At 34.5% G+C, this 72,089-nt stretch overlaps 2 protein-coding genes across 2 annotated transcripts in view; one reads left to right on the top strand and one right to left on the bottom strand.

Annotated features, from left to right (window-relative positions):
* Positions 1 to 2,631: 2,631 nt before the first annotated feature.
* On the bottom strand, positions 2,632 to 23,947 carry LOC138702684 (uncharacterized). Its single transcript, XM_069830010.1, has 4 exons — positions 23,662 to 23,947; positions 14,881 to 14,976; positions 10,687 to 10,952; positions 2,632 to 3,366 (listed from the first exon to the last, which is right to left on the bottom strand). Exons 1-4 carry the CDS (start codon positions 23,908 to 23,910, stop codon positions 3,021 to 3,023), a joined length of 957 nt encoding a protein of 318 aa, XP_069686111.1. The 5' UTR covers positions 23,911 to 23,947; the 3' UTR covers positions 2,632 to 3,020.
* A 34,523-nt stretch (positions 23,948 to 58,470) lies between these two features.
* The window catches only part of LOC138702969 (calpain-A-like), a 76,614-nt gene continuing 62,995 nt past the window's right edge, over positions 58,471 to 72,089 (top strand). The window contains exon 1 of the mRNA XM_069830409.1: positions 58,471 to 58,717. The gene's annotated coding sequence lies outside the window, so the exon portion shown is untranslated. The remainder of the gene's footprint in view (positions 58,718 to 72,089) is intronic.

Here is a 72,089-nt window from a genome sequence, read left to right on the forward strand (position 1 = left end):
ATATATATATATATATATATATATATATATAATGTAATAGTCGCCACTCAGTAAATTATAGAAATGAAGATCTAATTTAAGATATTCTCTACATCTACAGTACTTACATAACCCCAAAACTTTCATTTTCATATCATTAATATAGCATTAATATGTATAAATAATGAAAACTAGTCACATCATGGCATTAACTATAATAATATTTCATTTCTAATGGCAATAATGTCATAAAACCATCTCAAGTTTTGTAGGTTTTAATATCCAATATACAGCTGTACTTAAAAAATTACACACCGCAGGATCAGACCTGTAAATTATTTTTAGTAAGTCTTGAAGTTTTTAATAACCAATTGAATTTGAACTCTAAATATGTCAGTAATCCTGCAGGTTATGGCATTCGTGTAATAGCCTATTGTTTATTGTAGTGTGTGTTTTGTTTTATTCTGAAATACAGTTAGTTCTCAAAACTGACGAAAGGTGGATTTTTGGAAAACAGGAAAATTATGTAAGAAAACTGACGCTTCACTGAAAGTTACTATTTTTCTGAAAATTCTTGGATGCCAAGCTTCAAAATGAAGGGTTATTCATTAAAATCCGTTCAGCCGTTTTCCCTTAATTTCCATTACCAGTTCGAATTATATATATTACTAGTGGCTTGTGCAGCAAATGCTGCAAACTATGTTCATTAGACGTTCAAATAAACATTTTTCAGATTTATTTTCAACCAAGAATACCAGACATTCGGAAAGTTATTTGCTTCCATAACAATGAAAGATACTCTCTCGAGTCAATACTGAAGAGAACCACGCATATAAATATCTACACCACACCGCCATTAAATATATGAAAAAGACCCAACCCCACTTGATTAATAATTATAAAAATATTTGATTTTAATAATATTATTATCTTACGTAAGTTTTATAGCTTTCAGTAACATATACTGTATAGGCGCCACTCAGTAAAAATATACAAATCAAAATCTAATTTAAGTTATTCTCTACATCTACTTATATAACCCCAAAACGTTTCACTTTCATATCGTCAATATAGCATTAATATGTATAATGAATTAAAAATAGTCACATTATGGCATTAACTACAATAATATTTCATTTCTAATGGTAATAATGTCATCAAACCACCTCAAGTTTTGTAGTTTTTAATATCCAATACACAGCTGTACCCAGAAAATTACATACCACAGAATCGAACCTGTAAATTATTTTTAGTAAGTTAAGTGTTTAATAACCAATTTAATTTGAGCTCTAAATATGTCAGCATTCTTACAGATCATGGCCTTCGTGTAATATTGTTTACTGTAGTATGTGTTTTGTTTTATTCTGAAATGCAACACGGCCGACTTGATGCTCGCTTCACTTCTCCTTTACAAAAAAGCGAAGGTTATATCAAGTCGGCCGTGAATGCTATTAGCTAGTTCTCAAAACTGACGACAGATGGATTTTGGAAAATAGGAAAATTATGTTTAAAAATTGACATTTCACTGAAAACTACTATTTTTCCGAAAAACTTTGAGTTCCAAGCTTCAAAATGAGGGGTCATTTATTAACATCCGTCCAGCCGTTTTCCCGTAATTTCCATTACCAGTTCAAATTATATATATATATATATATATATATATATATATATATATATATATAGATTATAAAGTAAGGTTATACATAGTACTAATACTAACATATTACTTCTCAAAGAAGCAATTTTTGCTGAAACCTTTTTAATATAATACTCACTGTGTATTTTGAAACACTATTGACATTGGCTATAGTTAGTTGAAAAGAGCCAGTGTCATAGAATCAAGAGTAAATAGTAGATGTTGAATTGGAGTAAGTGGTCTATTTCTGTTTGTACGATATTCAAGTCTGGTTTAAATTTATTGTAAAATTTTGAGGCCTACTTGTTTTGAAAATCTATACTATCACAAATTGAGTATCATGCACAGTATATAAATCATAATTACTAGCTACCTTGCCACGTTAAGATCCCACATTTTCTAAATATTCAATATGTAATAGCTCAGCATCAAAATAAGCAGCCAATATGATAACCAGTTCACTTTTGAAGATTATCTTCCCTATATTGGCATTCAAAAGTGTATTTTAAATGTTATGTTATCACTCATCACGAAATAGCCTATTCCTTAAACAGATACATGAAATATTATTTTCACAACTTCTGTTTGAACAGCTGTGGTGTCATCTGCCATATTTAACTATCTGTCAAATGAGTTAACTGCCTACTTTTAAAGTTAACAAACTGTTAACAATCTGTTAAGTCAAACTAGTGTTGAAGACATGAAAAAATTATATTTAACAAACTGTTCAGAGTTTAACATTCATTAAATGTTCTAACAATACTTGGAGAAACCGGCCACTGGAGTATGAAATAACAATAAAGTAGATATGAAACAGAGATTACAAACCGGTGAGCATATATTAAAGAATAAATAGAATAAGTAATAAAAAATGTATACCTTACAGAATAATTAATCTACATTTTAGAGAAAAAAATCTTTATTCAAATTTACTTCAGTATGGATGTTTAAAAATGCATTCAAGAAGTTACTATGCTTTAAATTATCAGTAAAATTACATGGATATATACTTCATGGTATAAAATTCTACTTCTTTCTACAATTTTGAAAATATTACTTCCTTTATTAACATGACTTGAATTTTTGAAATATTACTAATAATATAGAATATATTTTTAAACGATTACTATGAATAACATTTTGTGGATATGACGTCAATCACATTGTCTAAAATTAATGTAAAATAATCAAAACATTTACGATTTAATTAACCTTAAACCCTATCGACTTAAACTCAAACCTCTCATTTAAAATAACGAAATAAAATAAATATCGCAATAGTCTCGCAGTATTTCAATGTCCGAAATTCATTAAAATTCTTTCCTCCCTGTGTACAAAGCTTCCAAGATTCTAAATAAGGAACAAAGATACTAGAACATTTTGATCGTGTAGGAAAACAAACTTCTCACGCAGAATCGATACTAGACATCGAAGAGGATTGCCTTGTGACGCGTCTTGGCATGTCTTCGTACTGCGTACTCCTCTTCCTGCCTTTCACCGTAGGTTTCCTCAGTTCAAGTTCTCTGCGTCCTGGCGAAGTGCTGGTACTGGCTAGCGGTTCTCCTGCGAAGAACACCGGATCATAGGACGGTTCCCGAGTCCCTGAGCGTGCCTCGTCTTCAGCTGGCTCAGATGTTGTGCTGATTTCTTGTTGAATTTGATCTCTTGTTCCAAGAAATGAATCCGGGCTTATGTTGTCTGAGATGGTTTGCTCCGGTTCTTGAGTTCGCTCAAGGAAATGAGATCTCCAACTAATAGAAAAAAGAAAGACATTTTACTCATTCAAAAAAGATGGTTGTTATGGTGTATGAAAACTAGAAAAAAATACCTGAAATTTGATTGCCATAGATTTGGCCCTAATGACAGGAGCTTTTGAAATCTTTTGTAATGAATAAAGGAACGTCTGGCCGCAGTATAAGAAGAATCAGTAGGGACAACTCTTGTTGGCACCTTTGATGTTGTTGCTACTAAATTCAAGCTCAGTAAGGTCTAGTTCTCAATGAATCCAACTATGTCGCTAGTATCAAACCACTATCAAAATATTAGTAAAATATTTATTTATTTATTTTATTGGTCAGTAATACGAATAATCTTGTATGTATATTATCTATCATTAATATTATGTCGCTAGGAAGTCAAAATACTTATATCCATTGTTGTTGTTGTTGTTGTTTTCTAATGCCAGGCGTTTGACAATAAAGTCATTTGACCTCTTGCACTCCAATATTTTTCAAAGATATTATCATGGTCAGCCACTGACGCACAGATTTTGAGGTGTTTCGAATCCATTTCTTGGTTTGAGTTGCACAATGGGCAGTTAGGGGACTGATATATTCCAATTCTATGCAGGTGTTTGGCCAAACAGTCATGGTCTGTTGCTAATCTAAATGCAGCTACAGACTATTTTCGTGGCTGCAAAAGGGTATCTGTCGGATACAGGGGGGAGAGCCATTAATCCTTCCCATTGAAGGCCTTAAGGAACCAACCTGGACAAATACCCAATGTCCCATCCCTACCTTCCCGTGGTGCAGCTGTTAGTAAGCATAATTTTACAAGCTGAACTAAAGGGAGGGGCTACACATCAATTAGCACTGGTCAGCTTGAGTTAATGACTGAATTTGGTATAATTTTCCTCTATTCAATACCTAATTCCCTCTTTACCCTTTGCTATCCAGTCCTCTGACTGAACTCTTACTTTCTTCGACCCCGACGGCATTAGAGCATTCGAGGCCTAGGGGTTCATTTCACTTTCCTTCCTCCTCTTCCTACTTTTCTGTTCCTAGTGCTGACCTGCTATGGCACTAAAATCGTCCTCCAGTGGCTTAAGGAGGGAAAGCTCGTGATCAACAAGATCTCCCAGCTAGGTCCAATGGACCCGTCGGCCAACAGCAGGTGTGGTCCTCCAGACATTCTGGGGGTTGTGTGTGAATGAAGTAGCCACCAAAACGTTAAAATATGGTGTTCACTTAAATCGACTACAACTTGCCATTTGCATTTATATCCATTGTTGACGTTTATGTTCGCACTTCACCGCAACGGACGCCATGATGCATTATGTTATACTTGGATCAATTTTACCAACATAACCCTCAAACAGTGACTTGAACGTTAGCGTCAATTAGTGAATATTTTCATGATGATTGCATATGGAAGTAATTATTATTACGGTTATTGCCATTCCTTGCCTCATGTCTTTAAAATCTTTAAAAGATGAGTAATGAATGTTTGTGCGAGATCGTGCGTATTTGTTTGTTTTCCGCACAGAACCAATACGCGGTAAGTGTGAAATACCACATTCAGTATTCCCAACGTAACACATATAACAATTTCCCTCTTCTTACCGCTTAAGCGCGACATTCATTTTACTGCTTTAGGCTTTTAACATATTATTTTTAGAGACGTTTAACATAGTAATAATTATAAATTGGAAACTTACCACTGCAATTTCACCTAAATTGCAATGTTAATTATTGTTTTTAAATATTTACAAAAATTAAGTAAAGTCTACTACTCCACGAAACTTATTGCATTCCTGATACAAGTAACATTAAGGAAGCCGTGAAAAAATCAACAAGATTCCAGATGCCGATGTTATTACTGCAATATGTTATATAAATAATATTGTTAAAATATTAAAATGAAAAATAAATCATTACATAACCTTACCGTTTGTTTTAAGTTCGTATTTATAGACTGGGGGAAAAAAAAGACAGACGTATATCACGGCCTGCTGGAGTATAGTAAACACAGAATAGTAATAATAGATATTTTGGTTTTCCGAAGTTGCCGTCATTAAACAGAAACTAACATGGAGATTTCATTGCAACTAATTAGAAATTCGTCTTTCAGGTATGTAATAAACGATCTTCGCACAAAATAATGTACGATACACGAGCGGTACGTTTGTTTTCATGTTCTCGGAAATTAAAAAAGCTCAACTACGTTTCGCTTTTTCAATCTTTTCCTCGACCATGAAAACGTCAACATACCGCTCTTGTAACGTATATTACTATTTCAGTTAATATTAAATTATGCCAGCCCTGTCGTAGATGGAGATCCATCTGGTGGAGGTTCCAGATAATACACCCGGTTTCGTGACATGCGCACTCAGAATTTGTTCCCACGAAATGGCTTAGGTGTCTTTACTGTATGTTCTCTATACTGTGGTCTGACTACTGAATGGACCTGGAAGGTTTGTTATGTACTTCGTTGTAAGTCAGAAAATAATTTAAACATTTTAAATACACTAAAAGACAAAAGAAATTTGGGACATTTGAATTTTATTTTGTATTTAATATGTCACCAATATGTTTTAAGTGATGATTAATTTAATTATATGGTTATGAAAGTAATATAGACTGAAAACAAAAATGATTATGACTCCATACCACCAACAATAATTACCAACAATAACATCACAATCTAGATTTGAACAAAATTTTGCTTATGCAGAGTGTGAAAACATTGGGCATTTTTGTTGGTAAATGTTGGTGTTACGAAGTCATGTTCATTTTCTTTTTTTGTATAGTAAGATTATCTTATTAAGGTGAGGAAGAGGTGAAATTTTCGAACAAAACTGAAGAAAAAGATGAAAATTTGATTTTTTTTTTCCATTTTTATTAACTTTATTTTCATATTCCGATGTTAGTTTTTGATTTTGTGCCCTTTAAAAGTATGAAATTAAAACCAAGATAATTGCATTACTATATTACTTCCATAATAAACTAATACTTATCATTATTTATATACCTTCTCTGAACATATAAATAAAAAGTAATATTGAAAATTTCTTACAATATGGTGCATGGAGCATTTTATATCAAACGATATAAAGTTTTATAAAATTATTAATATTTACAGAACTATTGTACTTAGAAAGTTGAAAATTGGTATGTCCATTACTAATAACATACTTAGTATCCATGATCAATTTCAAACAAATCGGATAAATTTTGTGGATTTTGAAATATTCACCTCTGCCTTCCCTTAATCACTATTTAAAACATATTTGTGACTCATTAAATACATTTACAAAGTAAAATTCAAGTGTCCCAAATTTTTTGTCCGCCAGTGTATGTTTTTAGATTCATTGAATTGGTGCAATTATAGGAGGAGTTATGGGGCATGGGAGGCACTGCCTCCAAAACTTGTCTGAACTTTTATTAATGTTGGAAAATATTAAATTCAAATTATTTTTCTTGCTTTTGTTTATTATTAAGTTTCTGTGCTCAAATTGACGAATTGATGTCTTCAGATTATGTATCTGAACTGTAATATTTATTTTAAATTTCTGAATACATAATAATTTCTATACCTCATTTTGAGGACTGGAAGCACTGTAATGTTTCTTTTGTAACATCCTGTATTCATATGTTAGAAGTCTGCAGGTGTTCAGGCCGCCACTTGGAGAAATATGAATAACATACTGCACAACAATGCAGAAAAAAGAAAAGTGATCCCGGTATAATGTGTAAACTTAAAGACGAGATTAAATAAAATAATTAGGGTGCTATTCATAGCAGTGGCGGCTCCTGCATATTTCTTAAGAGGAGGAAAGAAATTAACAGCACTAAATGACAACTTCTTGAATGAAACATGCTACAAATTAACCTACATGCATACATGTGAGACCTGGTTGTGTTGGGGTTGGCCTTCCCTTCTGTATAGCAATAATCTGTTCTTGTAAACTGAGTTTCCTAAATTGTCCAAAATATATTATGATTTCACTTCCATTCATTGTTGAATGATTGCACAAATTAACAATTACAAGGAAATTCACAACCTCGTAGCATTTTTCGAGCACACTACAGCATCACACGTGTTGGAAGAGACTAGCTACTAACTCGTAACCGGAACCGTTTTACGGAAATGGAAATGGGAATGGGAAATAATCTGAGGAAAGCGAGAACACTGCACCCAACCACGTGGTCTGTGTTGCCACATGTACATTTTACAAGTTCAGTATCACATGCTTTTGAAGAATGTCAGTTCTTGTAAAGTCATACTATCATTATTGTTCAAAGCTGCCGGTGGCCGATTAATTTTTTATGTTAAAAATGATGTAGTTTGGAGTACCTACTTTCAGTTTCAAATATATTTGTACAAAACTAACAACTTGGCTGTTGCCCTGTCTAGTAAACAATAAATAGAAGTGAATTTCAGGGGTCAACTACGTAAAACTACTTCCTCTTTGTTTTACATAAACCCGACTTTAACTTTCAAATATCCACGAAAGTTTCAAACCATGAATAGTAGCCTATATAAAGTGCAATGAATAATATTTTTGATTTATAATTTAAAAAAAAAAGTTTACATGGTGTCTTTCATAGCGTTGCGTTAAAACTGTTTTTGTTGTGTCTCCTCCTAGATGTGTTATAGTCCGGTTGAATGCAGCATCGTTAGATGGCAGCGGTAGCGAGCTTGCTGCACGACCAGTCGGTTTCTATTTCCCGCCCAGAGGAGGATCTCCTCACTCTCCATTCATTTACTTGCTTTAAAACTCTGGTTCTTTCTCTGGCCGCTAGTGCGCTGTTGTCTATGTGTGTTAACTGCAGTAGAGGAGGAATGGAGTGCCTCTCCTCTACACAGACAATCTCGCATCTTTCTTACATTTTTCTACAGCACATGAGCGCGCGTCGTTTAAAACTCGATCAACCGAGTCTTTCTTATAGCTGTGAACTTAAAAATTATCCAATCTTCCTCGAATTTCAAAGCACATATTTTATTTGGTATTTACTTTCAAAAGAAGAAAATGTGAGGAGGACGTTCCTCCCTTCCCTCCCCCGAGGAACCGCCACTGATTCATAGACATTTCGCAGCAAGCGCTACGAGCATACTAAGCTAGCCCCGGCTATCCACTGGTTACTTGTACAGAATTCAAATCATATCCTATCGCTAACACTGGTTTATGAATACGAAAAACGCTGATAATCCACCGAAATCCCGCGCTAAAAATATCTATGAATACGGCCCTTAGAGTTTACATTTCATATGATATCTTCAGAAAGGTAAACTTCATTATAAAAAAGTTTCTGTTAGCACTGTTACGTAGTTTAATTGATGTATGCATGCGTTTCTGTACGAGAGAGAAAAAGAGGGAGATTGTTTTAAGTTATGCCCTATTATAATTTGTAGTAGACCTACAGTTCAAGCCCTGTACAACTTGGTCCGAAACATCGCGGATATGGATGTAACACTGTAAGAAATATGCTACCCTCGAAAATACCATTATTAAATTATCATATTCCGATATACGGTCACGCTATAACGGGGGGAGGAGGAAGTAAATGATGTCCCTCATAACCCCGTCATATGGGGATTCTATGGTTTTGCTCTGCCCCCCCCCCCCCCAAAGAAACGGTTCTCTCTCCGCCAATGGAAACAATTGAAATTAGGGTTATGAAATCTTCAGGATATGTTAACATATACATTATAGTCTCAATAATGCACTTTTTTTTAATTATCTTTAAACAATATAATGTTTGTTAGTTTTTAGGAGGGATAAATAGTTTTTGAATGACGGAGCCCTAATACAAAAATAATGGCTATATTAAATGATATTTTATGGTTTATCCTTAGAGTTCTCTGGAGGTAGGTTGTTGAAATTGTATTACCATCAGAACTTTAGCACACGTCTTAGGATTCTGTGAACAGGGATTGCTCTTGAGGAACTCTAGATATCATCTTGTAAGATCCAAAATTGCTGCCGCATTAAGAAATAAGGGCTGGATAGTAGAAGAAGAAATCTCCTGTCCTGGGTCAACGAGACGAGTAGATATTTTAGTGTACAATGCTGACACTAAACAGGGCATCATTGTGGGTCCACGATACGTTTTGAAGTAGAATGTCATCAGTCAGCCGAGGTCCACCTTGAGAAGAAGTCGATCTATGAGCCTGCAGTCAACTATTTCAAGCTGAAATATGCCTTAATTCACGTTGAGGTATTCGGCTTGCTCATAAGTGCTCGAGGGACTATACCAGCTTTTTTCGAAGAATTTCGACGGCAGTTTGCTCTGCCAACATCTCTGAGGGATGACATTGTGATAATTGTGTTAAAAAAATCCTGCCAAATCCTAATTAATCACATGATGCCACATTAATAGCAATTGTAATTTTTCTCACCCTTTTCTTCGTTTCCCTTATTTAAAATTTAATATCTATGTTTACATATGTATAATAATTTTTTTGAGGTGCTAGTCATGATAATATCTTTGAAAAATATTGGAGTGCAAGAGGTCAAATGACTTTATTGTCAAACGCCTGGCATTAGAAAACAACAACAACAACAACAATTTTTTTTAGTTATACTGAGTCCGTAAGGGCTAACCTCAATGGGGGGGGCAGTTTACTATTATTATTATAGAAAATGAATAAACTGTATCAACGTACAGTGTTGTAATAATAATAATAATAATAATAATAATAATAATAATAATAATAATAATAATAATAATCTAAGAAAATACTTTCAAAACTTAAACATTAATTTCTAGCTTACAATACAGAAGGTAATTAAACAGAAAAACGTCACCTTATTCAACACAAAAGTTTCAAAAAGCTACCTTCATTGATACCAAATCTATGGCAATCTGATTTCAGTTTTTTTTCTAATTTTTCATACACCGTAACCACCATCTTTTTTAAAGTAATGTGTTATTTCACCATATTCTCAGAGATTTCCCATCTTATTTCGTCAATGCCAATCCCTTTAAACATTTAATGATAGTTTAAATGACGACATTCTTCCATCATTAAAACTATTCTTAACTGTTTATTACAATTTTAGACGGTTTTTAGTTACATCTATCTGCTGTTAAAACACGCTAATTTAATTATTTCCAATGTAGCAATACAAAATAACAACGTTGGTTTCTATGGTAACCTGGTATAATGACAAATGACTAGCACTTTAATATTCATTTCCGTTCAGTTTTGTAACTTGTTCGATTTTCTTAATATTTCAAATTTTTTAGTTGTTCCTTAGACAATTTTGATGTGTGTATTTAACAACAGAAACACTCCCCCATCCTGCAAAATTATTATTTTTTCATTCGAACCTTTTTCCTACTCACCGGTTGAATTTCTCCCTTATATAAGCCAGCATTGGTGTCAACTTGATCAAGGTATGGCTTGCGTAAGGCGCGGACATCTTGGCAAACGTAGCGAGGTTGTCCAACGAGATCGCGAAAGCCAGGGCGAGAGTGGCAAAGATTATGGACACCAGCAAGCTCAGATTCTCTGGCTTCATGTTGAAGATCATGGGGGTTTTGTGTGGAATTTTATGGACGGCCAGGGCATTCCACCAAGATCTCTCATTTGTACGCCACACATCCTCTGGCTGAAACACGTGTGTTCAATGCATTTTTCAGTATTGAAAATATTCCATGCAATGGAGTCTGGCTACTAACCGACATAAAGTCTGCATATTCCCAGATAAGCTCGGGATCGATTTTTTGCAGATGACATTTTTTTTTTTCATTTTATACTGTAACTTTTATAATGACAAAATAAAATAAAAAGTATCACGACCATAATAAATATTTTCTCATACATTTTACAGGGTGTCTATAAAAAAGTCCTACTTTCAGAAAAATATAATTCAAATCCTATGGTACATTATGATGCAGAAAGTGTCAGTGTTTTGTTGACATTATAGTGACTCGATATGAGCGCCGTTTGTGTTGTGATAAATAACGACGCGATATTCGAACTCCTGCCAGAATTTGGATAACATGTCAGCTGTCACCATGGCTGCGGTTTCTTCAATCCTCATTTGCAGTTCGCGTAGGTTACATGGAAAAAAAGGCACAAAGTCACTGTCCTTTATGTAACTCTACAAGGAAAAATCATAAGTTGTTAAATCAGGGGAACGCGAGGGTCTTGTCATAAAGGGATTGTGTTCATTTCCCATTCGCTTTATCAAAATTCTGGAACTGCGTGATTGAGGTACTAGGCACAAACTTGACGGCACTCTACAGTCCAAAAAAAAGCGATTCATTTGCGTAGCACACGATTCCTGTCGAATTGCAGAACTCAAAATGTTTTCTCTGTGTCGAAAATGCGATTGTTGCGTACAGCACGATTGCGGATAACTGGGTAACTGCAATGCAAACAAAATAAAACCAGATGACGTTTTCTTACACATGACACCTGATTTAGCTTCATACAGAGTGATTCAAGAGGACTTACCGTCCCTTACGGAGCTTATTTACAAAGACATTCTGAGTAAAAAAGTCATATAAACATTTGTCCTAATCTCAATATTTTCAGAGCTACACTAATTTGAAATTGTTTGTAAAATACCATTATTCTTTAGTTAAGGGTAAAAGAATATTACAGATAAAGAATGAACTATTCAGGAGTATCATTTACTTAATTAGCTAAAATTCTGAAGCTAAAAATGTGTTGTGAATTCCATAGTTGCTTCGTACAGATTTTTTTTTTCGATTTTTAAATACAAGATTACATTTTCTTAAGCATTTACCACAACAATTGTTACAAATCACGCCATTCTTGTAAATTCTTTAATACTGTAGATTAGAATACATAATTAAACTATAAACAATCAAGGTCCTAAATTCGTATGATTTGTAACAATTTCTGTGATAAGTGCGTAAGAATTTTTAGTTAAAAATTGAAAAACAAAATCTGTACAAACCAACTGACAACACATTTTTAGCTTCAGAACACTAGCCAATTAAAGAAATGATAGTTCTGAATAGTTCATTCTCTATTAAATTTTAAATATTCTTTTACCCTTGAAACTAAAAAAAAAGTATTTTACAAACAACTTCAAATTAGTGTAACCCTAGATCATAATATATCCAGATTGATCTGCGTTATAGGCTTTGACGGTAACAACTTTTGTCAGGTTTACTATGCTGCCATCTAGTTGTTACATAAGGAGTCACGTCATGACTCCCATTTGAATTGCATTAGCGACTGTACTGCCATCTCGTGTTCGTTTACGGCGGACGGGTGGCGAGCCTGGCGGTTTTCTCTTCAAAGTGCAACCGATTTTAATATAGGAATGATCAATCTATATGTGATCTGGGATATAAGTTTGAAAATATTGAGATTAGGATAAATGTTTATATTACATTTTTTGCTCAAAATGTCTTCGGAAATAAGCTCCGTAAGAGACGATAAATCCTCGTGGATCACCCTGTATATTTACCAGGAAGTGCGATATAAGTTACTGAGAGTGATACTTTCGTTATAGACACACAGTACTGTATAATATATAGTCAATTTCGCGATGTTTTTAAATTACAGATACTCTTTAGCTCATACATGACTACTTATCACAACTTTATTTTTACATCTTGCTGTAGATTGTTAACGGAACATTTAAATGTTTTGCTGGAAGAAGTAACATTACACCTCATTCATAGTCTGTGGTTCATGCATGATGGGACACAGCCTCATTTTTCTCTTGCTGCTAGAACGATAAATTCGATGGTATTCAGGCAAAGGGAGTTAAGTCATTTTTTGTGCAAATGGAGTTTTGTTCCCTAAGTGAATACATAAGTTAAATTCTACAAGTGGGTGTGAAAAAAAAAGAATAGGCCTACTAGCATTTGACGTCTTTTATTTGTGTAGAAAGTTATTTGCAACAAGAGTCCAAAGTTTTATTTCCATTTATATCGAAACTCATTCTTATGACTTATTTCCCTTTACTCAAAAAAAAAAAATCTATCGGATTGTAAAACAGCCATTTCCTATCTTTTAATTCATTAGATTTTTATTTATGGGGACATTTAAGAGTAATTTGTTTATTCAAGACTTATTCAGAGGGGCTGAGGGGTTAGCGATCCCGAGTTCGATTCCCGGTCAGGACGAGTTGCCTGGGTGAGTTTTTTTCGGGGTTTTTCCCTCACTCCTATGGATGAATATCAGGTAACTTTATCAGGCGATTGGAACCCACTCGTCTTCGCCACTTCCTTTCCTTTCCTCCCCATCATCCTTTCCTCATCATCCCGTTTCTGGTTTTTCAGATCTTTCTACCGGCGGTCTCCCGGAACTACTGGCTCTCTTGACCGGCCTCCGTGGAATATAGTTCAGCGATGTTGAACGGCTTCTGCAATGACACCCGAGGCGGACCTATTCGGGGGAGGAGTTTCGTCTCGGACCGACAGGGGGGCCTTGGGGGAAGTTGCCGAAGCAGGAATGGTATATGGATTTCTGATAGCTGTAGGAACCGGTCGTTAGAGAGTCATGTGGTTGAGTTGCGCGTAGGGGATCTATGGCACGCAACTCATTCCATATCGAGGGTTAGCGCAACAGATCTCAACAAGTTGCAGTGCTGGGCCGTCCGTGCCCCCTCACTTAAATTCCCTTCCATTCCATATTCAGAAGATTTAAATTCTTAACCAAAATGTTCAAGAAGGATATCAGCAAATACAAAAGACAACCGAAATATGAAAGGGAGTAAAACAGTCCGTAATGCGGCGCTTAGAACGTCTGAATTGGAACTCATGGTGTACATTTTGAGCATTATCTGTAGAGTTATGCATGAATTTTGTAATAAAAATGTAAAAATAAAGTTGTAATAACAAGGAAATATATGAAGTAAAAAAATGCCTATAATTAAAAACATACGGAAATTGGCTATATGTATATGCAATTCTTTGCTAGTTTTTAGTTCATTTATCCATTCCCCAAATGTTTCCCGCATATTGTTTAATAACCTCTATAATACTAATTTACAGTATAAGAGAGTAAGATTAGATTTTATCCGCGAGTGGAAAGTTTAGCCCCCGAGACGAAACCGAGGGTGATACTTTCTACAGCGCATAAAATCTGTTTAGTCTCGTGTGTTATACGGTATTTTATTCATTACTAGTACAGTGAAACTTCCCTTAACGGACACTTCCCAATAGCGGACTCCTCTCAATAGCGGACATCTTAAAATTTAAAATATGTTCAATATTAAAAGCTTTTCCTTCATCCTGTTACCTGCAGATAAAGAGGTGCGATTTAAGAAACCGCAGGTGCTATTTAGGATACTAGTTGCCTAAATGGCACCACTGACATGTGTTTCGAAAATGTCATTTTAATTGAAAAATATTAAATAAAATTCAAGGATTCTTTTTTACATGAAAGGTAAATCTTCTGGGAATGTATCTCTTTAAAGGAATGCAGAAAATAAAAACTGTATTGTTCAATAAAAATTATAAACGCTAATGTGGTGCGATATAGGCAACCTTACCCTACATTTTTTAGACAACTTCGCAATGTTTAGAACGGTAACATCCAGATCTTACCTCATGGCATAAACCCCAAATTGTGAGATAGATGAATTGTTGGAAACCGCACCATATCTGGAAGTTAATATTCACAATCACCCAATACAAGAGTCCCTGTAAAGAACAAGATCACAAAAGTAATAACATTTCGTATCTCTATTTCCTTAGTACTCCATAGAATTTTAATCATTCTCAATATCTTTTATATTGACAATGGAAGAAGGAAAAATGGAGGAGAAACTATTAAATGGTGCGTTATCACGTGTAGTGACAATGAAAGAAGGGAAATTGGAGGAGAAACTATTAAAAGGTACGTTATCACGCGTAGTGACAATGAAAGAAGGGAAATTGGAGGAGAAACTATTAAAAGGTACGCTATCACGCGTAGTGACAATGAAAGAAGGGAAATTGGAGGAGAAACTATTAAAAGGTACGTTATCACACGTAGTGACAATGAAAGAAGGAAAATTGGAGGAGAAACTATTAAAAGGTACGTTATCACACGTAGTGACAATGAAAGAAGGGAAATTGGAGGAGAAACTATTAAAAGGTACGTTATCACACGTAGTGACAATGAAAGAAGGGAAATTGGAGGAGAAACTATTAAAAGGTACGTTATCACCAGACATCGGATTCTAGGGCAAATGCCTATTTTGTTTCTTTAGGAGAAAAGTAAAAATAATTATTAATATTTGTGTTTCATGGAAATTGAAAGGTATTCAAAGAGTTTTATAGTGCCCTAAAATGCCCTAAAACGGTTATTAGAGCCTAATTTGTTAATATTCGCCTAAAAATGCCTAACTCACTGTAAAGTTTCGCATTTTACTCTTACTTTTTATAATTTATACATGCATTCACTGCGAAATTTAAGGCATTTAAAAAGTGGAAAGTTTGCTTCACACCGGCCATGAAACCATTGATAAAGGAAACAAAATGTTTTGAATCTCACGACACTCGCAATAGATTTCACCGAATTTAACATGTTTGGAGGCATAAATGCCGACAAAGAACCAACCTTAGTTTTGAAGCAGGCAACAATCACAACATGTGCTGCTACCGATTCAGAGATATTCTATATTATAAAAATGACTGTTTTCGGTCTGAAACCGATTAGCTGTACTGCCCTTCAGAGTGTCATAAAATCACAATTTTTGGAGAAAGAGTGTTTTTGAAATATTTATGAAAAGTCGTAAAACTGCGAATTAATAGGGTAAACCATTACAAAATATTTAAAAGAAAGGCCCTCCTAGTGTTAACACTACCAGGAAATGCAACAATAAGTGGAACTTTGTATTTTTGTCCAATTGAATCTCAATAACAACGGTTCATTTGAATGCTCGTTAACAGTTGCTCTTTCCCTCACCTTATTTGTGTTGAGAAGTTTTGAGCGGTAGGACGTTTTCCTGTGAAGTTTAACGCGATAATGCCGAAAAATATAAGTGCAAAATCTACATTGATCCGGCAATGGCTAACAGAATATTCAGAATTCACTTATGATGGAAAAATAATATTCTGCAAGATTTGTGGCAAACAGGCATGTAACAATAGTTGAAATATATAAATTCTATTAATTTTAATGAGTAGGCCTATAATATTTATACATTGACTGAGCTATCCTGAGGTATAATTCTTTTTAAGACCACTACACTTTAACCTTTTAAATTCCGATAGTTAAAGTATTTGCAGGTCATTAAAATTTTGATTGTTCGAGCCCACTAACTTTGTGATAGAAATACGGCAATACAACAATTAGGATTTTATTTTAATTCAGTTTACTTTACATTTTTAGATTTCGCAAGAAAAGAAGTGCCACCTAAAGCAGCTTGTGCAAGGAGCGGCTCATAAGGCTAAAGCTCAGCAGAAAAATCAACTGCAACAAACTTTACTAACACAGCCTACTTCATCCAATCTCAGCAGCAATTTCTATGCTGATTTAACCAGAGCGTTTGTTGCTGCTAACATTCCCTGGAATGCAATTGAAAATCCGGTTTTAAGACAGTTTTTACAAAAATACTGCAAACAAAATATCCCATCTGAGTCGACCCTAAGAAAAAATTACTTAGACAGAATATACAATGAAACTTTAGCTTCCATTCGGGAGGATATAGGTGATTCTTACATATGGGTCTCTGTGGATGAAACCTCAGATCCTATGAATAGGTATATAGCAAATATGGTAGTAGGAAAACTTAGTCCTGATGGACCTTCGATTCCACACCTCGTATGTGTTAAGGAACTTTCGAAAGTGAATAGCCAAGCCATTGCTTATTTTGTAAATAAAGGCCTACAGTCTTTATACTCAGGTAATATAGATGATTCTAAAGTTCTGTTGTTTTGTACTGATGCTGCCTCATACATGGTTGCTGCAGCTCCACTTCTTAAAACATTTTATCCTAACCTCACGCATGTAACCTGTCTAGCACATGGCCTTCACAGGGTTTCTGAAACAATCCGGAATGAATTTCCTCTTGCCAATTCGTTTATTTCTAACACAAAAAAATGTCTTTGTAAAGCCCCATCCAGGATTTCAATATTCAGAGAGAACTTTCCAGATATCCCACTCCCACCTCAGCCGGTTGTTACATGATGGGGAACCTGGATTCAGTCAGTGGTGTATTATTCTAAGTATTTTAAAGAAGCGGTCACAGTTATTGATAAATTACCTGAAACTGATAGTGCAGCGTGTGTGAAAGCAGTGAAAGATTGTCTGAATGACTCACGAGTGAAAAACGATATTGCCTACATAACATCAAACTTTTCTTTCATACCTGCAAGCATTGAACAATTAGAACGTGAAAAACAATCTCTTTGTAGCCAAATAGAAATAGTAAAGGAAGCTCAAGTGAACATACATCCTGCTTTGGGCGAAACTGGGAAAAAAGTTAAAAATAAGTGGGACAACGTATTAAATAAGAATGTAGGATTTTCATTGTTGAAAAAAGTATCAATACTGATATCGGGGTAAAGTGTAAATGTTCCAGTAAATATTGATGTTTCTATTGTACCTAATTTAAAATTTGCGCCTCTCACATCAGTTTCGGTTGAAAGAAGTTTTTCTGCTTTCAAAATGATTCTCAGTGACAAAAGGCAAAGGTTAACTGTGGAGAATTTAGAAAAAATTCTGGTGGTGTACTGTGCAGATAATTATAATAAAGTCTGAGCATGGAACTGAATTTCAATAACTTAAAATGAGTAATCTTGATATCAATAATCATTATTTCATTAGTTTCAATATATTAAATTTATGCAGCTCTGTTTATAAATATAATGTAGTATTCTTTTTTAATGTTTAAACATACTTTTTTGTGCGAATTTTAGAGTATAACTAAAAATTTCAGTGAAAGAAATAAGTATGATACCTTGATGTGCCTAAAATGCCTATTTTCATTAAAATAGAGCCTAATTTTACAAATTTTGAGCTTATTTTAGGCGCCTAAAACTGCAGTTTTTAGTGCCTAAAAATCCGATGTCTAGTTATCACACGTAGTGACAATGAAATAAGGGAAATTGGAGGAGAAACTATTAAAAGGTGCGTTATCACGCGTAGTGACAATGAAAGAAGGGAAATTGGAGGAGAAACTATTAAAAGGTACGCTATCACGCGTAGTGACAATGTAAGAAGGGAAATTGGAGGAGAAACTATTAAAAGGTACGCTATCACGCGTAGTGACAATGAAAGAAGGGAAATTGGAGGAGAAACTATTAAAAGGTACGTTATCACGCGTAGTGACAATGAAATAAGGGAAATTGGAGGAGAAACTATTAAAAGGTAAATTATCACGCGTAGTGACAATGGAAGAAGGGAAATTGGAGGAGAAACTATTAGAAGGTAAATTATCACGCGTAGTGACAATGGAAGAAGGGAAATTGGAGGAGAAACTATTAAAAGGTACGCTATCACGCGTAGTGACAATGAAAGAAGGGAAATTGGAGGAGAAACTATTAAAAGGTACGTTATTACGTGTAGTGACAATGAAATGAGGGAAATTGGAGGAGAAACTATTAAAAGGTAAATTATCACGCGTAGTGACAATGGAAGAAGGGAAATTGGAGGAGAAACTATTAAAAGGTGCGTTATCACGCGTAGTGACAATGAAATAAGGGAAATTGGAGGAGAAACTATTAAAAGGTAAATTATCACGCGTAGTGACAATAGAAGAAGGGAAATTGGAGGAGAAACTATTAAAAGGTACGCTATCACGCGTAGTGACAATGAAATAAGGGAAATTGGAGGAGAAACTATTAAAAGGTACGCTATCACGCGTAGTGACAATGAAATAAGGGAAATTGGAGGGGAAACTATTAAAAGGTACGCTATCACGCGTAGTGACAATGTAAGAAGAGAAATTGGAGGAGAAACTATTAAAAGGTACGCTATCACGCGTAGTGACAATGTAAGAAGGGAAATTGGAGGAGAAATTATTAAAAGGTACGCTATCACGCGTAGTGACAATGAAAGAAGGGAAATTGGAGGAGAAACTATTAAAAGGTACGCTATCACGCGTAGTGACAATGTAAGAAGGGAAATTGGAGGAGAAACTATTAAAAGGTACGCTATCACGCGTAGTGACAATGAAATAAGGGAAATTGGAGGGGAAACTATTAAAAGGTACGCTATCACGCGTAGTGACAATGTAAGAAGAGAAATTGGAGGAGAAACTATTAAAAGGTACGCTATCACGCGTAGTGACAATGTAAGAAGGGAAATTGGAGGAGAAATTATTAAAAGGTACGCTATCACGCGTAGTGACAATGAAAGAAGGGAAATTGGAGGAGAAACTATTAAAAGGTACGCTATCACTCGTAGTGACAATGTAAGAAGGGAAATTGGAGGAGAAACTATTAAAAGGTACGCTATCACGCGTAGTGACAATGTAAGAAGGGAAATTGGAGGAGAAATTATTAAAAGGTACGCTATCACGCGTAGTGACAATGAAAGAAGGGAAATTGGAGGAGAAACTATTAAAAGGTACGCTATCACACGTAGTGACAATGAAAGAAGGGAAATTGGAGGAGAAACTATTAAAAGGTACGCTATCACGCGTAGTGACAATGAAAGAAGGGAAATTGGAGGAGAAACTATTAAAAGGTACGCTATCACACGTAGTGACAATGAAAGAAGGGAAATTGGAGGAGAAACTATTAAAAGGTACGCTATCACGCGTAGTGACAATGAAAGAAGGGAAATTGGAGGAGAAACTATTAAAAGGTACGCTATCACGCGTAGTGACAATGAAAGAAGGGAAATTGGAGGAGAAACTATTAAAAGGTACGCTATCACGCGTCCTTGCAATGGGATTCGGGGCAGAGTGGAAATGTTTAGCCTATGTGAGCTCCAAACCTATTCGCCACTTGTCTCATTTCGATTCTCATCGTTCCGTTCAAGAAACATGAGAAAATTTTGAAGTGGAAAAGTCGAAAATCTACCTTATATCTACCATAAGGAGGGAAAAATGTCGCAAGCACGACTGAAGAGTAGCAGGATTTAGTCGCCGAGGATGTTGAAAGCCTGTGCACAAGAGTAGTGAGAGGGGGCATCACTATCCTCGCTAGCCTTTGCAGTAGATGAGTGATGCTGGCCCTGAAGTACCCAAGGCGCCACACGAAAAACCAAGGCTCTGATTTATGAAGGCTTTAATTTTGAAATTGCCGAAATTTATGTGGGAAACTAGATGGTCCTTTCTTTTAGAGCTAATCTCGCCGTACCTTGACTCTTTAGTAAAACCAAGGCGTAGCTCAGTCGACTAAGCGCTTGCCTTCCGATCCGGATTTGCGCTCGTGCGCGGGTTCGATTCTCTCTTGAACTGATTACCTGGTTGTGTTTTCCCGAGGTTTTCACCAACCGTAAGGCAAATGTCAGGTAATCTGTGGCGAATCGTAGGCCTCATCTCGCCAAATACCATTTCGCTATCACCAATCCCATCGAGAAAAATTATCATTAAATAACCAACTTAAGAAAACCATGGGAAACCGCAAGCAGAATGAGGTATCTCTATTTTTGAGAACAGTCATTGCCTATGGGACAATTCTGTTCTGTCACCACTACTATTCACTATTTACGTAAATGACATCCCCTCGACTCTACAGCACTGTAAGCATCCCTCTACGCAGACGATTTACAAATCTATATCCATACAACACCTGACTTACTCAATGACGCAATACAAAATCTTAACGAGGACCTTGAATCTATATCTGCATGGGCCAGAAAGTTTGGTTTGACTCTCAATATGCAAGAAATCACAAGCAATCGCAGTGGGACATCAACGTCTATTATGCAATATTGCTCCTGCTCTTCCAGTCAAGTTAAACGACACAATAATCCCTTTTGCTCCCTGTGTTAAAAACCTTGGAGTTTACTTTGATACGCATTTAAACTGGAATAACCAAGTAACCCATATTACCAAAAAAGTGTTATCCATACTAAATTCCTTAAACAGCATTCGAAAATTCCTTCCGCTATCACTCAAGAAAATACTAGTGGAAACACTAGTAATGCCCCACTTCGATTATTGTGATTTTCTACTGACTGACCTCAATGTCAACCAGTCGCAAAGATTACAACGTGTTCATAATTCTTGTGTTCGCTTCATCTGCGATGTCCGCGCTGACCACATTACCCCATTCTTCCAAACTCTAAACTGGCTACGGCTTAACGAACGTAGAAATTTTCATTCTCATGTTCTCCTTTTCCAAGTCCTTCACACTTCTACACCTACCTACCTTGCCTCCCGTTTCAGTTACCTGTCATCATATCATAATCTCTTCACACGCACGCAAAATAGCCGCATACTAGCCATACCAACACTTAAGACATCATCGTATTCATCATCATACACAATCTCGCTCTCGCGCTTGTGGAATACCCTACCCAGTGACATCAGAGACTGTCGGAATTTAGTAGCGTTCAAAAGCAAGCTTATTAAGCATTTTCTTACTGCTTAGAGTAGGTTTAATTTTTACTTAATCAATAAAAGAAATGCTTCTCTCTTCTTAACTTTTACAATAAACTGTCTAGCTTTTATTAATCAGTTAATCTTTTAGTACTTTGATTTTTATTGTATTTGTAAATTTAATATTAATTGTAATTATAATTGTAATTGTATTCTTAATATTGTAGTTGTAATCCCTTGGTAGAGGGGAAGAGAAGGCCTGATGGCCTTATCTCTACCAATAAATAAATAAATAAAATAAATAATAAAATATCGTGGACTTACTGGAAAAAGTTGGTAACTGCTACATAGAAAAGCAATGAGATTTACCAACTTTTTCCTGTAAGCTCGATAACGAGAGAAAGAGTGGATATTCTAACCCAAAGGAAAAGGAATGTGTATCCCTTCCTTAAAGAGTGGTTGGGAATCAGACATATTTGCCAGCCTCTTCTGAATATAAATGATTCTGTCGCGTTGAATGCTGGGCTAGCAAGGAAACTGGGTCCAGCCTCGTCAACCCATCCCAAAATTAGAGAATGTGTGGGCATGAAGGATAGGATCCTTGGTGTGTTATGTATTTAAATAACATCCCAGAATGTAATTTACACGACAGAGGATGTCGAAATGATTCTGGGATAAGATGAGTTGAAGATCGGTACTGATTCTGAGATTTGAACAGGCAATATTATTTTCAGCTTCTTAGATCGCTTCCGATGCTGTATTTCAGGTGGCCAGAGACAGAGTTCAGCTCCGAAAGCTCGAATATGATAAGGTAAGTGCCTAAGCAGTGATTATTCTTAAGGAGAGACGTAGATAAAAATACCAAATTTCAAAACATCATTAATAGGTATCTTCTAATGTGTTGCACCTAAAACTATTAAATTTTGCATATTAATTTGTAATTGTGTGGTAATGGTCTGTAATTTTCTTTTTCAGATTTTTTTGCATCCAGGTTTTAATTTTTTTAATTTAAGAAAATCATGCATTACTATGCATATGTATCTTTTCTGTGGAAAATGTTTAATGAACTAACCTAATGAAATAAGAGAACACAAATATTATAATATACAAGATTATGCAGAGATCTTTCCACATCCTTTTCATTTTATTTCTTATAAAATACTTAATTTTGACAAAGAATTGAATTACAAATCAGTTTTCTTTGTAATGTAAAAAATAAAAGAGAAGATATTTCAGAATTCTTTTGCAAGATAAATTGAATCTACTCAACAGAAGCAACCATGCAATGTTTCGTTAAATTACCTCAAATGGTTCCTGAGAAAACGGTACATAAGAATTGAAAAATGTAAACTACGAGAAAATGAGGACAAAGTTGAACATTGTCTTCAGAATCTCATGCTTCTTGCATGCTTTAAAAATTGTCTATATCCATGATCAGGTCCGAATTTGGTCCTCAAATTCTGAGGGAAGGTTCTTGAATGTATGCACTATTAAATGAGACAATAATTATTTTTTCATCATGTTGACCTACATCTCCGCTTAAGATGGGTTAAGGGGACCTGGTTGGGTTTTTTCCAAGGTTTTCCCCACTTTATGGCAAATGCCAGGTAATCTGTTGGCGAATCCTCGGCCTCATTACACTACATCTTGCCAAAAAAAAAATTGTAATCTTGTAAAATTTTGGCTTGTTTCTCATCTCAAAGCTTCATTGCTAATGATGGAATACAATAAATTAAATAAAAAATAAATTAAAAAAAACGTCAAGATCATCAGAATTGGCAACTGGGAATGACAAGATGGTGTTGAGTTGTGTGGAACCGCACATACAAACAATAAAATCTACTCTTAAACTTTCCCTAAGTTGCCAATTTAAAATTGTAAAAAATATTTAAAACACACTTCTTACCGTAAGTAAATAATTCATCCAACGTGAACTGAACAGTTGATTGACGCTGTTGATTCTTGTCCTGCATAAATAGGATATTACTGCCGCTATGTATATAAAGCAAGGTATACAATGAATGTATTCTGATCCAAAAAGAAGCTTGATAAACATCAGTGCTAGTTTGCCGTTAAACAAGATCATTCTTGTGGGACATATCTGAAGATCAGTTAAATGAAACTGAAATCCTGCCAATAAGTCAACTGCTCCCATTTTAGTCAGCAATGTGATGGTATGAAGTCCATTTCTAGATAATTTATAACAAAATATTGTTATTCAGATGTTTTCCTTGGCAACTGCACACCACATAATATTACATTTTATTTTCCCAAAAATGTCTTTACTCCTAGCGTTCTTTTGTTTCGCACATGGCCTTCGAAAATTTAAACAGCAGCCAGTTTCTTGTTAGCTTAATAATGTCTGTAGATAATCTAATCTAATCTTCAGAAAAAGGTTTACTTGAAAGTCAATTAGTAAAATTTTGCCTCAAAGTGTTTCTCGGCGTTGTAAACTTGTTAATTTGTCATAAGAGTTCATGTATTGTATTATTAAGTGCTGCATGAATTATATCATGTATTATGTAATGTAGTCTTGTAGAAAATATTAGCTATTGTAATTTATTTGACGCTTTAAATAAGTTTAGGGTAACTTATATAAAAATTATAGTATTATCACAGACTAACGCGTTGAATCTATTACGAGAGTCAATTCATCCCAAAGTGTATCTAGTATATACTATCTGTTATGATGAGAGTGTTCTTTTGATGTCAGAATGAATCGCTGATTAATTTGTCAATATCCATTTTCAAATCATAAACATATTTGTAAGAAAGTAACTAAATAGCGAAAGAAATTAAGAAGGTGCGAAATATTTGGCTTTTCACACTGTGTCGCAATTTATAACAAAGCTTTAGCAAACTATAATTTAAGAAAAAGAAGTAGTACCGATATCTACAGTACAATAGAATGTCTGACTCTGCAAGAATGGAGACGGTTATTCAATATGCTTAAACCAATACTGAACATGTCATATTGCAAGATTACTGCTTGGTTGGATTACTTTCCGAGGTTTTTCTCACCTGTAAAGCGAATGTCAGATAATTCATAGTAAATCCTTGGTCGCATCTCCCCAAATACCATCTCGATATCATAAACTCCATCGACGCTAAGTAACCTAGTAGCTGATACAGCATTGTTAAAAATTTCAACTTAGAAGAATGATATTGTTAAACTCTGGTTGCTATATATCCCTCACAATCATACTTACTTACAAATGGCTTTTAACGAACCCGGAGGTTCATTGCCGCCCTCACATAAGCCCGCCTTTGGTCCCTATCTTGTGCAAGATTAATCCAGTCTCTATCATCATATCCCACCTCCCTCAAATCCATTTTAATATTATCCTCCCATCTACGTCTCGGCCTCCCCGAATGTCTTTTTACTTCCGGTTTCCCAACTAACACTCTATATGCATTTCTGGATTCGCCCATACCTGCTACATGCCCTTCCCATCTCAAACGTCTGGATCTAATGTTCCTAATTATGTCAGGTGAAGAATACAATGCCTGCAGTTCTGTGTTGTGTAACTGTGTAACTTTCTCCATTCTCTTGTAACTTCATCCCTCTTAGCCCCAAATATTTTCCTAAGAACCTTATTCTCAAACACCCTTAACCTATGTTCCTCTCTCAAAGTGAGAGTCCGAGTTTCACAACCATACAGAACAACCAGTAATATAACTGTTTTATAAATTCTAACTTCCAGATTTTTTGACAGAAGACTAGATGACAAAAGCTTCTCAACCGAATAATAACACACATTTCCCATATTTATTCTGCGTTTCATTTCCTCCCGAGTGTCATTTATATTTGTTACTGTTGCTCCAAGATATTTGAATTTTTCCACCTCTTCAAAGGATAACTCTCCAATTTTTATATTTCCATTTCGTACAATATTCTCGTCACGAGACATAATCATATACTTTGTCTTTTCGGGGTTTACTTCCAAACCTATATCTTTACTTGCTTCAAGTAAAATTCCCGTATTTTCCCTAATCATTTGTGGATTTTCTCCTAACATATTTACGTCATCCGCATAGACAAGAAGCTGATGTAACCCGTTCAATTCGAAACCCTGTCTGTTATCCTAAACTTTCCTAATGGCATATTCTAGAACAAAGTTAAAAAGTAAAGGTGATAATGCATCTCCTTGCTTTAGCCCACAGTGAATTGGAAAACCATCAGACAGAAACTGACCTATATGGACTCTGCTGTACGTTTCACTGAGACACATTTTAATTAATCGAACTAGTTTCTTGGGAATACCAAATTCAATAAGAATATTATATAAAACTTCTCTCTTAACAGAGTCATATGCCTTTTTGGAATCTATGAATAACTGATGTACTGTACCCTTATACTTCCATTTTTTCTCCAATATCTGTCGAATACAAAAAAGCTGATCAATAGTCGATCTATTACGGCTAAAACCGCACTGATGATCCCCAATAATTTCATCTACGTACGGAGTTAATCTTCTCAAAAGAATATTGGACAAAATTTTGTACGACGTCAACAAAAGTGATATTCCTCGAAAGTTACCACGGTTAATCTCCCTCACAATCATTTGTGATTAAAATTAATAATGATACATTCAACACAAGAAGGCCATGATTCGGCAATCAGTGAATTTGTAGCTCTCCAATGGACCGGTGTAACTTGATGCTGAGCTTAGATAACTCGGTAAAGGCTCGACAGATGGATCTGCCTCACGGCCACACAGAGCGCGAAGAAAATCAATTCTCCACGATCTGACATGCGGTTTGTGCACGCCAATCAAAAAATCTGGGTTACGCGACGGCCTCTCTCTTTGGTGTGGCTAGAGTTCGATACTGCATTTTGACAAAGTCATTCAAATATATCAGGGGTGAACAAACTTCTCGAGCTTTAAAAAACATGTTGCTTCTGTGATGCCACACATATATTCTGGCTTCGAAGTAAAAAAAAAATCAGGAAATATCGTGGTCACACGTTTAGTAAAACTTTCGCTGTACTCATCTGCATGGCGTTGGTCTCCTGGAAAAGATCATGCGTTGAAAGTGGTATATCTAATCTTACATTCTGGTAAATTTGTTTTAATGAACAAAAATTATTAGCAATCACAAAAATAAATTTAAGATAATATCACGCATTTTACTCGGGAGGAAATTAAACGCAGAATAAATATGGGAAATGCCTGTTATTATTCGGTTGAGAAGCTTTTGTCATCTAGTCTTCTGTCAAAAAATCTGAAAGTTAGAATTCATAAAACAGTTATATTACCGGTTGTTCTGTATGGTTGTGAAACTTGGACTCTGACTTTGAGAGAGGAACAGAGATTAAGGGTGTTTGAGAATAAGGTTCTTAGGAAAATATTTGGGGCTAAGAGGGATGAAGTAACATTTGGCGACTTCTATAGCGGGTATTTTTTTCGATATTTACGATTATATGCGCATTGTGTCCACTGTTCACACGGTTTGCAGTGCTAGTATAAAATGCGGAATACTTACTTACTTACTTACTTACTTACTGGCTTTTAAGGAACCCGGAGGTTCATTGCCGCCCTCACATAAGCCCGCCATTGTTCCCTATCCTGAGCAAGATTAATCCATTCTCTATCATCATATCCCACCTCCCTCAAATCCATTTTAATATTATCCTCCCATCTACGTCTCGGCCTCCCCAAAGGTCTTTTTCCCTCCGGCCTCCCAACTCACGCTCTATATGCATTTCTGGATTCGCCCATACGTGCTACATGCCCTGCCCATCTCAAACATCTGGATTTAATGTTCCTAATTAATTCAGGTGAAGAATACAATGCGTGCAGTTCTGTGTTGTGTAACTTTTTCCATTCTCCTGTAACTTCATCCCAACGAATAATTAAAATTTGTTTGAAGAAACGTTTCGATTATCCAACTAAATTAATTTATTCTGAATTTAATGTATTTAATATTGAAGAAATTTATAAGTATACGCTGTTAAAATTTTATCATAAAAATCGTAATAAGTTTGTATTACAGACACACAATTATGACACAAGACGAAATATTAATTCAACATTAGTAGAACCTAAATGTCTCACATCTGCTGGTCTAAAGCATAGCATAAATTTTGGCCCTCGGTTCTACAATGCTTTAACTAAATTGCACCCAGAACTTCTAACATGTAACCCACTAACATATAACAAGAAAATTAGAAACGTGTTAATATCTTCAATTTGATTAAATAAATTTATAGCCTATGTGTATGAATTAATCAACCTATATTATATTTGTATTCTATAATTTTGAAATATATATTAGTCCTACTTTTCACGTGCGATATTATTCTTCTCTAGTGTTAATATTATATTATATAATTCCATTGCAGCTGTAATTATATTTTAGTTCCTATAATATTTTACTTATTTATTTAAGTATTATTATTTTTTATTTTAATATTATATCTGAACTGCGACCGAGCACGAGCGCTGCTCATTCGGTCTCAAATTTTGTTAATACTACTGTATCTTCTTTCTATATTGCTTGTATTATCTTAGTTGTATTATCTTAGCCCCAAATATTTTCCTAAGCACCTTATTCTCAAACACCCTTAATCTCTGTTCCTCTCTCAAAGTGAGAGTCCAAGTCGCCCCGTGTACTGTTAAAAAGTAAAAAAGTCATAATTCAAATGGTCTTCCATAAAAATAAAACATCTTAGGTCATTCGTAACAAATAAAAATTGGATCATTCACTAAAATAAGAATCTGGGGGCCAATCACTAAAAATAAGAAAGAATCTGGCATCATGCATAACATTAAAAATATAGGGATCATTCACCAGCGATGTATTGCCATTTCTGAAACGCGAATTCCACTCAAAACACCTCGCCTGACTCACTGCTTCATTCCCGTAGTCTAGCTTCAACATTCCATGGGTTTTGGTTGCCGATTTCCCGAAGAATTTGATTTTGGCTTTCCAGTTTCGAGTCTATCTCGATTTCGCAAATGCGCGGACGCACGTGCTAACAAAACATTGTGTAACACAGGTCTTAATGAAGATGACGCCACAGTCTACTATATACAGTCGCGAAGCTCAATATGTAGTAAAAATGCAAACATGGGTAATTGCCCACCACTAGGATCGCTACTATCGCCTCATCATCGCAGATCTCTCACCTAGCAGCCGACAAACACTTTCGTTGTCGTGTTCTTTTGGAAAAATTAACACCTTCCTTCCATTATTGAAATATTAAATGCATAAAGTTAATTTATTATTTTAATGAAGTATATTAAATTCCACCATAAACTCGAAGATACCTGCAAGAAATAAGTTAATATATGGGATGAGGTTAAGCAATAATAATCACACCAGAATTGGAAATAAAACGTGATCAATGACTTTTATTGTAACGGACTTTTTCTACGTCTCTAGTAAAGCAACAAATAAAAATAACAACAAAATTAACAGCTATAATTAAAAACATGTCCTTTGAAAAAAAAGTAGGCCTAAGCAAAAATGTTCCCACCAGAATTGAAAATAAAACGTGATCAATAAATTTCATTAAAACAAACTTAATTTTTCTACGTCTTTAGTAAAATAACATATAAAAATAATAACAAAATTAATAGCTACAATTAAAAATATATCCTCTGAAAAAAAGTAGACCTAACCTTTATTTCTCTGGAAATTTAGCAGCCTAAGTGACAGAACTTTAACCGGTATCTAATGTCCTTTCGGTTAGACTGAAACATTTCATTGTGAAATTTAAGGATGTAATGTATTCTAACAGTCACAAAGAACTTCAAAATTAAGAGTTTTGTTTCTGCACAGCATTCTTGTGGAAACCCAGGAACCTTTCTGAATCTTTCGGAAATCGGAAAAAGGATAACTCTGGCCTCTTTCTCTTACTGTTGCTACAATTTATAGCACTACAAACGTCTCCTCCTTGTCCCATATTTTTATTCAAATTATTATATTTTAGCCATTAACATTTTCATTACAACCAATAACGAACATTTCACAAGCATCAATGTGAAATACGCAACGAGCTAGCACTCGATAGAAATACGACACAGACCAAAGTCGACCGTGGACAGTCTATTGTTTCTAGTTGCTAACCGCTTGGAGCGCTTTAGCACGAGATTTGCAAAAAAAAACACCTGAAGCTTCGCGACTGTATATAGTAGACTGTGATGACGCTTTGAAACTTTATGTAACGTCTCTTCAAGGTCGTCTAGCGTCACTGCCGCGCTCACGTGTCAATCATGTGATCCCATCGCCACAACAGACAAAGTCTCGGAATTTAATGATCACACCTCGTAAATAAAAACAAGTGAATTTCAGTCTCTTTCACGTACCATATGGTTTGATCAGTCTGACTTAATTATCTTCCGAATTGAACTCACTTTGTTGGACATCCCGAAAGTACAGAAACTAAAGCGCGGTAAATACAACTTACTGGCATAATAACCGGCCGCAACGTGCGTGTTTAGTAGGGAGATCAGTCCTCTCTTTCGCACAAGAGAAAAACGAATCTGCGGTGAATGATGATGATTAGGGGGCGGATGTTGATGAAAAGTCATCTTATTTTTCACATTATGACGATGGTTATTAATATAGAAATCCTTTCTATGTTAATATCAAGGTAAAAAAGTAATTTCTTATATTGCATTTTTTGACGTTCTTGAACTAATAGTCATTTTTATAATTTTTTCGGCATTTTTTGGTCATTTTTAATACTTTGAAGGACTTTTGCCCGGGTGGCGTGGGTCGTGTAAATGTACCTAGAAGGGAGAGGTTAAACTGAGAGAAAGAAAGAAAGAAAGAAAGAAAGAAAGAAAGAAAGAAAGAAAGAAAGAAAGAAAGAAAAAAGAACTTTTAGATCATTTGGAATGCATTTTACTTTCTTCTTTACCGATAGATCTTTTAAATCGTTTGAGTTTTATAGTTAGGAACAGACTCTAAGGTCCATCCCTCATTCCACTGAAGGCTTCACTTCACACAACGGAAGTAATATAAAATGCTTGACAGCAGCTTAGTTTAAGTGAGGACTTTGACTGCTACTGTTCTTTTGTCGGTACAAGGGTGTCTTTAGAATTTATGCTTGGAAGGGGTGAAACTTTCACTATGTCCTGTACAGGACGTCGTGTCCTCAACATGGTTCGGAAGGGACGTCTACTGTAGTAGACAGTATTTTTAACACAAAGATTGCAAGAATGCACGCTGTGCCCACAGTTTGTTTTGTCATTCACACTCCCTCGTCTGGAAGATCTGATAACAAAAGTGAAGCGTGGAAGCAGGAGGAGACGGAGAATGAAGGCACTAACATGGACCATCCCTGATTAAAACACATTGTAAACCCTCATTAAAATCAATAGTTTTCTCTTCAAACCTCAATTTTGTTGCAATTCCTTTTCCTTCATCTTAACCAAATTCCAGGAAGTTGCCCCCTCTCTCCGAGATTTGCAGGGCAGTCATTGAAACTAATTTTTAAGAAGCTGTGGTACGAATACGGTGAATAATATTTAAATTTAATTTCATTTTAATTTTTATGTCATTTTTCCATTAGTTTAAGGGCATTTTAATGATGATTTTAAGTAGATTTTTAAGTCATCAACATCCGCCCCCTAGTGATGATATAGGCCTATAGTTCCGTAAAAATGTGCCGATAAGAAGTAACAGGAAAACTTTATGTTGAGCTTACCTTTTATTAAACATATCTCCGTTGATTTTTATGAAACCTCCTCTGTGACAGCACAGAAAATAATTTTATGCTCGACCATGCCGAAATGTAGTAATTATACACCTGGTAGTAGCCCTTTAATGCACCTCATTAAAGTACACCTATTCATTATAATTCAGTTGTTCAGCCAATGAGAAATCACCATTGTACCATTATGAAACCGCAAGTATCGATTATTCTCGGATATGCAATCGAAAGACAATTAGCGAAAAGTCACGGAGGCTGGAAATCCAACACTGTCGTAGAAGGTTATGTTCTGTTACTATAATAATTAGCGTTAATTGTAAATAATATTCAAATAAATTCAATTTGTCATCTCGTTTTTCAATTCTAAATCAATTTCCAGGTTATATCAAGCCTAATGTTCATGTTATTCTCTAGATTATATCAAGGTCAATGACACATTCGTTCCTCGGAAAAAATCAATACTTTCGCGTCTGCGCACATCTCACAATTCAGGTCAGTTCCGCTCCTCACTTACATAACCATAACATGAATAGTTATGAATAATTTCAAGTTAGAAATATGGTCGAGCATAAAAAGTCGTATGAAACTTGCCTATAATGGTAATTAAGACCCTCGTATGAAAATTATGAAATTCGCTTGCGCTCGTTTCATAAACAAACATACTCGCGTCTTAGTTACTACCATTACAGGCTCGTTGCATAATGTACTACTTCAGGAGGAATAAGAATTAATTAAAAATCAATGGGCGTTAAAAAGAATATGAAATAATTTGATAGAAAACGTTGGTGAATATGATGAACATAAACGACATCATCGAGGATCAATGTAGGTCTGTGTTAACGACGATATGTTGAAAGTGAGTCCACCTTTGTGAATGCAAAAAAAAAAAAAAACATGGATACCTACGGCATTACAGATGGTGTATCATAACTGTACATCGATGTACACAACCGTCTCTACAGTGTATAGATAATATACAGTATGGACACTTCGCGTCGGTATTTTTGATGTAGCAGGACTGATTTCAATGACCTTCAAGCCAGCTAGAGCGTCAGATTCTGCTTTCTCCCAGGAGTTGGCACTGACATCACACCAGCTAGCAGTCGACACAGCGGAAATATAACAGACATACAATTAATACATCTAGATACATTATGTACTCAAAAAAAATCGACCGATGAAATAATAAATCCGTCATTAACTGTAATGTGTAGACTCTAGAGTTCCTTTATAATGAGAGTTGAGACGTTGATCCCAACAACAATTAAAATATGTAATGATTTGATAGCGCTGAAAATGGAAAAACAAAACTCCTATGAGAAGTACAACCATATACCTCTATTATGTTGCATACAAATATTAAACGAATTTGATACATAATTTTATAATATAATTTATTATATATAAAATATTAAAAAATATATATTATAACAACTAGTTTGTCACTGAGAAATAAAGAAAAGTTGTTAACTTGAATTTATTTGAAGCAAAGCTATACTGGATTATGCAATAAGGTAGGCGATGTTTGGATCCTGTGTCTCAACTCTATACTCAATTATTATCTTAGCGTGTGCTCGATTACACTAACCTCTAGCGCTTGAAAGTGGAACTAAACGCCGGCGCTTAGAAGAACAAAACAGGAAAATTCGCTCAGTGTCCATTCCATGGACTCTCGCACAGAAATTAAAACAGTTGAAGGTAATAATTGACGTCGCATATCAAAGCCCCATAGATTTACTTCGTTGTTCCGAAATATTGAAGGTCATGTTCGGATCGTTATTTATTCGGTAACCTCAGAACTTTTCTCTTTATTCGACGGTAACTGTTACGAAACCAGAGCTGAGGTCAAAGAGAGAGCACGAGGCTCTGATCTATTCAATATTAAATTCACAATCGAACAAATTCTAGTGAAGCGTTATGTCAGAGACAACTATATCTCACAGTTCCTGATATCTGTAACAATAGTGCTGTCGGTAGTAGCAGTATAGTAGCAAAATCAGCAATAATAATAGCAGTAAAAGTAGCAATAGTTATAGTGGTAGTAAAATGGTCGCAATAATAAAAGTACTGATCCTAGTGCCAACTGATAGCAATAGGTTCTGGAATTAATTTGTAGTCGTGATAGTAATAATAGCAGCAGTACACGTAACGGCAGTAACTATAGGAATGTCAATAGTAAATTACTAGTAGTAGTAACTAGTAAAAGAAGTGGTAGTAGCTGCAGTGTAAAATTAATAGCTAAATTTTTATTGGGGATTTATACGCGAATGCCTGAAGAAATCATTATATATTATTATACCTGCTAATATTTAGAGATGGGAACGATATATCGGTTTTTACGAAATACTGATATTTTCGTTTCGATATACCGATATATCGACATCGAAATTTTGATTCAATAGGGTAAACTAGGGTCTGTTGGACAGTCGGGCATGTTGAACACTCTGTACTTTAACGTGTTACCACGCCACTTATGGGCACCACATTCTGCTAGAAGTCAATGACGGAAGTAGCCCCACTCGTGGCTACTTCCGTCATTGACTTCTAGCAGAATGTGGTGCCCATAAGTGGCGTGGTAACACGTTAAAGTACAGAGTGTCCAACATGCCCGACTGTCCAACAGACCTTAGTTTACCCTATATCGTGTGATATATCGGTTTTCTCATAAATTTATCGATTTTTTTGGAATTATTATCATTATCAACAACAACAAAATCCACATTAGACAACTCCGATAATTTCCGAGAGATGGCGCTACTGAAGGTGAACAGTTACATACAGTTTATTTCTATATTCTGAAACAGAAAGAGAAACAAGGATTTAATACCGATGTGACATTTGTTTACGTCTATGATTTCTATGCACAACCTAGTGCTGACACTGTTTTCTTATTATATCTTTTAGTGCATAAAAATGCTATCCCTATAATCATCACCATTGTTGTTTGGAATGTTGGAGTGTAACAACTTGCAACGGGAACTTAGGCCTACTATATAAGGATTGTATCAAATCAACTGTGATGTTTGTTAAAACTTGTAACATTCTAAGTACGGTTTACTTACATTTAGAAATAATTACAAGTTCTGCTTACTTATATTTAAGAATGATTACGTAGTTAGGTATAAAAGAGCATTATATCTGTGTCCTGGATTGAATCCTATATAGGCCTAACATTAGAATAATTGAATCGTGTTCTAATATCAAATACTCAACCCTGTAGAGTTCACTTAACTCTTTCCCACTATATCATTTAAGCTCCTTTGCCTCCACCATAATTTTTATTTAGGTTAGGACCTACATCATATGGTATTGAAAATGTATTTTTTATTGTTACAATTTTACATTTATGCTTTTGACTGTTATGTTGTTAATTTCAATGGTAAAATGGAATATTAAAATTTAAGTAATTTTATTATAATACAGTAAATTTACGCCTGAAAATGCAATTTGCTTACGAAATAGCGATATCAATATATCGGTATTTAATTTATTTCCTCCATCACTTCTAATATTGAACTGGAATTGTACAGAAAGTTTAAATGTTGTTTAATTGTTACAGCGTTATACATCATTTAGGAATATTTTAAGGTGTGAGATATAAGAATTAGATGTATTCTTATTTTTTATTTACTTGCTACTCAGTTATTCAATGATGTTGTATCAACTACTAGTTTATTTAGCGTCGATGGCATTGGTGATAAACTGACAAAGAATGGAATTTAGCGGAATGAGGCCAATAATTCGCCATGAAATTACCCAATATTTGCCGCACTTGTTAGTGTTTGTCACGCGGACATAATAACTTAATGACCTAGAAGTTATTCTGTGAATTAAGAAAGTGAAGTATGCATTAGAACACTTTCTACACGAAAGGGAAAAATTCAACGGAAGTCATTCCACTCTCTATTGCCAAGCCTCTGTTGAATATGTATGCCTAATATTGAGAAATTCACAAAATACAGTTTTAAACCACAGATTTGAACGTGTTTTTTTATTTATTTCCAGAAAACATGCAATACAGACAGTCAGATGTTTCTTATACACAATGAGAGAGCAACTTCAGTTACTGCGGAGAAAGAATAAAATTACAATAACTCTGATCTCAATGTCTTCTGAATTTCAAGCAAAGCCTTCAAAGAACGCACACGATTCGAACAAGAATAATATTATAAGCATGATGATACGGTAAATCAATATACCATGACCCGGTCGTGTCTATTAGAGAGTTAGAATATACAGTCTGATCCGTTTGGGTATGGATAATATTAATTTATTATTATAAAGCTATTATGATAGTAGCAAAAATTTCTAGCTGGTTATACAGACGTGGGCAAATTATTAACAAAATTGACGATTTTTTATGATAATTCTGTTTACAAAATTTGACTTTTCAATTTAGACTACAGTTAACAATTTTGCATATTTCCATCATTACAGAAGACAGAAATATGCAAAAAATGTCAACTGTAGTTTAAATTAAAGAGTCAAGTTTTGTAAAAATATATAATAAAAATCTTCAATTTTGCTAATAATTTGTAAATTAGCAAAAATGTCAACTGCATTGAAGAGTCAAATTTTGTAAAAATATAAAACAAAAATGTTCAGTTTTGCTAATAATTTGGAAATATCCAAAATGTCAACTGTGGTCCAAATTGAAGAATCGAATTTTGTAAAAATATACAATAAAAACCTTCAGTTTTGCTAATAATTTGTAAATATGCAAAAATATCAAATGTAGTCCAAATTGAGGAGTTAAATTTTGAAAAATATACAATACAAATCTTCAATTTTGCTAATAATTTGGAAATATCCAAAATGTCAACTGTGGTCCAAATTGAAGAATCGAATTTTGTAAACATATACAATAAAAACCTTCAGTTTTGCTAATAATTTGTAAATATGCAAAAATATCAAATGTAGTCCAAATTGAGGAGTTAAATTTTGAAAAATATACAATACAAATCTTCAATTTTGCTAATAATTTGGAAATACACAAAAATGTCAACTGTAGTCTAAATTGAAGAATCATATTTTGTAAAAATATATAATAAAAATCTTCAATTTTGCTAATAATTTCTCCACGTCTGTATTATGATTAAAAGATGGGAGTTTCCATATATGACAAACAACAATGCATAATCTGAAAGTACAAATGAAAATAGTAGATGATTAAAGTGGCTACCACAAATCAACACCGAGCACAATGTGTTCTTTGGTATGCTAAATTTGAGAGTGTTAAATGAGTTCAAAAGGCATTTTCATCGGTCCACAAATTCGCAAAGTTGTGGCTGACTCTTTGTTTGAGGAAAAATTTTCCGTTACATAAAGAATGGCATGGCGCTCTATCAAAGATATTTGCTTAAATTTCCTTGGAAATTCTAGAGCAGACAACTACATCGAACTTGTGGAAACCATGTTAAGTGCATATGATACAATGGGGTGTAATATGTCTCTCAAAATACTCTCTTTAAATTCTCATTTGGATTTCCTTCCTCCTAACCTTGGAGCGGTAAGTGACGAGCATAGAGAAAGATTTCATCAAGAAATATCTGAAATGAAAAGGCGATGTAAAGGAAAATCACCATCCAACTTGCTTGCAGACTATAGTTGGTTCCTTGTAAAAGGCAGTACGGAAAATCCTTTTAAATGGTAATTTAACATTCCGAGATTTTTCTCATTATACACATGAAATATTTTTATTGTTGTGTTGTTTGTGTTTTAAAATATGTAACATCTTTTTTGTATCCAGTACACATTTTGCAAATATTATGAGGCATTTTGAATCCCTAGTGTATTGCATTTTTATCAGCAGCAGCGAAAAATAAAAGAAAAAGAAGTTTTTTCATAAAAAAATTCAATTCACTTTCCCCGGAAAATGGTACGTGACGGGGAAATTTGGATTTTAAATTCAGACTTAGAACACACATGTTAGTAGGTAGTCTAATATTTATCTATTTTTATTTCGGAGCAAGACAAAAAGTAAAAATTTATTCAGTGAAATTATTTTATTGAAGTAATGTAGTCGTACATTTACTAGTAAATGTGATCTTATCCAGTCATTGTTTTGAGCTTTAATATTAAAAACAAACAAATAGATGACTATAATATTACACTGTCTTTACACACTTTCTCAGGCACAACAGATTTGTTTCATCTCGCATACTTCCTACCACTGTTTCTTAATATCTTCTTTTCCTTATCCTTCCACTGATGTGTATCACTAGGACGTTTGTTGGCAGAAACTATTTCATTTCTTTGCTCCAATCCATTCAAATTGCTACAAGATTCCTCCATACTATGAACGATGTAAACTTGAGACAGTACGTGGCATCTAATTGGGAGGCTGCATACAACTCCGCCAATCAGAGTCACTGTTCTATGAAGCCAAAACATAGTGTGGCATGGGCCTTTATTCCACAGATTCTCTCTTCAAGTGAAGAAGAGGTCTTTATAAATGCTTACCATATCCGGTAGACACATGCCACTAGACTGGAAGTTCATAAAACAGGTGCTATATTATAAGATGTGTCGGATTATCGGAGAAACTAAAAATCGATAGGAATGTGGGATGGGTCCCTTTTCCACTGGGCCCCTCAGTTCCAAGAAAGGAATATACATATTCTCGTTGGTATTAAAGAAATAAAAAGGTACCCCATATTAGGCTACTTTCTTCTATTCTAATGCTTACTTACTTACAAACGGCTTTTAAGGAACGCATAGGTTCATTGCCGCTCTCACATAAGCCCGCCATTGGTCCCTATCCTGTGCAAGATTAATCCAGTCTCTATCATCATATCCCATCTCCTTCAAATCCATTTTAATATTAACTTCCCATCTAAGTCTCGCCTTCCCAAAGGTCTTTCTCCCTCCGGTCTCCCAACTAACACTCTATATGCATTTCTGGATTCGCCCATACGTACTACAGGGACATCATTTTATTTTTACTTCAATTTTTATTGTACCTGAGTTTTTGAATGTACTTCATTCCCACCCCTTCTACTAACGAAGTTCCAACTATCCTCCACACAGACCCAAGGCCGCATATACGAGTAAGCAGTGCTGAGTTAGTGAGTATAGTACGTTTCAGAAATATGTTCGCGTTTTCCAGTGACGAAACCTTTCAATATTGAATCATATTTTCGCACAGGTACTGTCGTCAGTTTGTCTACGTCGTATCCCGATTTCCCACACCGGCTTCTGCTCGCTCCACTATGAAGACTAGTAGCTGGGCTTTCTTAGCTCTTTTCTGAAAACATTAATAATTTCTGTTATGAGTTAATTGGATGTCTACGTAATATTATGCAACTGTTTAAAATAACTTAAATAAAAGGGCCTCGTTAAGTAATTAACTATCACGTGATTTTCTCCCTCTCTACGATCCTGCTACATAATCACTTGGACGGACAGTAGATAGCTTGTCTGAGTAATTTTATCTGTGCGGATCAGGCAGAAGTGAAGATTGAATTTACAGTACGTAATGTACTCTTTTATAGAGTAGGTACAGAATTATTTCAACATGAGTTACTAATACGAAGGACGAAACTGGTAATTGGAATTAGATGCAATAGTCTAAAGTGCAATAACATGCACAAAAGAATTGAAGCCTGTATCGAAATGAACGGCCACCATTTTAAAAAATGTGTTTAAATATCCATATTATGATTATTTTTCATTTTAACTTCATTCTCTAAATTGTACGCTAATGTGCTGCAGACAGTATAATATACACTGCATAATGAATAGCTCGTACGGATAACTCAGTTCTTGAGTAAAAACACTTATTGTTAAAATTGTACTATAACTATTTTAATTAAAGAAAGCCCAATGAAAATTATCACACTCAAAATTGCGATATTCCCTACTTTACGTAAATGGATGAACTGCTTTTCTTCCCTCCTATACCTAGTAAAGTTTGTATTTTACGCCAGTATCACCGAACTCCAGTCGTGGAAGGGGACAGCAAACGGTGTTTCCGCGTCTCAACCATAAAACGAAAGGTATAGCCAGGTTAATATTAAAACTGTTAGTAAAAATAAAATGATGTCCCTGTACATGCCCTGCCCATCTCAAACGTCTGGATTTTATGTTCCTAATCATGTCAGGTGAAGAATACAATGTGTTGTGTAACTTTCTCCATTCTCCTGTAACTTCATCCCTCTTAGCCCCAAATATTTTCCTAAGAACCTTAGTCTCAAACACCCTTAATCCCTGTTTCTCTCAAAGTGATAGTCCAAGTTTCACAACCATATAGAACAACCGGTAATATAACTGTTTTATAAAATTCTAACTTTCAGATTTTTTGACAGCAGACTGGATAACAAAAGCTTCTCAACCGAATAATAACAGGCATTTCCCATATTTATTCTGCGTTTAATTTCCTCCCGAGTGTCATTTATATTTGTTACTGTTGCTCCAAGATATCTGAATTTTTCCACATCTTTGAAGGATAAATCTCCAATTTTTTGTATTTCCATTTCGTACAATATTCTGGCCTCTACTCTAAAACATATAAAAAATAATAAACAGCAAAAATGTTGGGTGAGAGAAAGATTATGACTTCATTCTTGGAATCAGCGGATAAAAGTACATAGAAAGCAGCCGAATTTATGTATTTACCGTGGTGGGAATATAATGGTGTAGCAGACGGTTGACTCAAACTCGTTTCCTACTGCGCATGTCGTCACTTGGGAAGCAGCAGCGGCGCGCTAATTCGCACCGCAGTCCTCGAGGAACAAAACAAACAGCTGTTGTGTGTACGTGCACGGGGTTAATTCTTTGTTTATATATATTATATTGAATGCTATTCTTGTATCAGTAATGCTATTAATGTGACACATTTTTAAATCGATGAGGTACTTGGAATAACGCACATCACACAGTGACATTTGAGCATTACCACAGTATATTTAGCGAAACTACGTCTATGGGCCGGTTTCACCAACCTTCAGTAAATCAGTTCAAATGAAACATTAACTACTGAACATTAAAATATTTAACGATTCACTAAAATGCGAGCTGCTCACCAACCAAATTTTCTTAACTTTTAATGAACAGTAAATAATGGCTCATTAAGGATAAATAAATGCGATCTATGAATTTTTCATAACTATATCAGAACTCTTTATACGAAACCACAGTCTACTATATTGCATATCGTGTACAGTATTAGAAAACAGTTTTGTTATGTCTCTTGGTAGTGGAAATGTTGAAATTTTGGCCGCGATTTACATGAGTACGTTTATATGCGCTGTCTCCCTAGATTTCAAGCCGAGCACCTATTATATGCCTCGTAACGCTTATTACGTCTCGGCTCTTTGGTGGAGCAGTCATTAGTATGCTGGCTTGCCAACCGTGGGAGCCGAGTTCGACTCTCGGTGAGAATCTTTTTTTTATTAACGTAACTAATTTTTATACATGCTATCTTTCTTCATTTTCTATTTTTTTTTGTAGTGAAACGAATTATTTCGCAACTCTGGCTCCACTAGGAGAATTAAGAAAACTCTTGGGAGATCAATTTTCTTCCCGAAATACAACAAAAATAAACAAACAAATTAAAGAAAAATAAAAAAATACACATGTGAATCTTATACTTTGTCCACATGCCACTGGCGTCTATCACTGCCTGGCATCTTCGGGACATTGAGTCCATCAGATCGCGGAAATAGTTCTGGTCCTCAGCGAAATCTTCTCAGGTAGCCAGAACTTGATCCTACAACTGATCTGGATTTTGAGGTGGGTTGTCTCGATATTTGTCAATCCTCCTCTTTTTCATGCCTTTACTTGAACCGTCTTTGAACATTTATGGCGGTGTGCGCGGGGTGGTTATCCTGCTGGAAATGAAATTTCCTTTGGAAAGAAAATTATATATAAATTCCATGAATCCAGTTCTTTTGCTTCTGTTTTAAAGCCAGTGCAAACATATCTGATAGCTAGCTATAATACAATTCTAATAAATGAAAGTTAATATACCAATTAAGTTTTGTTATGTTTGAATTCATATTATGTATTAATTTACTAATATTTCTTAGGTATAGTTATAATAACCACTTTCGTGTGTTAAAATAAAACTCATTTGTATGTTACTGAGTTGACTAGTTTCAGCTTTGTTTCAGCTGTTTTTATGACATTCTAACCCAGGCCTGCAGAACTCGTAAGGAGGGGAAATATGACGACAGCCTCACACCACTTCTATTGGGGATGATCGATTTCCCCGTAGGGTTATTTACCTTCTCTTGTCGTCAAAGGTCCATCAGTGGCGGCATGTAATTTTAAAAAAGGATTGTAATAAATTCATTGTTTTTATAATGCGTTATCTCGTTTCAAGGTTTACAATTATGCTAGATTTCCTGTTGGTAGTTTCTTTGAGATTTCTTTGCACCTAACCTGTTTTAGATTTTCGAAAACTCTCCTCCTATCATCACCGACGGAAACATAAATTTATAGCTTTTAAGTAATGAACCTTGAAAGTCACTATTAATTTCAATTCAAAATGAACACAACGAGTGACGTCCTTAATTTTACAGTATATAAATAAATAATCAATATACAGTTCGTAATAATGAACTTACCCGAAAGTTTGTGCATTCTATAATTCTTAATATGGACTTTGTTGAAATGTAGTTTAATATGGAAATGACGAGTGGAAATAAATTGGATGGGACACAGTAAACAAGCAATTCTTTCGTCTTCAACAACAAACTAATCATATTCCCATTTCCTTTGGAAGTAGTATTCCTTCACGGGTTTAGATTTTGCCATGTTGCAGTTCTCTTTAAACTGCAGTACGCGTATTATTTGTTTACTTATTTTCTTATTTACTTACTTATTTAGGCCTACTTATTTACTTATGTATGTACTGTTTTATCTATCTATTTATTTATTTATTTATTTATTTATTTATTTATTCATTTATTCATTTATTTATTCATTCATTCATTCATTCATTCATTTATTTATTTATTTATTTATTTATTTGGCTAGAGTGCGTTACAATGTTCAATGACAGCATTGAAATCCGGTCATATAGCTATCACTCACTTACCAACGTACAATTTATTTATCGTCATATTACTAGTAAAACCAGTTAAGACCAGTAATACAAGTTTTGTAAAAACAGGAATTAAAACTTTATTAATGCACGAAAAATCATAATAAATTCTTCAAATAAAGTAATTGGTTTGTTACCTGCAAGCAGCATTTCGGACTTAGTTCATTTTAGCAAAATACAGAGCACGGAAAGACATGTCGGGGACTGTACTTAACTTATTTTACACAAAAAGTGGATTTAATCGGCTTTACTAATAATAGGACGATATAAGTTATACACAGGGAGATCTTTTTACATTATATGCATACATACATTTTAACATTTATTTTACATGTCTTTTAATTTATTTATTTCCCTCATTCATTTTTCTCTTATTTTCTAAAGGTATGTTTCTAAAAATTTTATTACCTGTTCATTTGTAATTCTTGATAGCGTATTGTATACCTGCCGCCGCGAATGAATGTTAATGCAGCCGAGCGTAACTAGAACGTCATGACCGCGCTGGTAGAAAAGGTGGGTACGGTAAGAAAGGGGAGTATAGCAGTCGCTCTCAAGAGCTACAGTTCTGCAGGCCTGTTCTAACCTATGATCAATTTCTTCTAAAATTTTGAGTACCACGATCTTCGTGATGCGGTATCTTTCGTGAATTTTTGTGTCATTCAAATTTTCAAAATGATCGTTACTTAAATGGTTAACATTATTTTCATCTGACTCTTAATTTTCGAGCAGTTCCCGATATAGGCCTAACAATTCTGCGTCGAAACGTTCCGCCATTTTATATTGCAATTAATGAACCATTAAAAATTTAAAATTCGGAAATTTCTATCACTAAATTTAATGATAGTTTTATTGGTTCGTTTAGGCTAAAGATGGTTGGTGAGATATAAAAATGATTTAATGAACCAGTAAATAAATAAAAAAATCATTAAAACCTTAGTGAGGAAGTTGGTGAAACCGGCCCATTTGTCATAAACTGAATGTGTAATGTAAATTTAATTTTAGTAGGTAGCTTTATAGTTATTTTTAGCTCACAAATTATACTGCTGTTTCAATAATTCAATTATTTACTGTTAAATAATTATAATATGTAGGTCTATTGTAGACGAACTGAAGAATTGTTACATCTGAATTTTGGTGAACTTGTTTAGTATTTTTTAAATTTAGATTCAGATTTTTTTTCGACGCGTGTTGTTATTTTAAATTCCGAATGGGGTGACTGTATCCACCTCTTGTGCTTAAAATTGTTTTATGTTTCAAACATACAGAATTAATAAAATTTAGTATATTTAATTAATAACAAGTAATATAAAATGCCATATTTGGTTCTGATTTCTTGGTATTCATAATCAATTAACCTACTCCACTTCCAAAACCTTACGGAGTTGAGCTGAGCTAAGCTAGCAAGCTGCGAGAGAGTTCGCAATGCTTCCCGCGTGATGTCATCACGTAGTACGAGATCTGGCGAGACTGCGCACTGCTTCACCATTATATTCCCATCACGGTATTTACCAAAATCACTGCTAAACAGTGATATTTATTAATGAATTTATTTATTTGTCCCGTGATATTTATTTCAGACTTTTCACAGACATTTATTCACAACTAGTGAGACTCCAGATGATGTGGCCAGCAAGACGAAAGGCACCTACAACGCCTACGCAAGGCCCTCTGCAGCAACCCGTCCTGTTTCGGTCTTCTTGATCATTAGCCTGCTGCCGCCCGAGTGGAAAGCGGTGCTAAAACGCGGTGCAAAACGACCGGGCGCAGCGCAGGGAGAAAATAAATAAGCCCGCAGTGGTCTCGTGTTTCGCCTCTAATTAGTGTCAATGGATAAATCGAATCGGGACAGTTGTCATGGCCTCCTGCAATCGTCTGTGGGTGAACCGGACGAGCTGGCCGTGAGACCTGACCGCATGCTTTCCTTCTAAGCTCAAAGAGGTTTATGGCCAATACATTTCTGTTCGTGATTGAAGATTAGCAGCTTTAAAGTTGTAACAGGGCTTTTGGACACGCCATTTCAATACACAACCCACGCATATCTATCAATCATAAGTTAAGACATGTTGTAAGTCTTCGATTGTACCGAAACGGAAGACTTTTTTTATTAGGCCAGTTTGAAGGCAAAAAATATTATTTTGTTTTTTCATCACAAGATGTGATTTCATAGTTTTCTGTTATTTTACACAATATTTAAAACACAACGTTAGGATTGCAACGGTAGGCCTCTGTTTACTTTGAATAGTTGGTATAAATAATAAGTAAATAATACTTAAACGATTAAATTTTACCCTGCCGTCAAACGTATGATAGGGTCTATTGTCTCATGGGTGAGGTGGTACAAAAGAAAACACTCAGCATAAATAATCAACTATCCGTTTACATTTATTAATTAGCACTTCCGGTAATTGGAAAATGAACAAAAAAAAGGCTGCAGTAGAAATACAGTCACCGATAACTCCACCAATGCATCGAAACTGGCTTGCCACTAATCGTCACTCAACTGGCATTCACCATTATACACAATAGTAACACCATCTATACTCACAGATTATAAGTATAAGTAGCTTGCTAGACAAGTCCAAACTTGTCGGATGTGGCAGAAAGCACTAATACGAAACCAAACACAACCAATGTAAAATATACACTTGACGAATGCCAGCTTATTCGTGAATTACCTAATACTCTGTATGAAATCAAATATACTTCTACTAATCAAAAGAAACATACATGTAGAAACACACATTGTAGAAAAACCTGTTATGATCCCTGGTAGGCCAGTCTCGAAACCAAACAACAATGGTCTCTCTTCAACTCTCATGCCTCCGTTATCACACAGCACACCACACCACAGCTCGGCCACGCTTCTACATGTAGTAAGACACTATCCCCGATCGATCCCCGACTACAGCAGTACACGTCCCTGCCCGGACTGGGTTATCCGTGATCCCATCACAGATAGCCGCTAAACAAAAACCCCTCGGCTCTCCACGGCTGTCACACAACCATACTCTTCGAGCGTCAAGCGTCCCTCTCAGGAGAACCGACGCTAATTAATAATAAATGTGAATAGGGCCAATGAAAATCTAAAGCCCATATCACGAGACAACTTAAATTCGCTCCTTATACCTGAGAAGTAAGAGACCATGAATGGCGGAAAGAAAACAAGCTATCTATAAAAGGAAGAAAGAGACCTAAAATGGCGGAATAGAATGCCATCTATGAGAAGTAAGGGTAACTAACAATAAGAAAAATGACATAAATAAGGAAGAAAAAAGAAAAGAAAGGAAGAAACACAGAGTGCCGAAACTAAAACGGCACAGGAGACAGTATTGTCAAGTGGTAATAAAAATGACAGGATGTTCATACGATTCCTGTAATTGTGTGACAGGTCTCTGTTCTCAGTTTTTAGTGTTACCACAGTCTAGTATATACAGTCACGAAGCTCAATACGTAGTAAATATGCAACCATAGATAGTTGCTAACCACTAGGATCGCTAATATCGCCTCATTACAGACAATGCGAAATATTACCGGCACAGTCAATTGTTCCTAGCACCCTCAAAACTCAAACTTCGTGACTGTATATACTAGACTGTGGTGTTACTGTGATATTTACATTTTTAAGGAATTTGTTCTTATTTATAACGATTCCGAATATAATTGAGCGTGAAATGAATTTAATGAAATGTTATGTGTTATGTTAATAATAAATATTTCCCTTTTATTTCTTCATTGACTATAGCAGTGTTTCTCAACCGCTGGGCCACGGCCCGGCATCAATTATTCTCCTGGAATTTGTAAGTATACTCTCCTAATCATTTTCAACAAATAAATATGTTGTAATGGAAATATTCTTTAGGAGAATAATTATTGTGGAAGTTGCGAACAAAATCGGTCATTTCCACGGAAAATAAAAAAATGAGTTTTTTACGGTTTCGGTATGTTTAGAGAGGCATCTTTCTGAATATGTTATGGTTTTTCTTCTAATTCGGTCATTTCTTTGAGAAACAGTCACTGTTGCCAACATATCGTCCTCCAATCTCGCTAACTTTTCAACAAAAAGTAGCTAAATCCCTCCAAAGTTTGTTAAAAAATCCCCAGAAATGTCGGTAAAAATTAATAATAAATATCACCAATTAAAAATAAAAATATGCGGATAAAAATATAATTTTCTGTTCGTCACCCTCTTCTGCGGAATCTAGTTGTGTTGTTGACGCCTGTGATGTTGAGATGAAAGGTGTGGGAATAGCTGATTGTGAATACACTGCACTTGATCCGATCATTGACACTACACTTTCTGGCAAATTGTAAATGTGAAATTTACACTTAAGCGCTTGACCACAAATTGTTTTGTAAAATCTATCACTTTTTAAATATATATTACAATATATTAAAACTAGCAAAAACTATAGTGTCATTTACTTCACACAAACTGTCAGCACAAAATTCCAAAACTCAATTCGCTTGGGTCGGTTCGGAGTGGAAAATTTCCGCGTTGCGGGGAAGAACCAAAATTACATTAGCAGGAGCTCGCGACTCGTCACGTGCGAATCAAAGTTGCCACCGTTAATCGGTATTGGAGCAGCAGCATTGAGAGAGAGACCTAATCCGTGAGAATCACTGAATCAGCATCTTTCACTCCTGACCACAAATATATGAGATCAGGGCTTTAGTGTATGAATCATTAGACGACTCAGTCATGCACCCATGCCCCTTCTAAAACTAAGAAGTGCATGACTTCAGTTGAATGTTTTAACTTAGAAGAAAGAAAAAGGTGGAAGAGTATAAAAATCAGCAGAAAAGTTGCTAATCGTACTTTACAAAATTTGTCGCCGAGACTGATTCAAAATTCCCTAGATTTAGCGACTTATCGCTAAATATGGCAACTCTGGAAACAGTATGATAAAATCAGTATCTTCAATAAAAACGGATAATTCCATATCATACTAATGTCAACATTTTCATTATCTTTTTGTATCAAAAACGGACAATTCCAACATTCTGTATGTGTTTCAATTACCAATCTATTCAAAATCGGTCATTTCCATTTCTATGTGCAAGAGCGATATCTTATTGCTAATTGAATTTATTGTAAAAATGTTTTTAAACGTTTGTCGGTCGATGGAAACTTCTCTGTCAGTTTATTACACACAATACAAAAAATGACAGAATATTCATCGTGATTTTTATTGTGAGCATGGTTAGGACGGTTGAGATGTTTGGGATTCCAAATAAAATTTTGAAATAGCCTATCTTTTCATTTCTGGCTTTATACTTCCCATTCTCGTTAATTACAGTACTTCACAATTAATTATTGCCTTCTCGTCCCATAGGGCCTAGTCTCGATACAACAATGCAACTGATAGTCGAAATGATTGACACGTCAAAATGACGTCAGTTAGTTGCTTGACATTGTAATGAATAATAATGTCAATACAGAGAATAATATCACTGTCAAATATTTTAGAATAAGACTACGTTAAATTAACTACCGGTACTAGTATTTCTATATTTGTACTCACCGAATTTCAAAATAACAAGGCAGAGTCTTCTCGTTAACTACTTCATAATTTATTTCTATGAGCCCTAGTTTCGAGATAACAATGCAATTTTATTAACTATTTCGTTTATATGACGTCATTCCATTTTCGACCAATGAATTGTAATGAAATTTTGAATTCCAACTAATTATAGTCATACAACGCGATAATTTTTGGAACTCGATTTATCACAATCAATTTATAGCACGTTTTGTCTAGTCAGTGTCGCCAACTGTATCCTCGTAAATCGATGAACTGAATCCATTAATGTAACGATGACAACAACCAGCAATCATAAGTCAAAATGGAGGGTATTCCAAAACGTTTTGGTGTTGATTCAGGTAATGCAATTGAATTAATAATTAAAAACTCAAAACCAAATAACACAATAAAAAAACAAGGCGCGTATGTGGGACCAGTTTAAAGATTTTTGTAATGAACAGACAAATGAATTCTTACTAGATACCTCAATATTATTGAATATATTGCTACAATTCTGAAAGACTGGGCGATCAACATGAAAAAGATTAATGCAGAGGAATACAAGGAGTATTAAAGTATTAATCAAGTTATTTGTAATTATACTATAAAATGTTTAAATTAAATTATGATTTCAGCAGATAATGAAAACGTATTTCTGTTATAATAACAAGAGAGAAGCGCAGTACATGTAATTAACATTTTTAAACCTGTATTTCGCTTTTCTCAATTGGCATTACTGAATAACACCCAATTTCTTTATTGAAATAATGGATATTGATCTATTTCAACTTCACAATGTCTGAATAGGTAATAACTATTCATAAATATAAAATCATTAACAGTTTGTGAGCGAATTTTAGGGACATATTATTTACATTTTTATATTATTCACGAAATAGTCCCAATAAATGTCACTCGAGGTTTGAGCTTTCCCAGAGAACTCAGACTTCTTGTTACATTACCACAGTGCAATATCATACAGTCACGAAGTTTAAAGGTGATTTTTTTGCATTTCTCGCGATACAGTGCTCCAAGCGGTTAGCAACTGAGAGTACTAGGAATAATAGATTGTGCCGGTACTATTTCGCATTGTCTGTGATAAGGCGATAGTAGAGATCAATGGCTAGCAACTAAAGTTCAACTGTCATTGGATGCATATTCCGTACGTATTGAGCTTCGTGACTGTATGTACTTACTTACTTACTTACTTGCTTACTTACTTACTTACTTACTTACTTACTTACTTACTTACTTACTTACTTACTTACTTACTTACTTACTTACTGGCTTTTAAGGAACCCGGAGGTTCATTGCCACCCTCACATAAGCCCGCCATTGGTCCCTATCCTGAGCAAGATTAATCCAGTCTCTACCATCATATCCCACCTCCCTCAAATCCATTTTAATATTATCTTCCCACCTACGTCTCGGCCTCCCCAAAGGTCTTTTTCCCTCCGGCCTCCCAACTAACACTCTATATGCATTTCTGGAATCGCCCATACGTGCTACATGTCCTGCCCATCTCAAACGTCTGGATTTTATGTTCCTAATTATGTCAGGTGAAGAATACAATGCGTGCAGCTCTGCGTTGTGTAACTTTCTACATTCTCCTGTAACTTCATCCCTCTTAGCCTCAAATATTTTCCTAAGAACCTTATTCTCAAATACCCTTAATCTCTGTTTCTCTCTCAAAGTGAGAGTCCAAGTTTCACAACCATACAGAACAACCGGTAATATAACTGTTTTATAAATTCTAACTTTCAGGTTTTTTGACAGAAGACTAGATGACAAAAGCTTCTCAACCGAATAATAACAGGCATTTCCCATATTTATTCTGCGTTCAATTTCCTCCCGAGTGTCATTTATATTTGTTACTGTTGCTCCAAGATATTTGAATTTTTCCACCTCTTCGAAGGATAAATCTCAAATTTTTATAGTTCCATTTCGTACAATATTCTGGTCACGAGACATAATCATATACTTAGTCTTTTCGGAATTTACTTCCAACCCTATCGCTTTACTTGCTTCAACTGTATGTACTAGACTGTGATATTACTATAGATAGTCGAAACGATTCACACATCAATATGATGTCAGTTAGTTTGAAATTTAATCAAAATATCATAGTAAAAAACTGGATTCATTTGGATATTAATACCGCAATGAAGTACTTCAGAATATTAGACTATGTTAAATGAACTGTTTCTGTCTTTATACTCCCCGCATTTATTAATCATCCAATTTCTGTATGAATAATAAATAATTTGCTCACTAGGACGCCCAGTGAAGAGATGGAAGGAAAATTTTGTAGGTCGGAACCGTTGTTTTAAGGACTAATACCTGTTGGGAAGAAGATGATGATGATGATGATAATTTTTTATTAAATTAAAGTTAAGTTGAATTTTTCGTTCAGCTTTCACATTTACTACATATATTCCCAGCCTGAGTCCCGCGCCGTGGCGTCGTGGTCTAAGGCATCCTGCCTAGGACTCGCGTTACGGAATGCACGCTGGTTCAAGTCCTCATGGGGAAAGAAATTTTCTCATGAAATCTCGGCCAGTGTATGGGACCGGTGCCCACCCAGCATCGTGATGCACTTGGGGAGCTACGATAGGTAGCAAAATCCGGTTGCGAAAGCCGGCTATAACGGCTGGGGGGATCATCGTGCTAACCACACGATACCTCCATTCTTGTTGGATGATCGTCCACCTCTACTTCGGCATGTGAACGTGAGGCCAGCAGTCGGCTGGTCGGTCTGGGCCCTTCAAGGGCTGTAGCGCCATGGATTATTATTATTATTATTATTATTATTATTATTATTATTATTCCCAGAAATGGAGTGGATCAGCGCGGCTCTCCCCGCTTGTGCGACAAAGCGTGCTTAGATGACGTCACTGTATTAACAGTGTGGCTACGGCGCGTCATATTCTTAGTCATAACTCATAACATGGCCAGCATTGAACAAGTCTATAATATGTAAATGCACGTTTAACGTGAGTTTAATACACTGTAGTAATTCCTTTGTTTTTTAGAACTTTGAACATTTATTTATATTAGGCGATGGTTACGATGGCCATGACTAGACCGAGATAACCATGTGACTCCAATTCGCGCCGTAGCCTGTCTTTCTCATTGGCCACGATTAACAGACATTAACAGAAAATGTGATCAACCAATGTCAAGCGCATAAACGTTTCGCGTTAAAAATTAAAAATATTTTTCATATGCCTACTCATAAAGTTTGGCGACATTTTGTGTTTTTGTTTTCAAATAAATGCCAATTAATTTACTTTATTTAAAAAAAACATAGACCTATTTTTCATGTACATCGTTCCTGGATAAATTGATTAGTAGATACTGAATATGAGCACTTACTTACTTACTTACTGGCTTTTAAGGAACCCGGACGTTCATTGCCGCCCTCACATAAGCCCGCCATTGGTTCCTATCCTGAGCAAGATTAATCCATTCTCTATCATCATATCCCACCTCCCTCAAATCCATTCTAATATTATCTTCCCATCTACGTCTCGGCCTCCATAAAAGTCTTTTTCCCTCCGGCCTCCCAACTAACACTCTATATACATTTCTGGATTCTCCCATACGTGCTACATGCCCTGCCCATCTCAAACGTCTGGATTTAAAGTTCCTAATTATGTCAGGTGAAGAATGCAATGCGTGCAGTTCTGCGTTGTGTAACTTTCTCCATTCTCCTGTAACTTCATCCCTCTTAGCCCCAAATATTTTCCTAAGCACCTTATTCTCAAACACCCTTAATCACTGTTTCTCTCTCAAAGTGAGAGTCCAAGTCTCACAACCATAAAGAACAACCGGTAATATAACTGTTTTTCGACAGCAGACTGGATGATAAAAGCTTCTCAACCGAATAATAACAGACATTTCCCATATTTATTCTGTGTTTAATTTCCTCCCGAGTATCATTTATATTTGTTACTGTTGCTCCCAGATATTTGAACTTCTCCACCTCTTCAAAAGATAAATTTCCAATTTTTATATTTCCATTTCGTACAATATTCTGGTCACGAGACATAATCATATACTTTGTCTTTTCGGGATTTACTTCAAAACCTAACTCTTTACTTGCTTCCAGTAAAATTCCCGTGTTTTCCCTAATCGTCAATATGAACACTAGTTTGCAATAAATCCCTGAGGACAAACAGAAAGACAGACGTTATATCTAAAACCAGTTTTCGGTATTAAAATGCTGAAAATGTGTAGGGCTTATGTCCGCTAAAATATGCAAACGAATTTTTCGAAGCAACGCAATACTTTCTCTTTTATAATTCGAAATATAATGAGAAAGTAAAAGACGGCAGATTGCAACATCGTTGTCAATACCTCAACTATCTTTGGACGCTGTAGGCCCTACAATTTAAATTAGTTTTTATCCGACTCTGTGAACCATGAGAAGAATTACACAAGATTTAATCCCTTGAACTGAGATGTTGATTTCCACTAACCACTCTGCGAAAATGCGATATAAATTAACATAATCCGCCACTTCAAAAACTGGAATGCTGCTGCGTACCCTTTACTAGAAGGCCTGCATTTTTATTGCGTAATTTAGTACAGTTCAAGGTTTGCCTGTCGCGGAGTTGTGTTCATATCTCGAATTAGCTATTACTTATTTATTGCTATACAGTTTCGCAGAGGCGTAGGAAACTTTATGTCGGCAATCGGAATATTGACCTCCTGCAGGTCCATAAAATTTCCTAATCTCGTAGTCGTAACTCACATCCAGATAGAGCAAACTAACAGGTGGCATAACCTACAGGTGTCCTGCTGATAGGGCATATTACTTACTCACTCACTAACTCACTCAATCACTCACTAACTCACTCACTAACTAACTCACTCACTCACTCATTCACTCACTCACTCACTCACTCACTTACTTACTTACTGGTTTTTAAGGAATCCGGAGGTTCATTGCCGCCCTCACATAAGCCCGCCATCGGTCCCTATCCTGAGCAAGATTAATCCAGTCTCTACCATCATATCCCACCTCTAATCTAATTGACATGGATATCGTACCCGAAGACAAAAGTCTACTTTCCCATTAATTGAGCCTAAATGTAATACAAGTGCAGCTCTTAAACATGGTGCTAGTTTCGGCCCAAGACTTTGTAATAAAATTACAAACCATTTTCCAAATTAGAAATATTTTAAAATTGAAGCTTTTAAAAAAGAAATTTATAAAATTATTCATTATATATAATATTAACAAATGTGTGTATTTTTTTACCTTTTATTACTGTCGACTATATTCATGTTTTTATTGAACATCACTGGCTTCTGTCTGATTGTCAATTTATATTGTTTAAATGTTTTTTTCTTCTTTTTCTCTTCTTCTTCTTCTTCTCCTTCTTCTTCCTCCTCTTCTTCTTCTTCTCCTTCTCCTTCTTCTTCTTCTTCTTCTCCTTCTTCTTCTCCTTTTTCTTCTTCATCTTCTTCTTCTCCTTCTCCTTCTTCTTCTTCTTCTTCTTCTCCTTCTTCTTCTTCTTCTTCTTTTTCTCTTCTTCTTCTTCTTCTTCTTCTTCCTCTTCTTCTTCTTCTTATTCTCCTCCTCCTTCTTCTTCTTCTTCTTCATCTTCTTCTTCTCCTTCTTCTTCTTCTCCTTCTTCTTCTTCTCCTTCTCCTTCTTATTCTTTTTCTTCTTCTTCTTCTCCTTCTCCTTCTTCTTCTTTTTCTCTTCTTCTTCTCCTCCTCCTCCTTCTTCTTCTCCTTCTTCTTCTTCTTCTTCTCCTTCTTCTTCTTCTCCTTCTTCTTCTCCTTCTTCTTCTTTTTCTTCTTCTCCTCCTCCTCCTTCTTCTTCTTCTCCTTCTTCTTCTTCTTCTTCTTCTTCTTCTTCTTCTTCTTCTCCTTCTTCTTCTTCTCCTTCTTCTTCTTCTTCTTCTCCTTCTTCTTCTTCTTTTGCTCTTGTGTGTTATTTATTGGTTTAAATTAAATTACTTACTGTATTTAGTAAACTGTCTTTGTAAATTATATATTATATTACTGGCTAAGACCACACCGTACACGAGCCTGGCTCTTACGGTAGTAGCTAGAAACATTTTGTTTTATAATTTTAATTTGTACTCACTAGCTAGCTAGCTGATTAAATAAATTAGTTAAACGTGAAGGCACTTCGATTGTTTATGAATACGTACCATTTCTTATTCTTCTCTGAATGTCAAAGGAAATAACAGACTAAAACAATATCTAAACGTGAACGTACTTCAATTGTTATGTGCATCTGTGCAATTCCCTGTCACCGATCTACTTCTTGCCACATTAAATAGTAGACTAAAAATGAAGTGAAAGATGTGAAATTATCTATCATTCTTTGCCATTCTTAACATGCCCAATAATAGCGAAAATATCTAAATTGTTACTTGGATATTTACTATTATCTCTATTTTTTGTATTTCTTGCCAGATAATGTGCACTTTTCAATAAAATATAATTAAGTGTGAACGTATGTCAATTGTCGTAGTAAATAATATCTTATCAACGAGTTGAGCGTGTACCCAGAATCTAACCTGCCATTTCCCAAGATTGCTTTATACCTAATATTTAATCACATAGCATTCGGCCGTCAGATCTGCCTTGTAAAGATAAAAGGAACACTTAATTGGATTGCGCGTATCCCAAGTCTAGTCAATAAATCCTTACGCACCTGTTTCTTTCGGTTGTCAACTTGTGGCTCCAATACCCGCGCTTACAAGTAAGTACAATACAGTACTTCATATAACGGCCATTTTCTCGTTAGCTGTTTAGCTGTGACACTGTGAGGTGTGGTTACAGATGAACTAGCGGTTGCATTATTACTTGTCTTGGACTCAAACGCGGTCCAGATTAAAGGATTTTAATCAGTTATTTATCAACGTTATATCAAATGCGAAGTTATATAATGTTATTGGAATTAATGGTTAGACAAAGGATTCACCATAGATTAACTGACATTCGCATTGCAGTTGGAAAAGACTTTGGAAAAAGCCCAGACAGGTAATTAGTCCCGCGGGATTCGAACTCATGTTCGAAAGCAGTCCTATATCAGTAGGCAAGCCGACGCTATATTGATGTTTGTCTAGAGTGAAAATATGAAGATAATGATGAAACAGAACATGACGTTAAAAATATGAAGATAATGATGAAACAGAACATGACGTTAAAAATATGAAGATAATGATAAAACAGAACATGACGTAAAAAATATGAAGATAATGATGAAACAGAACATGACGTAAAAAATATGAAGATAATAATGAAACACAACATGACGTTAAAAATATGAAGATAATGATGAAACAGAACATGACGTTAAAAATATGAAGATAATGATGAAACAGAACATGACGTTAAAAATATGAAGATAATGATGAAACAGAACATGACAGTAAAAATATGAAGATAATGATGAAACAGAACATGACATTAAAAATATGAAGATAATGATGAAACAGAACATGACGTTAAAAATATGAAGATAATGATGAAACAGAACATGACGTTAAAAATATGAAGATAATGATGAAACAGAACATGACGTTAAAAATATGAAGATAATGATGAAACAGAACATGACGTTAAAAATATGAAGATAATGATGAAACAGAACATGACTTTAAAAATATGAAGATAATGATGAAACAGAACATGACGTTAAAAATATGAAGATAATGATGAAACAGAACATGACGTTAAAAATATGAAGATAATAATGAAACACAACATGACGTTAAAAATATGAAGATAATGATGAAACAGAACATGACGTTAAAAATATGAAGATAATGATGAAACAGAACATGACGTTAAAAATATGAAGATAATGATGAAACAGAACATGACGTTAAAAATATGAAGATAATGATGAAACAGAACATGACAGTAAAAATATGAAGATAATGATGAAACAGAACATGACATTAAAAATATGAAGATAATGATGAAACAGAACATGACGTTAAAAATATGAAGATAATGATGAAACAGAACATGACGTTAAAAATATGAAGATAATGATGAAACAGAACATGACGTTAAAAATATGAAGATAATGATGAAACAGAACATGACGTTAAAAATATGAAGATAATGATGAAACAGAACATGACTTTAAAAATATGAAGATAATGATGAAACAGAACATGACGTTAAAAATATGAAGATAATGATGAAACAGAACATGACGTTAAAAATATGAAGATAATAATGAAACACAACATGACGTTAAAAATATGAAGATAATGATGAAACAGAACATGACGTTAAAAATATGAAGATAATGATGAAACAGAACATGACGTTAAAAATATGAAGATAATGATGAAACAGAACATGACGTTAAAAATATGAAGATAATGATGAAACAGAACATGACTTTAAAAATATGAAGATAATGATGAAACAGAACATGACAGTAAAAATATGAAGATAATGATGAAACAGAACATGACGTTAAAAATATGAAGATAATGATGAAACAGAACATGACAGTAAAAGTATGAAGATAATGATGAAACAAATGATGTCATTGAAAATATGAAGATAATTATGAAACAGAAGGTAACAATGAAACTATGAAGACAATGACGACACGGAAGATGACAATGAAAACATGAAGATAATGACGAAACAGAAGATGACAATGAAAACATGAAGATAATGACGAAACAGAAGATGACAATGAAAACATGAAGATAATGACGAAACAGAAGATGACAATGAAAATATGAAGACAATGACGAGACAGAAGATGACAATGAAAATATGAAGACATTGACGAAACAGAAGATGACAATGAAAATATGAAGATAATGACGAAACAGAAGATGACAATGAAAATATGATGACAATGACGAAACAGAAGATGACAATGAAAATATTAAGACAATGACGAGACAGAAGATGACAATGAAAATATGAAGACAATGACGAAACAGAAGATGACAATGAAAATATGAAGACATTGACGAAACAGAAGATGACAATGAAAATATGAAGATAATGACGAAACAGAAGATGACAATGAAAATATGATGACAATGACGAAACAGAAGATGACAATGAAAATATTAAGACAATGACGAGACAGAAGATGACAATGAAAATATGAAGACAATTACGAAACAGAAGATGACAATGAAAATATGAAGACAATGACGAAACAGAAGATGACAATGAAGATATGAAGACAATGATGAAACAGAAGATGACAATGAAAATATGAAGATAATGATGAAACAGAAGATGGCAATGAAAATATGAAGATAATGATGACACAGAAGATGACAATGAAAACGTGAAGACAATGACGAAACAGAAGATGACAATGGAAATATGAAGACAATGACAAAACAAGATGACAATGAAAACATGAAGATGACGAAACAGAAGATGACAATGAAAATATGAAGACAATGATGAAACAGAAGATTACAATGAAAATATGATGAAAATTATGAAATCAAAAATAATGATGTCGGAAGAAAAGAAATAATGAACAGAAGATGGTAATGGAAATGTGAGAGAGAAAATTATGAAAGTAAAATGAGACAGAAGATAATGATAAAGGAAGGAAAAGCACCGATGAAACAAAATACGAGAATGAAATGTGAAGACGTTGAAACAAATAATTATGAAAATAAAAAGAAACTGACGAAATAGAAGCTAATGATGACGGAAGAATGATGAAATAGAAGATAGTGGCGACGGAAGAAAACAATGATAAACAGAATATAACATGAAATAATGAAGATAGTGATGAAAATAAAGATAATGATGAAACAGAGTACAACAATGAGAAATGAAGATAATTATGAAAATAAAAACGATGAAAATGAAAAGACAATGGAAAAACAGAAGTTGATTGTAACGAATGAAAAGAAGAGTATAAAATAGGAGCAGAAGAAATAGAAAATTGTGATAAAGTACTAAAGCACGAGGACAGAAAAAGACAATGAATTATAAAACGATATGGAGAGAAAGACAATAACAACCCTGAAGCAAGCGATGAAGAAGATAAAAGGTTATGTTGCAGAAAAAGCCAATAAAGGAAGAAAATTGATGGCGAACTTGAAAAGAACGGGATGAATTAGAATAGGCTAAGTAAAAAATGAAAGTGGCAGGGAAGAAGGAAATACGTTATTCATTACGAACGCGGATAAATAAATCAACCCTAACCTAATAATCTAACCTACATACCCATTTTCCCTTGTATCGACTTACTTGCAGCATTTGCAAACAAATGAATCACGCCCAGTCGTCAAGGAAACATTAATGATATTTTTCTGTCGATATAAACATTTGCCAAGTCGGGAAAAGTGGAACTCTACGGCAAAGTGTTAATTGAAGGGCTGAGGACGCACCCCGGCGCGCAGGGTTCGGGGCGACACGCGAGGTGTGGGTCCGCCCCCTACCCAGGCTGCACTCGGCCGGCCTGCTTGTCCCAGGTCACAGTTTATCAAGTCTCGGTGCAGGTCGCCTCGGTGTGCTCGCCTCACACATTCTACACACGCGGCCAGATGGCGCCCTCCTCGTGACGCTATATAAACCCGCTCTCCTCTCTTCATTTGTTTTGTGCGTGTGCTGTATTGTGTTTCACCTCGTCTCGTGCTCTTGACACTTCCTGTAAACTTAAACTGTTTTTATGCTACAAGATTTATGAAGACGTTTACTGCTGAATGAGGCCAATGAAGGCTGCAACAACGTCCGATTTAAGGTACTGCCCTGTAAATAACGCTGAAACAATTTTTACATACTTTTTTTTATGAATATGTGGAATTTTAAATAAATATTATTTTCATCATCGTCTGTATTTTTTTTTTTTTTTTTTTTTTTTATGTGCTATGACCAGAATATTGTACGAAATGGAAATATAAAAATTGGAGATTTATCTTTCGAAGAAGTGGAAAAATTCAAATATCTTGGAGCAACAGTAACAAATATAAATGACACTGTATATGGTTCACAATTATCTTATAGAGCACCTTGTTTATGATCATTAGGATTTGTGTTTTTATTCACTATTGGAGGTTTAACAGGTGTTGTCTTAGCAAATTCATCAATTGATATTGTATTACATGATACTGTTATTATTCGGTTGAGAAGCTTTTATCATCCAGTCTGCTGTCAAAAAATCTGAAAGTTAGAATTTATAAAACAGTTATATTACCGGTTGTTCTTTATGGTTGTGAAACTTGGACTCTCACTCTGAGAGAGGAACATAGGTTAAGGGTGTTTGAGAATAAGGTGCTTAGGAAAATATTTGGGGCTAAGCGGGATGAAGTTACAGGAGAATGGAGAAAGTTACACAACGCAGAACTGCAAGCATTGTATTCTTCACCTGACATAATTAGGAACATTAAATCCAGACGCTTGAGATGGGAAGGGCATGTAGCACGTATGGGCGAATCCAGAAATGCATATAGAGTGTTAGTTGGGAGACCGGAGGGAAAAAGACTTTTAGGGAGGCCGAGACGTAGATGGGAGGATAATATTAAAATGGATTTGAGGGAGGTGGGGTATGATGATAGAGACTGGATTAATCTTGCACAGGATAGGGACCGATGGCGGGCTTATGTGAGGGCGGAAATGAACCTTCGGGTTCCTTAAAAGCCAGTAAGTAAGTAAGTATTTATATGTGCTGATAGGATGGAAGAGAAGGCCTTATGGCCTTAATCCTGTCAGATTAAATAAAAAAATAAATAAATAAAAATAAAATAATAATGAGTGTGTAGTAACTATGCGAGGCAAAAGTTGAACTTCTTAAGCAGTTGGGCAGAAGTTGGTAATATTGTGATACGAGTAATATTGTGATAGTTCTTTTACTGAGCGAGAGAAGGACCGGTATTGTGTAGCAGTTTATTCAATAATAAGGTAGGTGTCCCTGATATGGCCATGCTAAAGTTTGAGAATTTTTCTAGCCGCCATTTTGAAAAAAATGTAAACCACTTTTTTCTTACTCGTTCTCAGTCTAATGAACTTTCCTAAAACAATTTCCTTTCCCCATAAAAATAGCTTTAATTGTCCAAAAAGTTCCAAATTCCAAAAGTCTACCTAGTGGCCATATCAGGAACATGTGTACATGATATGGCCACCCTTGTTCCATGTTCTACAAATCGTGATTGTTTTCAGTTTGATAGTGCAATTGTGCTAAAATTAAATAATTTTGGTGTAAAATGAATAAAAATGACACTTAATAATCTTTTTTATAATTCAAAAGAGTAGTCAAAACAGGTTTTTCCAAAAAAAAAATACGTTGTTTTTCTTCAAATACAAAATTTTCGCGTAATCCCAGCTACAAGGCATGTAAATTTGTCAGGTGAAAAAATAAAAGTGAAATGAACTTGATATGGCTATGGTGTATTTGATATGGCCATATCAGGAGCAAGTATGCTTTCACGAAAATCGTTTGATTATGAACAATTCGTAAAAGATATCCATCAACGACAACACCAATCAACAGAACATTAAAAACTGAATGGAGTACGATGGTTTTCATGAAACAAGTCTTTGAAGAACATGCATAAAACAAAGGAGACTTACCAGAGAAAAATAAGAAGAGGTCACATGAAAACCGCAAAACAGGCAACTGACGCCATATTGCTCAACATGACTGGATGGAAAACGATCAAGTGACATACCAGGATGCCCCTTCACTGGATGCTGCTGTAATTTAGCGGATTTTTGGGTTAACTAACTCACAATAGGGGGGTGGCCATATCAGGAACATGGCCATAACAGGAGCACCCACCTTATTCCCTTAACACTTAAATTGGCAAAACTTCATTTCTCACACGAGTTTATTAAACCTTGTCGGACCGTAAAGAAAACAACTATCGCGATGTCCATATTTGATATGTTGTACAATATTATAGTACTGTGAAATTTTAATTTTCCTACCAATTTTTTTTCTATTGTTCTATTAAAATTATAGTATACAGCCTATTAGCATGTTGTATCCTATAGGATATACTGCCAATTTAAGGGTTAATACGTTGACGCAAAAAACCGATATTTCTCTCGCTCAGTAAAATTGTAATAAATTCTCAAAAAGAACTATCACAATATTACTCGTCACAGTATTACCAACCTTTACCCTATATGTGTAGTAATATTTTTAAATGTTCGTACAATGAGAGACGACATATAATTTATATATTATTATTATTATTATTATTATTATTATTATTATTATCATTATTATTATTATTATTATTATTATTATTATTATTATTATTATTATTTATTGTGGTGTAGTTATGGCCATCAGGTATTATCTTCTACACCACCAGAATACATGTACAGTACTACAAGAAAAGTCAAATTATAAATATAACAAAAAAATCTCTGGAAATTATAATTATACAGCCTACAAAATTATACAAATTTAAAATGAGTAAAGCTACTTCGTAAACTTAAGATTAAGTAGGCTATCACAATTATGTCTTAATTAATTAACAAGGAGAAAACATTAGCGAACATAAACAAAAAACATGCAATTTTAAATCAGAAAAGAAACACAAATCAACGCATCTAGCAATACTTAAAAAATATGAACTAAGACAAATTTTTCCCATTTAATTTTGAATTTAATAATCTCTGGCAATCTATGACGTCATTAGGTAAAGAATTCCAGCGGCGAGATATTTCTATAGTGAAGAAGGATAGATATAAAGTACTTCTGCGGTGAGGGATAGAAAGAAGTGCCCGATGCCAGTTGTAAGAAATTGAAAGCGAGATAGCAGATAATTCGAATAAAAGTACGCATGATTTTAAATATAGGAGGCAATGAATATATTGTTCTTAGGGTTAAAACTAACACTTTTGTACTCAATACTACCCAAAATTTAAAAATGAAACAATTGGTTTATAATAGCTAAAATAAGACATCAAAAATTAAGCATACAAATCCATATTTAAAGTCTATGAATTGTTTTTCAAATCTATAATGAGCACTTTAATTTTACTTGAAGTTTTTTTGTGGTGAACTACGATTTAATTCTAAATCATTGACACCAGTTGGGTCAGGCATTGCAATTGTTAATTGTTTGTTGATTGTGGCTATTCAGGAAAAATCACTAAATCTATTATATTACTTTTGTGCGAGATCGTGCGTATTTGCTTGGTTTCCGCACAAAACCAATCCGCGGAAAGTCTAAAATTCCACATTCAGTATTCCCAACCTAACACACGTAACAATTTCCCTCTTCTCACCGCTTAAGTGACATATTGATTTTACTGCTTTAGGCTTTTAACATATTATTCTTAGAGACGTTCAATATAGTAATAATTATAAATTAGAAACTTACCACTGGAATTTCACTTAAATTGCACTGTTAATTATTGTTTTTAAATATTTACAAAAATTAAGTAAACTCTACAACTCCACTAAAGTTACTGCATTCGTGATGCAAGTAACATTAAGGAAGCCGTGAAAAAATCAACAAGATTCCAGACTCATCATAGACTGGGAAAAAAAAGACAGACGTATATTACGGCCTGCTGGAGTATAGTAAACACAGAAGACATTTAAAAGCAACAATGTTGAAGATAGATATTTTTGTTTTGCAAATTTGCCGTCATTGAACAGAAACCAAGATGGAGATTTCATTGCAACTAATTAGAAATTCCTCTTTCAGGTATGTAATAAACGATCTTCGCACAAAATAATGTACGATACACGAGAAGAATGTTTTCTTTCAATTCTCGGAAATTAAAAAAGCTCAACTACGTTTCGCTTTTTCAAACTTTTCCTCCAACATGACAACTTCAACATACCGCTCTTGTAACGCATATTACTATATAACTGAACAGAAGAAGAGCGATTAGAAAATGCCTTTCTCCTTTGCCTGCAATCTCGCACTCATTCTAGTCTACTATTCTTAGTTTTGCCTCAATTTTCGGTGGTTCATTTGCACGCTTTCTTTCACGCCACGCCTTCGTTCTTTCAGCCCCTGTTTTCGGCATATTTTTTTAACAAAAAAGCTTCCCAATAATGTAATTTCACTTACTGGTTTTGACTATATAACGTCACAACATCATACAGAAGACGCACTGCCCGGTAACAGCCTCGCTATCACTAATTTATGTATTAATCTGTGCAAATTGGTGGAAAACAGCAAATCAACAACTTTAATTAAGCAACAACTTTATAAAGCACATAATCCCGTTAAAACGTCCGTCACAGAATTTTGTTTCACATCTTTCGACTAGTATCCGGCTTAAAGAAATTTAACTTAAAAAATTAGTGTCATTAAGTTGATACTTGTTTCTCTATAATTTACCTGATACTTTTGTTTCTCTGCAATTTAGTTTCTTTATCATATTAGGAATGATATTACTGTCTATATTATTTGTTTAACTATTACTTTTAAAAAAGTCATATACATAAATGACATTAATTAACATACACCTGAAGAATCTTTTCTGAAAATAATTTTGCCTAAAATAATACATTTCATCAATTAGAATCATAACTCACTTGTTCCAAAAATGAAAATTTTCACAACTGATAGAATACATATTTGTAATATTTAGAGTCCATTTTCTTCATAATGAATGTTAATAGATGAAAGAGCAATGATTAAAAACTACTATTCACATTTGAAAAGTCCACTTCAAGAATGATGGATGTCATTTGGAATACATTTTTCAGGAAAAGCAATTGAAAGTTTGAAATGCTTAGCGCTCAAAGCTTAACTGTGATTTTCCGATCATTACTGGACAATGGCTATCAGTGATAATGCCATATAACTCTCTATGTACATTATGTCTTAAGCTATGCATTGACAGTCTTGGTTCCTGCAAATCTAGTCTTTCAGGTAAAGCTTCCTGTAAAGCAGATCTGAATAATTTCAAGGAAAAATTGTTCCGGGGCCGGGTATCGATCCCGGGACCTCTGGTTGAACGTACGAGCGCTCTGCCAATCCGATTAGATAATGCAGTAATTATACCTGCATTATAAGATTTAACATTTTGGTAATAAATAACTAAACAATAAGATACTAAACCCAAACCATCCCAACCTAATAAAATTCTAATTATATTAGGTCTAATAATTAAAAATATCATAGATATTACAAATGTAAGAACTAGTAAAATAAATCGATTAATATTTATATCCCCATCTATATAGTCATCACTATACAAAATAACTAAAGAATAAATAAAAAAAAACAAAACCTATAAATATTAAAGATATCCAATCAAATAAAAATGTTATAACAACAGATCCAGAATTAAATCTAATAATATCCCATTCAATAAAATAAATTATATCATTAATAATAAAATAAAACGCTATAAAAATTAAAATAATTCTAAACATAAATAAAAAAAATAATCTAATAAAACAAATTGATATATACATCACAACCTAAGATAAATAAATTATATCAGTGACACCACAAATCAATATTTTATATTAAACTACCTAAGTAAATAATTATATTCAAAATGCAACAACGTCCCGGGTAGCTCAGTTGGCAGAGCGCTGGTACGTTCAACCAGAGGTCCCGGGATCGATACCCGGCCCCGGAACAATTTTTCCTTGAAATTATTCAAATCTGCTTTACAGGAAGCTTTACCTGAAAGACTAGATTTGCATAATATACACGTCACTGTGTACGTTGACAGAAAACCACAATTCCAAGTCACACAGAGTTTGTGTGCACTCGATGTGGGTCTCTGGCGTTTCGTCAGCCCACGCGAGTTGTGTGGATAAAAGGGAAAAGTTGAGACGGTGTCGGGTGGAGTTCCTGGGTAGCTCAGTTGGCAGAGCGCTTGTACGTTTAACCAGAGGTCCCGGGATCGATACCCGGCCCCGGAACAATTTTTCCTTGAAATTATTCAAGTCTTGGTTCATTTTAGACAAGAAAGTGACATCCATCATTCTTGCAGTGGACTCTTCATTTGTAACCATATTTATTTATACAGGAGTAAAGGTTATTTTGCTTTAAATTATGGATCATACGAGTTTCGACAATGACCTTTTGGGTCATGAGTGTTCTGAGAGTGATCCGTTTGGAACATGTAAGTTTAGAAAGTGACCAGTTGGGATCATGTGGGATTTGACAGTAACAAATTAAAATATTACACAAAAACATTGCCTCAACTATTACAATGGTAAAAACGTAACACGGCGAACGCTAAGCTCCGCCCACGACCCCTTTCCACTTTTCCCCTACTAGCTCACCACACACTCTACGTGATAGGCTACTGTTGTGTCGAATGCACATTTCATGTGGGTGGGGATAACTTCCCCTACTGGCGTTCGCCGTATTACGTTTTCGCCATTACAATTATTGATTAAATGCTTTTCTTTAACAGCCGATTAGCCGGTAAAATCGACATTTGGTTGGGCCCCAGTACGTTGGCTGTTTTTCTGTTTGTTTACATCCGATGGCTGTTTCGTAATCGATTTACATTTATCGATATTGAAAAAGCACATACAATGATAATAATTATTGCACCTCGCTGGTTGTCGTTGAAGTTCGTGTTGTAAATTATTTCAGTTTTGATTACATAATACTGCAGATAACTTTGTACGTTTTATCAGGGATACATCGGCACGTAGAATACGCCACCCAGATGCGGGAATGAAACTACAGTTGTGTTAGTTTGAATTTTTATTTTTGTTTTGGTTTACAAATGCAGAATATGAGTCTAAAATAAGAGAGGTAATTAATGAATATGCAATATATTTTCTCTTCATCCAAAGCAGACTTGCAGAAGTGGGCGACAATTGTTGCGTACGTCATAAGGCGGAATATGTCACTCATCCCTTCCTTCCACGCCCGCATCATTGACTTGGTAGGGGAGGGGATTTGTATTCAGTGTCTCTCTTATGTGATTGCGTACGGGTCACAGATACGTCATTCAACGCCGGTGGACTGTGGACATGGAACCAACGCTTTCCCCATGCTTTCCACCCCTCTCTCGCCAGTTCTGCATCCCTGATCTAAAGCAACATTCCGAAATCAGTCCCAGCTCACAACAAATTTTTCACTATGTACGCTATAATAATCAAAGTGTATCGTAGCGTATATTATCACTTTAATATTACAGAACTTGTGATTAAAAATCAAACGGGTAGTCGCATAGGTCTGTAGCTGATATCGATGCCGAGATATTACTGAGAGAGGCCGCGCTGCACGGCTAATTTTATGCGTAACTTCTACACCCTCATACCCTTAGCGAAGGAATGTGCAGTCAATGGACGTGATCACACAAGTCACATTGGTTCATAGCTAAAATACTAAAACATTAGCATTCGACTGTGACTGATAGTGTTATAATAATAATAATAATAATAATAATAATAATAATAATAATAATAATAATAATAATAATAACAATAATAATTATTATTATTGTTATTACTATTATTGTTATTATTATATTATTATTGTTATTATTATTACTATTATTGTTATATTATTGTTATTATTACTATTATTGTTATTATATTATTATTATTATTATTACTGCTATTATTATTACTATTATTCTTATTATTATTGTTGTTATTATTATTACTATTATTATTATTATTACTATTATTATTATTAAAAGCTGTTTTATAAAAATTTAAACATTCTACTACTTTGCGTTAAATAAAAACGCAATTAAATTTTTTAGTGCATATCAATGTTGCATATTACTGAATCGGTATTATGGTCGACAATTGAGATGAAAAGAAATTGCAGGTAATACACAGTAATTCAGCTTTGACCCTTGGAAAATCGAAAACGTGATCGGCCTTCTTTGCGCTAACATACAGTAACTTTGGCCCTTGGCAAGCAATATGATTGGTACGGAAGAAATTAAAGGCCTACCGATCTTCTTTGATCTGAACTCAAAAGCTCGCCGCCTGTAGCTGATGATAGCGACGCGATAATAGCACCAGTGAAAAATAATCGAAGTCAAAACTTTTAGGGTGAAGTAATAGATAAACTCTATAGGGTTGATTAGAAGCTATTAAACAAATATTTCTATATAATTATTATATGTAAGTAAGTATTATTATTATTATTATTATTATTATTATTATTATTATTATTATTATTATTATTATTACATAATTTCGAAGCAAATATTGCTTCAGATGTATGTCTCATTTTTGCTCTTGTTCACGGTATGGAGCATCAGCTCGAGCACTTTTAAAGTCCAAAAAGGAAGTTAAAAGAATCCGACTATTTTTCAACTCCTTGTAGCTATTTTTTATGTTTTATTTAGACGGTCCTTGTTCTACGTGTCGGCCACGTCGCTTTTCTGTACTTCATGAACAGCAAACAACAGTAATAATGCATGTCTTTAGAAGCAGCACCAAGATTCTAGGGAAGCAGAAAGTAGAAAAAATTGTATGTATTCTGTGCATATAATTATATATTCATATTTATCTGAATATCACGGAAATGTATTTTTTGAGAATTATATAACATTCAAGTGGCATACCAGGTGTAAAAATATATCAGAAATTTTATACGTATGCACGGGAGACCTTCATTTACTTTGGATAAATTTACTCGCTATTCACGCTTGTGAATTCATCGACAAAATGAAAATCTTTTCTCATATCATCTAAGATAATATTTATGAACACGATCACGCAATACAAAATCTCATAAATCTTCAAGCAAAACCTATAATTTTGTTATTGTGACGAAAAGTGGCATTCATTTGTTTGTAGGTATCATGCATTTCAACCATTATCGCTGGTCGTATGTAAAATCGTGAATGCTGTCAATTCAGCTGTATTGCGACAATGACCCATTCCGGCAACCTTCTACGAACTGACCGATTTAGCGAGGAGATCGCCTTTCAGTGCCCGATGTCCTCCATATACAAGGAATTTTTCTCCATTTCAGATATTCTCTTTAGGGTCAGCATTAAAATTGCAAGAGAAACAGGTTGTGTCTGTCCTTTTGCGAACGACATCAAATAGCGTGATATTTATATATAGAAAGAAAAAAGAAAACGAGACAATTTCCTTTTTGGGAATCCTCAATAAACGTCAACTGCAGAGAGTTGTTATTCTGTTTATCACAAAGCGGTCTGAGTAAAGGTATTTCAGGTTTAGTGCAAATCGCTTTCAACCTCCTTCATTTATAAATTTATAGACAAAATTAAACTAACGTAGCGTAAACAAAACATAAAATAATGTAATCGTGAAATTTAAAATCAAATGAAACTACAGCTATTCATATAAAACTAATTTCGATAAGGAGAGGATTGGTTATTTATGTGGCCTACAGTATCTTTCAGAACATGATTGAAATAGATTTTCTCATTTCATGAAAAAAAAATGAGTGTAAAAATTCTAAATATATTTTCACATTATATATTTTAGAGTTTCGCAACAATTTAGTTTCTTTATCATATTGAGAATACTATTGTTTAAAGTTTAATTTACTTGAATTCTTATTCAGAAGACATGTATAAATCAAATGATTTAATATAGGGTAAAGTTACCTATATCGCATTTATAATTTTTATTGAGCAATACAGTTTTTATTTTCTGTAATCCTTTACAGAGATACATTCCCAGAACATTTACCTTTCATGTAAAAAGGAATCCTTGAATTTGATTTAATATTTTTAAATTAAAATGACATTTTCGAAACACATGTCAGTGGTGCCATTTAGGCAACTAGTATCCTAAATAGCACCTGCGGCTTCTTAAATCGCACCTCTTTATCTGCAGGGAACAGGATGAAGGAAAGCTTTTAATATTGAACAAATTGAAGAGTATTTGAATGAATAACGTAATAAATGCATATTACAAGTTTATTGAAATTAATTAAAGAGAGTAACGCATCTTCAAATGAAATTGAAAAAATAGAGCGTAAATTACGTAACATTTAAACTTTCTGAATGCGTTTTTTGTTGTTACACATTTGCCATGTGCTTCACCAGGCAGTTCAGACTGTAAACTACGTCACCTTTTCTCCACGATTATCTCGAGGCCACCTAAGAACTGCTTCATGATATAGCTGTATGAAATAAGTTGAAGATAGAAACATCTAAAGGCTGCGCCTATGAGTATTATGACGAGGAAGCTGAAACAGGAGCATACCATTTTCCCGAGATAATCTAGCTTCTAAATTTTTGGACTGGGTCGTATAGGTGGACATACAGAAGTAGCACTTTTTTCTATGGAAGGTTTGAGTGGCAAATAAAATGTTTGAGCTATTCGACAAATAGTTTACTGTTGATGTAACCTGACTCAGAGCAAACAAATAACGATCCTGGAGGAGCACCAACTGATAATGCCGTTTAAAAATTATCACAGATGGCACAAAATACCTGGTGCGCTTGTACAACACACACTTGTTGTATTAACGTCCTTTTCACCACTTGATATTGCACCCACCTGATGCATTCCTAGTTCAGTTAAAATTTTTGGGCCTTCTTTTGTACGGCTAGAATTGCTACAGTTGCTCATATCGCACCGGTGCGAATTAGGCACCTACAAAGTGGTGCGAATTGAGAAACTACGCCATAAGCTATTACTTTCTTCATTCTAGCCTATAATCACCACATGTTCGAAAATCCTACTAAGTTAAATGTTCTTTAATACCTCTTTAAACGAATAACATCTTAATATTATGGATTCCTTTGCATACAAATCCGTTATTTATTTACAAAATGTTAGCTAAATATACATCCACCTGAGCGATTATATTAGGTACACTATCACCACGCTGCTGATACAAAGAAGTGGCAGAAATCAAGTGACATGGTGGAAGTTCATATGGTAGATTGTAACAATACCACTAGATGCCACACTACTATAGTAATTTGTTTTAAACTAGCAGTGGTGCGATTTAGGAAGCGGTGCGATTTATGCTGCTCTACCCTACACCAGGGTTGCCAGAGTTTCTCATCAGGAATCCAGGACAGGTGCTGATACTGCGTACTTTACGTAACTATACATTTGAATTAATTCAATTTTCAATACAACTATTTTTATTCGTTTTATATATTTCAACTAATTATATAAAAACCACCGGCGTAGCTCTGTCGGCTAAGGCGCTTGCCTGCCGATCCGGAGTTGCGTTCAGGCGCGGGTTCGATTCCCGCTTGGGTGATTACCTGATTGGGTTTTTTCCGAGGTTTTCCCCAACCGTAAGGCAAATGTCAGGTAATCTATGACGAATCCTCGGCCTCATCTCGCCAAATATCATCACGCTATCACTAATCCCATCGACGCTAAATAACCTCATAGTTGATATAGCGTCGTTAAATAACGAAGTAAAAAAAATATATAGGGCATAAACTTTTAATTTTGTTACATTTTTCCTACATTATGAAATTTTTTTTTAATTATTGGCAAATTCTGAAAACTAGTGTCATATCACAGCCTGACCTATACAGAAAAAATGCATGACAGTGTTTAAATACTATCAATAATAAATGAACTTCCAAAGAGAGTACAGAATAAATATACTGCATAATACCTAGTATATAGGCCTAAGTTATTATAAAATGTAAAATGTGAAATTATTTTAATCACATTAGTCCCGTGAACATTTCTAAATAATCCCTGAAACTTCAAAAAGACGAAAATACACGTTTAAAATGAAAAAGTATATATTAAAATTATATAATTAATAATTATAATTTGTTATTTATCTAACGCCTTAGATAACATTCTTCACTAATCATGGCCTCCTAAATCATAACCTATCTAGTAAACGTATCGATTCTAAAATCCATGCCATGATACGTGATTATATGAGGACTTATTTTCAACATGTTTTCTTTTATAAAACATAATTTTTCGTTATGGTCATGGATAAAATTACGTATGGTACTTGTGAGCGTGATCTTTATTGCACTCGTGTAATTTAAGTACTCGGCTTACGCCTCGTGCTTAAATCTTTCCACTCGTACAATAAAGATGCACTTACCTCACAAGTACCATAAATAACTATTATTCAGATACAACCCAATATGAGGCGCCAGACGACGTTGACAACTACACTGATCAAGGTCTTGAAAAAAATGAATAAGGGATTTTTTTAATAATTTGATATAAATTAGTAAAAAATTATATTTTTCCAAATTTTTTTATATTCTGGGACAAATATAAATCAATGCGGACATAGGACTCACCATTAAAATCCTGAACAATCCTGGAAAATCCAGGACATCTGGCAACCCTGATATACACCCGTGCAAGAAGATGAAATTTCGTTGTTTTTTTTTTTTTTTTTTTTGATTCCGCACAATTATTTAAAGGAAGTAAAACAACTGACTTACTTTAAAAATTATATGGTTTAAATTAGTAGGCCTATATTTAATTAATTTTTAAATAAATAAATAAAATATCTACCTATATTGCAATCACTCGTAATAATAAGTAGGCAAATAAATAAATAAATAAATAAATAAATAGCGTGATATACATAACTATAGATTTAGTTAATGTGTTATATAAATAATTTTTCTGTGTTGACACACAATTAACACAGGAAAATTGTTATATTATAACAAATAGTGATAAAGTGTGTATAAATTACATTTTTGTGTATATTTATTTGCAGTCCCTAAAAATCGATACTTAACTTAATAAATTTAAATGTTACAATTATGTGAGTGTTTCACTAAAATACTAAAACAATCCCTCTTTTGCTGTTTTTAAAATCTATACATGTACTAACTGTTTTTACAACCGAACGGAAATTTCTCAGTTGCAAACGACTTTTGTGCATATACATAGGCCTACAAATGAATTATTACAGATTAATAGTAACCGAAGGTTTTCGAACGTAATATTTTGAGAAAAACATTTGGTGCAGTATTTATTCCTCATGTTCGAGAGGAGTTTTGTAAACATGAGTCTCTATATGGCCTCATAGAACCATAAACTTTTACTACTTGGCGAGCAATGGTTAGTAAACTGGGTAACAAATTTTCAACAACTTTTTGTTTCTTCTGATTTTTTGATTTCATATCAATAAATCACACACGCTGAGTTCAGAAATATCAGTATTTTCAATGTAGCATCAGTAGTTCTTTGGGAAATTAACTGTATATGTTTAAGTAATATGCATATTTATTAGGCCTACCAGAAAGAATAATGA

Source organism: Periplaneta americana, chromosome 7, assembly GCF_040183065.1.
Source record: "Periplaneta americana isolate PAMFEO1 chromosome 7, P.americana_PAMFEO1_priV1, whole genome shotgun sequence".
NCBI lineage: Eukaryota > Metazoa > Arthropoda > Insecta > Blattodea > Blattidae > Periplaneta > Periplaneta americana.

Coding starts and splice junctions, on each gene's coding strand:
- LOC138702684 (XM_069830010.1), bottom strand. CDS start 23,910: ATGGGAGCAGTTGACTTATTGGCAGGATTTCAGTTTCATTTAACTGAT. Junction 14,977..23,661: donor GGATGAATTATTTACTTACG/GTAAGAAGTGTG, acceptor TGTTCTTTACAG/GGACTCTTGTATTGGGTGAT. Junction 10,953..14,880: donor TTTGGGGTTTATGCCATGAG/GTAAGATCTGGA, acceptor CACGTGTTTCAG/CCAGAGGATGTGTGGCGTAC.